At 46.5% G+C, this 72,089-nt stretch overlaps 1 non-coding gene across 1 annotated transcript; it reads right to left on the reverse strand.

Moving 5' to 3' along the window:
- Positions 1–20,934: 20,934 nt before the first annotated feature.
- On the reverse strand, positions 20,935–21,053 carry LOC121285393. The gene has a single exon (XR_005944670.1). It is a non-coding gene; the product is annotated as a 5S ribosomal RNA (ribosomal RNA).
- Positions 21,054–72,089: the final 51,036 nt, after the last annotated feature.

The raw sequence follows: 72,089 nt of genomic DNA on the forward strand, positions 1-72,089 counted from the left end.
CCTCTCTACAGCCCTGGACATTCGATTCGCCAGGACACTGGTCCCAGCACGGTTCAAGTGAAGCCCTTCCCACCAGAACCGCTCCCTGCTATCCCAGTACTGGTGCCAGTGCCCCATGAACTGAAATCCATTCCTCTCACACCAATCTTTGTGCCATGTATTTAACTCCTTGAGCATTTTCTGCTTGGCATGCAGGCGCTCCGACAATTAAAAGGCCTGGTAAGGTCACTGTAGTGTTAATTGATGGTGATTTTTCGCTGCCTGTCCAGTGTTATGGTTGACGGGTGGGTGAATGGGCCAGGTGGCCTTTGAATTTTTGAGGAAACCTCAACCAAGGGTGGAATGATGTTTCCGTGATTAATTTTAAAAAAGGTGAAAATGTTTTGAAAATATTTTCATCGTCCATATGCTGAAGTGTCTCATTCTGATACGTGGACATTTTTTCCAGGTTTTAAGTTTTGTTTTTATTGATTTTAAATTCGTCAGCTCCCTGAGGCAACTCTCTGCCTTCAGGAACCTTTCCTTCCCCGCTCCCCTGCACACCCGCTGACTTCAGCGCTCGCCCTCCTCCCACCCCCGCCTCGGAAGCGCTGAGCCTTTCAGTGCACCTTTTACACTGGCTGGCCATTAATTGGCCAGCCAGTGTGAAATCGCAGTCGGGGGTCCATCGTGTTTGGCAGTTCATTCCTCAGCTGTTCCCGGGCCTGTCGATCGTGGCCACCCACTAACCGGAAAATCCTGCCCCTTGACTCTATTTACCCTATACCAGTTTGCCCGTGGCTCAGGTAGTAATCCCGAGATTATTACCTTGGAGGTTCTGCTTTTTAATTTAGCTCCTAACTATTCAAATTCTTTCAGCAGAACCTCCTTTCGAGTCCTATCAATGCCATTGATACCAACGTGGATGATGACAAATGGATCCCTCCCCACCTACTCCAAGTTCCTCTCCAACCCTGGAACCACGAAGGCAATAGCCTTTGGGATTCATGCTCATAGCTGCAGAGAATGGTATCTGCCCCCCTAAATACTGTCTCCTACCACTACTATCTTCCTATTTCCTTTCCCCACTTGAATGGCTCCCTGTACCATAACACCATTGTTAGTTTGCTCATCCTCCCTGTAGTCCCTGCTTTCATCCACACAGCTTGCAAGAACCTTGAAACTGTTGGACTATTGCAGGGGCTGAGGCTCCTTGAATGCTACCCCCTGAGTCCCCATACCTGCCTTACCTGCAGTCACACCCTCCTGTCTCTAATCACAGACCAAATTTGTACTACTTAATCTGAGAGGAGTGACTGTCTCCTGGAGCAAAGTGTCCAGGTAACTTTTCCCCTCCCTGATGTGGCACAATGTCTGCAACTCGGCCTCCAGCTCCTCAACTTGGATCCAAAGTTCCTCGAGCCGCAACCATTTACTACAGATGTGTTTGCTCTGGATCACCTTGGTGTCCAGCAGCTCCCACATGTTACAGCAGCAACACATCACCTGTTCTGCCTTCACTATCATATTTTATTTAATTTATTAATGAATTACTCTAGTATCCTTGCTCTTTACACTTAAAGAACCCCCTGCTCTTTTCACTTTATTGTAATTAATTTTTTATATACCAGTATCCATCTTACACTTAACAAGCTATTTTTTTAGAAGAGAGAAAAAAAGATTAGAGGCCTAAACACAAACTAAAGACCTTACTTTTACCTTAAAGACTAGAAATACTCACCAATCCTACTCATGAATCAGCTGCTGTCCCTGCACTCGCATCACATTGTGGTTCGTGACGTTACTCTGCTACTGGTCTCACTGCAGGTTGACCTTTTGATCCACGTCTTTTATCCTGAGACCCGCCCAACGCCTCTCTGCGGTCTGACCCTGTGCCTCCCCACCCCCCCACCCCACACCCCCCTCCCCACCCACTGAGGCCAACCCTGACTGTCCCCAGCCAAGGCCAAACCCAATTCCTCCCCCAACCTGAGGCCCAACCTATTCCCTCCCCACAACACTCGACCCGAGAAGCAGATCCTAGGTGGCCATGGAGGCAGGTGAGTGCTGAGGCGGGCTAGTTGGAAGGCTGTCTTTGCTTCTCTTGGGCTTTACCCCAGTTGTTTCAGATTCTGTTAGGCCCTTTAGCCTCACACCCCCTCACCCACCTCACCCACCCATCACCCATGTACCTCATGCACCCCCCCCACCCCCACTATAATATTATTTGTTCCTTTACTCTGTGACTGATGTAGGAGTCACATGAATACAAGCAATATACAATGAACACTTTGGTTCCTTATTGTAACATGAACTGGAAAACCACGAGTACAGAAGCACATTTACAAATCTTACTTTGTCAGCCTATGCCCACAAACTCTGGGTCATGTGAGACATAACATCATACAACATACCCCTTCTTTCCAAAGATAAAAACAAATCCCATTAATCAGAAAGCATATGTACAATATGCAATGATGTTGTAATTAAGACTAATTATGCAGGAATAAAGCAAAATGTAACTTATAAGTACACAAAACTAAGAATCTTGAAAACATTGAGGAGGTCTACTTATTTGAACATATCTTGTGATTGTAAACCTCTGCTCAGAACTGTAGCCATTTGCATGACTCTCCTAATGCACTGACAGCTCAGAACTTTTGTCAACCTGCTCTTCATCTGTGTACATGGTATCTGTGTCCTCACAGTCAAACTTTGTCTTTGACCTTATCCATGGTGCAACAGGGGTGCCAGATGTGTTTACATTGTATAACTCTCTGAGTTAACTTCAGTTTCGTCTGAGAATTGTACCATTGGCTGTCTTAACTTCCGTTGATCTGGGCTGGTCGCATATCCTAGCAACCTCTGCAGGATACCAGGTTCCCAATGAACGATGAGAACTCTGACCCTCTGTCCTATTCGCAATCAATCCAGCTCTGGCCCTGCTTTCCTGTCATTCAAAAACTTCATCTTCTTTTGTTTGGAAAGAATTACATCTCTCACTGTCAAAAACTTAGAAGATGCTGACTGGGTTTTTACCTGCCTCACAAGCATCAACTCTGCAGGTGATGGTACACCCATGCCCTAAGGAGCATTGTAACCTTAATACCTTGTCCTATCTGTTTACACTTTAAAATTAATGATTTGATGGTATGAGCCATGTGTTCAACCATACTGTTAGAATTTGATAATGCGATGATGATGTCATTTGACTGACTCCCTACCTGGCACGAATGCCTTGCAATAGTTTTCCAGCATATTGCTGCCTGTTATTGGAGATAATTTCTTTTGGTACATCAAATAAGCTGAAAAGAGCATTGATCATATCTGCAACCACTGCACTTGATACATCACGTAGCTGCCTGATGATCAGAAATTTCATGAAGTAATCCATAACAAGGAAGAAATCATCATGTTGAACTTGGGATAAGTTTGTGCCAATCTTTACACATGGATGTGGAGGGGTTTCACCGCTCCAAGTGTTCCTTCCGTTGATTCGGTTGATAACTTTGACATACCTCACAGGATTTCAGCATCTTCTCAACATCACTGTTGATTCCTGACTCTCTGGCAAGATGTCTGGTACATTCAATCTCTAAATGCCCTTGATGTAATTGGGTTAAAATATCAGAACTTAGAGTGTTGAGCATCAAGACTTGTTCCCTTTTAACAATCACCCCTCGGGTATACCAAGCTTGTCTCGATAAAGCCAAAAGCATCGTACAGGCTCAGTTACATCCTGTATAGTGTCAGGCCATCCTTCCACATCACCTTCCACAACAATGATAGGGTAGGGTCATGTGACGTGTCATCTCTTAATTGTTCTCATTTGTGGGATCCAAAATTCATGGGGAGAATTTTCAGCTTGGTGAGCGGGGGCGGGGCCCACTCACCGAGGCGTAAAATGATGTTGGGCATGTGTCCTGATGTTGCCGCACGTCTTTAGATTTTCAGTTTGCCGAACTGTCAAAGGCCTGTTAAAGCCATTAATTAACTAATTAACCCTATTGAGAAAGATGCCCGTCCAACCATAAGGTTGGCAGGTAGGCAAAGAGCCCAGATGGCCTTCACATTTGTCATGGAACCTCATCCATGGCCAGGATGAGGTTTCATGGAAGGTTTATAAATTAAATAAATGTTTCCATTAAAGATCATTGACATGTCCCAGCTCAATGTGACACTATCACACGAGGGGACATGTCTTTTTTTGAATTAAAATTTTTAAAACTTAAAACTTATCTCTCTGAGGCACCTCTGTGGCTCCGGGAGATTTCTGCACTTCTTCATGCGCATGCGCAAAACATACCCCAACACAACCACCAACCCCCACTCCCGTCTATACAGGGAGCTCACAGTGCTTCCAGGTGCGTGTCAATTTAGGCCCGCCCACATAAAATGGTAGCGTGGACCCAATCGGAGGCCGTATCTACATCTGATTGCGTCCAAGGAACCAGCTATCCCAAATCAGCCTCAATTTTTAAAACCTACTCTTTTTTTATTGGAGTCTAACTCCTCTTATTTCTGATATGTGTGTGTGTGTGTGTGTGTGTGTCTGAATGACTACACGAGGGCCGAATGTTTGATGTAGTCTTTTTATTTTTTTTGGGTTTAGTAGTTAATACATTTACTCTTTCTTTGACTCAAGAGAACCTTGTTCGCTTGGTTCCTTATTGCTCACAGCTTAAATAGTGAAATACATGCTGATTCAGGAAAGGCATATCGTTGTGAAAATGAAACTTAAACCTTTTTTGCGACTAACCTCGGAAGTTGAATAAAGGGGACCCAGTTCACCCCTTCCTCTCTGGTCATAACAGCATTGAGTAATCATTAGTTTTCTCCCTTTACTCTGCATCAGTTATTACATTATAAGGATCAGAATTCACTGCACCATAGTAATACCAAATTGTGAATTATGGAAGGAACAGGGCTTTAACTAGAAGCAGATTTCAGGTGTGTGGGCTCCATGGTGAGACCAGCCCAAGATCAACAATTTGAGGTCCACGCCATTTGAATTCCTGGATCTTATTTCCATCTCACTGGCCAACTGCTTACCCAAAACAAGCAAAAAGAGTCAGCGGAGGGACAGACAACAGTTGAGATGGCGGCGGTGGTGAGAATTAAAAAGGAATTGGATGGAATACAAGTCCGATGGGGGCATACTATACAATGCTGTGGCCAGACTGAAACTTGAGTATTGTATCTCACCTGGTAGATGAGAAACAAGGGATGGATTCAGGTGCTGGAATCAGAGTAGAGAAGACCAACAAGCTTAGACTCTGCTTCTGCTTCAGTTGTGTCAGCATCACAGACTAATATCTGTATTCCGCTAACATTCATATGGGTAGCACTAACTAAATTGGCTTGGCCTGCTGAGATGGTAGTCCTGATAATGCAAACTTTTAATTGGAAATAATCTAAAGACAGTTCTTGAAGATTTCAAGGGATGGGGCTGTGACTATTTCCTTTGGCAGCTTGTTCCATTGAGGGATTGTCCTTGGGAAGAAATATCGTTGATACACAGCCTTAGAAATAGAAGGCCTTTGTAGTTTGTGTGGACGACTCCCTGTGTTCTGCCATTGCTGGAGAGCATCAGGTACTTCATTTCTGTCGATTCCCGCCTTGTCCATTCCATATTTTATAGAGCACGGTCAGTCTATTTTTCTCCCTCCTTTGCTGTTGTGATTCCCATTCCAAATCTTAGGTCAAGGCTCAGGGGTTTTGGTTATGAGGAATGACTAGAAGGTGGACTTTTCAACCTGGAAGGAATGCACCTGAGAGGTGATCTTACAGAGCCTTGTAAGGTAGTAAATGCTATAGAAAAACTCAAGCCATATTGTTATTTGAAATTAAACTGTGGATGCACTATAAGAGGACAGAGGTTCAAAGTAGTAAAATGTCATTTTAAGATTAATATCAGGAGCTCTTCATGTGGTTGCTGCTTGGAATGGACTTCTAAGCATAATGCTGGAGGCGAAAATCATCGCAAAGAGCAAAGGGATGCAGCAACAGAGTCATTCTGAATGAATGGATTGAGATGAGCCAAATGGTCTTGGTCATTCTTAAGTATCTGGTGCCCTTGTAATAAGAAAGTACAGATCCTGAAAAACTCTAAACTCCATCTAGCCAACGCCACAAAAAGAAATACTTCTTAGTGCCCTCTCACTGAAAAAGCTTGCCAATTGTGTCCTATCTTCTTCTTGCTATTTGCTTTCACAGCCAACCTGGCAGCCACATATACAGAATCTGTAAATTTAAGACATCACTCAGTGTGAATGGGGTTTTTATTTTGAATTTAAATCATGGCCCCTAATTTCCATGATTACATTTGTTGTTCAGAAATTATGCTGTAATTTACACTAAATTCTGTGCCTGTTCTTGGTGAAGCTAAAATTTCTGTCAGTTGCCTGTGCCAAAATGTAAAACTGGCATCAAGAATAAGTAAAAATGTAATGCTATAAGATCATAAGGAATAGAAGCAGGAGTAGGCCATTCGACTCCTTGGGATTCAATAAGATCATGGCTGGTCTGATTGCGGCCTTAACTCCACTTTCCTGCCTGTCTCTCATAACCTTTGACTCCCTTGTAGATCAAAAATCTATCTAACTCAGCCTTGAATATATTGAATGACTAGCCTCCACTGCTCTCTGGGGAAGAGAATTCCAAAGGCTAATGCTCCCCTGAGAAAAGGAATTCTCCCCATCTCCATCTTAAATGGGACACCCCGTTTTTTTCAAACTGTGCCTCCTGTTTCTAGACTTCTCCAAAAGGGCAAGCACCCTCTCAGCATCCACTCTGTGAAGCCCCCTCAGAACCTTATGTTTCAATAAGGTCACCTCTCATTCTTCTAAACACCAGTGGGTATAGGATCAACCTGCTCAACCTTTCTTCAAAAGGCAGCCCTTTCTTCCCAGGACCCAGCCTAGTAAACCTTCTCTGAACTGTTTGCAATGAAAGCATATCCCTCCTTAAGTCAGGAGACCAAAACTGAAAACAGTACTCGATTAGGATTTTGCCCTCGTCGGGCGGGCTTGGTGTGGGCAAGCGGGAGCAGTCAGGAAGCCGACCACTGCCTGTGATCGGGCCACGCAGCTTGTGTGTGGCGGGGGGGAGGAGGGCAAGTGCGGAACTTTGTGCATGCACGCAAGTGCGTGCAATGAAAGCTCCCTGAGGCAGCTCTGTGCCTCAGGGAGCTGAAGATTTAAAAAATGAAAAATAAAGAATTCTAAAATGTTAAAAATCAGGTCCTCTCATGTGACTCTGTCACATAAGTGGGACATGTTATTAATGAAATGGGTAAAATGTTTATTTAATTTTTAATTGCTGTAAGAAACCTCATCCCTCCCGTGGAGGGGGTTTCCTAAAAAATCCAAATACCGCTTGGCCTTTCCACCTGCCTGTCTACCGTAAAGTTGGAAGGGCCGTGAAAAATTTCATTTAATTGGTATTTTATTGGCCTTAATAGGCCTGTTAATTGTCGGCGAGCGTGCTGCCGACTTGTGCGCGCACCCACCGATTGAAGTATCGCAGGAGTGCGTGATGATGTCGGGACACTCCCCCGATGTCATCACATGGCATTTTATGCTTATTTGGGTTGGGCACATACCCGTCTGACGAGTGAAAATTTCTAGCCTATGTGTGGCCTCATCAACGTGACACTACAGTTCTAGCAAGACTTCCCTACTTATATATTCCATGCTCCTTGCAATAAAGGCCAACATTTCATTTCCTTTCCTAATTATTTGGTGTACCTGGATGCTAACATTTTGTGGTTCACATACAAGGACACCCAGATCCCTCTGTACTGCAGCATTCTGCAGTCTCTCTCCATTTAAATAATATTCTGCTTCTCTATTCAATTCTATTCAAAGTGGACAACCTTACATGTTCCCACATTATACTCCATCTGCCAAATTTTTGCCCACAGACCTAAACTATCTATATCCCTTTGCAGGCTCTTTGGCCAGAGTTTCCCACTCCCAATGGCATCGGGCTTGTTTGACAGTGTGTGAGGACAATATGGCGAAAAGGCCAAAAATCAGTTTTACACTGTTCTGAAACCAGTTTGTGATCGTCTGCTCCGCTGTCAATGACGGGCCGTGTTTCCCGCTGTCGAACGTCAGGAACTTAACTTTAATGTCTTTGCATCTCATCATTGTGCCCACACGCTGGAATCATCCCCCCCATGTCAAATTTACCTCCCACATCAGCATGACTTCAGGACGGTGTGATTTATGACTGCCTTTAAGAGCCGTGCACCTGGCAAGCTTAACTTCGAAGGGAACTCAGAGGTGAGTGCACACAACCTTGCACAGCACTCACGAGGATTGCCTGTAGGACATCAAGGAAGGGCCCCCATACACTCGGGGGTTGCGAGACACAGGCAAGTCACTTATTCCCAGTTGGCTTTCAGTACAGTGCCAGGGCAAGGGTTCAAGGGTGGATGGGGCTGAGGGGTGTGGGGAAAGGCAGCACAGACTGATGGATGTACATGAACGAACACATGCTGGGGAGGGGGGGTGGGGGGTAGGTGGGATGGAGGTGGAGGAGAGAGTGAGGGAAGCGGCTGCTACACACTTGGAAAAGCTTGTCAAAAGTGAGCATTCTTCCGCAGCTGAGACCGTTCAGCAACAGCTCATTTGAGATGCTTGGAGTTGGGCCCCTGAAGCATTTCTGCCTACTCAAGCAACACAAAAGCATAAAATTGCCACTAAATGCTCCAGAACATTTCATCCTTTGGGTACGGACTCCAAATTAATGTGCATTTTAGGGGGCAGCAGAGCAATTGGCCGTCTGGGCAAGTTGTAGAATCCCCTTGCAAAAGGTGGCCATGGTGCAGTCACTGGTGGAGGCGCTTACAGCCCCTTTCAATGTTTATATTAATGCTTGGACCAGTGTCTCTCATGGTTCAAGGTAACAGTGTAGCCTTGCAGGGTGGGTTAGGAGAATGCCTGCATCAGAACTGAGGGCACAGCATGTAGTCGAGTGGCCAAAGCTGCTGCCAATCAGTCAGGTGGAATGGGGCAGAGGTGAGTGGGGCTTCGGACAGCCATGAGGCACACCACACACTGGTCATCCAAGCGGTGGCCAGCACTCTCCTGCATGCATGAAGGCGCCTTCAGACTTAAAGAAGTTAGAACACATATACTAACCATATTTATTGAATGCTTTCCTCAAATGGACGAGGTATTTAATACAAAAGCAGGGATGTAATGATGGAACTGTATAAAACGCTGGTTAGGCCACAACTGGAATTTTGTGTACAGTTGTGGTCACCACATTACAGGAAGGACATATACTCTGGAGAGAGTACAGAGGAGCTTTACAAGGATGCTGCCAGAGCTTGAAAATGGCAGCTATGAGGAGAGCTTGGAAAGGCTCGGGTTGTTTTCCTTAGAACAGGGGAGGCTGAGGGGTGATCTAATTGAGGTGTACAAAATTATGAGGGGCCTAGATAGGGGAGACAGGAAAGACTTTTTTCCCCTAGCTGAGGGGTCAAATACCAGGGGACATAGATTTAAGGTGATTAGTAGAAGGATTAGAGGGGACATGAGGAAAACCTTTCTCTCCCAGAAAGTGGTGGGCATCTGGAATTCACTGCCTAAATTGGTGATTGAGGCTGAAATGCTCAACTCGTTTAAAAGGTATCGGGATCTACATCGGAATTGCTGTAACCTGCAAGGCTACGGACCAGGTGCTGGAAAGTGGGATTAAAATGAGCAGATAGTTTCTTTCTAATCTTTTTCTGGCTGGCACAGACATGATGGGTTGAATGGCCTCTTTCTGTGCCCTAACTTTTCTATGATTCCACGGTTCTAACCCACGCATCTTTCTCTTTGACCCTGCAGGAGGAGAACATCAAGATCACGGAGCCTGGTGATCTAGCGGTATGCCTCATGGCTTACAGGGAGCAGAGAAGAAGGGAAAGAGAGTGACAGAGGAGCACCTCCTTCAAGGTGAAGGTGCAGCAGGGCCTCCTGCACATGCAGCTGAAGATCGACAGCGAGCTGTTGCTCGTAGATGCTTTGCTGGACCCAGGATCTATAGATGGCGCTTGACATTCCTGCAGGTGGTTGAGAACCAGTTTCACTGAAGACTGCGCATGTCTAAGGAGCTGTTCGGGCACATATGCCACTTGCTGCTAGATTTGGTGCCACCAGGGCATGGAGGGCATTCACAGCCAGTGGCCGTGAAAGTGACTGCGGCACTCAATTTTTATGCCAGTGGCTCCTTCCAGGACTCCACAAGTGACCTTTGTGAGATCTCACAAGCCTCCACGCACAAGTGCATCCAAGAGGTCACGGACACTATTTTCACGAAGGCACATACCTTTGTGCATTTCAACCAGAATCAGGCATGTCAGGAAGCAAGAGTATGGGGATTCGCACAGATCTCTGGAATTCCACAGGTGCAGGTGCCATCGACTGCGCTCACATAGCGCTTAGATCTCCATGGTAACAAGCAGTCAGCACGCTAACTGCAAGGGCTTCCACTCGCTGAATGTTCAGCTGGTGTACGACCACCAAAATGCATCCTGCACACCTGCACACTATTCCCAGCGGGCACCCATGACTCCTATATCCTCAGCAGGTCTCAGATTCCTGACACCTTCCAGGGTCCACAGAGGCTGCAGGGTTGGGTCCTTGGGGACAAGGGTTATGCAAAGAGAGTGGTGACTCCATCATCTCCAGCTCCATAGATCTTCACATAGCCTATGTGAACACCTGACTCCTGTGTGGCTGAGGGCAGCTTGCTTGCACTCTGCGATCAGGGTCATATCATAGAGATGGAGAGGTGAAACTTCAAATGCACCTGTTGCTTTGTCAGCCATCAGCACCTACCCGTTCAGGAGCACAGCATCACCGGTCACAGATGCTGAAGTGATGGGGGACCATAAAAGATGCTGAGAGCACACAGAGAGAATGATGGAACTCTGTGGCGCCTGTCCACGACATTCTGGCAGCAATGACAAGCACCATCGAGGCGCAGGCATCAGTAATGTGTCCAGAGAGTGTGAGGTTGGACCATCACTTTGGTCTGAAGGTTACACACTGCACAGGGAAGAGGCCCTGGACTGAGACGCCTACCTTTATCTTGAGCAGGATCAAAGATTTCACATTGAGTGTCATGAACACTGCTCATCAGAACATGGAGCCATAGACAGGGAGACATTCTTGGGAGGTTTTTTACAATAGTGAACATTATGTACAAGTGATTAACACCTATGCCCAGGCTGTGCAGCTAATTCTTCTTCACCTTCCTAACCCTGCCACTACATCCTGGTGCTCCCTAGACATCCACAGCAGAGGTGGAGGCAGCCTGCTGAATGCGACGCCCTGTTTGTGATGACCTTGATGGGTGTCCTCTAGAGGGCTCCGGCCTACTTTGGGTATCGAGCTGTGGACCAGGTGCACCCTCCTCAGCCTGTGGAGCTAGTGATGATGGAGTCACAGGAAGAGGGGATTTGGATCGGCCGGACATTCCTGGAGTCACCTGGGTGGGTGGCCCCGGGCTGTCAAGCCGCTGGTCCTCCTCCCTTTGGGTGCCAGAGGGCCCTGGCTGACTCCTTGAGGAGAAGGTGCAGTTGGAGTGAGATCGAGCTGCCCTGCACTCCTCTCATGTGATACTGTTGGAGGCCAGCTATGGCATCAGTGATGGGGCTCAGCCCACGCAGAGCACAGGACCAGTGTCCTGGACCAAGGTCTCAATGGCAGCTACCATCCTGCCAGTGTTGACCTTGGTGCATTGGCATGCTTGCGTTATCGTCTCACACTGAAGGAGGATGGAATCATTCATCATCCCTTGCAATCTGAGGAGTGCACCAGACATCCCTTCCTGATATTCATGTGATTGTCTTTGCAGCTCCACCAACTGACTGAGGACTGAGTCCAGGAGGTCATTATCTGACTCGGACTCAGCAGATTCCTTGCCTCCAGCAGTCCTCTAAATGCCGGCGACCAAGGATGTCCCTGTCTCTGCCTGACATGGAACAGGTTGTGTGCTGTGCTCACCAGATTGTGATCCTGAGGCTACTCAACATCTAGATCCCACCGAGATATGTGTCGCTGTGCCGGTGGAGGGTGTGGGTGAGTGCTGTGACCTTTAATGGTGCTACCCTCAGGGTCCTCATCCGAGATGGTCTCGGTGCTGGAGTCAGGGTTAAGGTTGCCTGAGGGCAACATGGCAGATGTGTCTAGGATAGAAAGTGGAGATTATTAGTGCATGGCAGCCACATTACACACAGAGCAGTGGGCTCAGAATAACGTTGACAGATGGATGATTTGGTGCAGGATCCTCATGTGGATGCTTCCTACCCTTATTGTCACCGCAGGAACAGTCCATGACCCCTCCAGCCAGCTCCAATGTACGACTCTCGAACAGAGTGAGGACCTTGATGTCCAGCACTCCACCCCCGAGTCTGGGAGCTCTCCCATTGATTATGTGTGATCTTGCCCTGCATAAAGAGAATATGAGCAAGGCGCAAGCCAGGCCAAGTGTGCATATGCGCTGAGTGAAGGAGGAGGTTATGGGGAGATGGCCTCCAGAGGAAATGAGGGCAGATGGAAATGTGAGGGTGTATGTGAGAGAGTGAGTGGTGATGTCCCTTGAGCTGGCAATGAGTGAGATGCCAGTGAATGTGTGATGGGCTTGTGAGTGTGTGCGTTCAGAGTGATGAGATTGTTGCCTTACCCTGGCGGCACGGGTGAGATCATTCAGCCTTTTCTCTGCACTGGATTGCCGACCCCTTGTTTGTGCATCGGCACTGACCACTTCAGCCACCGCCTCCCAAGCCAGAATGGTGAGACTGATGGGCCTCATGTGACCAGAGTGGAGGCAGAAGATATCTCACAGGCCTCCACAGTGTCCAGAAGGTGTCCCAGAGATGCATCACTGAATCGGGGGAGCTGCACTCTTCTTGGCTTTTGGGGCCATGTCTACATTGGAGCAGTCCTGGGCTGCAAGCACTGAAAAGTGTGCATGCGGCTGCAGTTTAAATATGGCACCTGGAGTGAGGAAACGGTGAGGTAACAGCATGGTTGGCAAATTGGAGGCTGCTCACCAGCGAAACATGTTTCCTGTGATTGCATAATTTATGAGGCAGGATGGGGACGATACAGTGCAAAAATCCACCATTGTGACCAGCAGGTAGAACATCGTTTTTCACACCCACTACCATACTTAGTGCAATTCTGGGAAGATTTCACTCTTTGTATCCTCTTCCCAACTTGCTTTCCTATCTATCTTTGTATCGTTATCAGTGAATCTTGCTACAATACAGTATGATCTTATAGCATTATCAAAGTCAGTAATATTGTTGAGTCCCCTGCACTGATTCCCACAGCACTTCTATAGTTACAGTTTGCCATGTTGATGATGGCCCATTTATCCTGTCTCTTTGTTTCTTCTTAGTTAGCCACTCCTGTAGCTATAATATATCATCCCCAATGCCAGAGTTCTTACCTTGTGTAGTAACCTTTTACGTGTCTCCCTCCTTTTTTCAACAGAGGTGTTACATTTGCGATTTTCTAATCCACTAGGCCCTTTCAGAATCTGGAGAATTTTGGAAAATTACAACCAATCCTTCCCTATCTCTGCAGCCACTTCCCTTATGACCCTAGGTTGCAGACCTTAGGTTCTGGGGACTTCTGAGCCTTTAGTCCCATTAGTTTTTCCAGTACTTTTTCTCTAGTGATCGTGATTGTTTTCAGATCTTACCTCCCCTTTCCCTCTTGATTTTTTTTTTACTATTCTTGGGATGTTTTTTATATTTCCTACAGTGAAGACAGATACAAAATACTTGTTCAAAGTCTCTGCCATTTCATTGTTTCCCATTATTAATACCCCTGTCTCAACCTCTAAGGGTCAAACATTTACTTTAGCTACTCTTTTCCTTTTTACATACTAGTAGAAGCTTTTACTGTCTGTTTTATATTTCTTGCTAGATTTCTCTCCTACTCTAATTTCTCCATTTTTATTTAGTCATCCTTTGCTGGTTTCTAAAATTTGTCTGATCTGACCTACCACTAATCTTTGCAGCATTGTACAGGATTTCTTTAAATTTGATATCATCCTTAACTTCCTTAGTTAGCCATGGATGGTGCATCCCTCTCAAAGGGTCTTTCTTTTTTAATGGAATATAACTTTGTTGAGAATTATGAAATATCCCCTTAAGTGTTTTCCACGGCTTTCTTACCATCTTATCCTTAAATCTAATTTCCCAAATTTAGCCAACTCTGTCTTCATACCCTTGCTTTTATTTAAGTTTAAGACACTAATCTTAGACTGATATGTCACTCAAGCTGAATGTGAAATATTCTTTTTTATGATCACTCTTGCCTGGAGGATACTTTACTATGAGGTCCTTAATTAATCCTGTTTCATTACATATTACCAGGTATAACATAGCCTGCTCCCTGGTTGGCTCCAGAAATTATTGTTCTAAGAAACTGCCCTGAATACACTCTATGAACTCACCCTCCAGGCAACCTTTTCCAATTTGATTCTTCCAATCTATATGAATCAATCTATAAGAGTCAAATCACTCACAGTTATTGCAGTACCCTTTCTCACCAATGCTCTTTATTCCTTGATTTATATTCTTTCCTAAAGTGTAGTTACTATTAGGGGGCATATAAATTACTGTCAACAGAAACTTCTTCCCTTTGCTATTTCTTATCTCCACCCATCCTGATTCTACAGAGCCAAGATCATTTCTCATGACTGTACCAATCTCATCCTTTATTAACAGAGCTATCCAATCTCATTTTCCTTTCTTCCTGTCTTTCCGAAATGTCAAATACTTTTGAATATTCAGGTCCCAGCCTTGGTTATCTTATAGCCATATATCTGTAAAGGCTATCATACCTTATTCATTTATTTCTATTTGTGCTATCAATTCAATCACCTTCTTTTGAATGCTGCATGCAATCAGGTAAAGAGCCTTTAATTCTGTCTATTTACCTTTTTCCCCTGCTCTGACCTTATTTGCAGGTGCATTCTTATGTCTGTATGTTCTGTTCCTTCCTGGCACCAATATTGCTACCTTGCACTATTGCTTTGTCCTTTCTCTTTAACTTTCCACTTCTCCCTTCATGTAAACCCTTCCCCTCCCCCTCCCCCACCACAAGTTTACAGCCCTCTCTACAGTCCTAGTTATCAATAGGGTTAAAAGCAAACAATTTGGTACTTCCAGCCATGGCTCCTCATTCTCGGAGCCTCTTAAACGTGCTACTTATCTTCCATTAACATGCAGAAGTGTATACCCATTGGAAAGGATATTCCAGATAAAAGGGGGAGCAGGGGTTCAAAAAATTTCAGATATACTGAGACAACACTTTGTTTAAGCTACAGTGCAAGTTTCAGTGAGAACTTTGGTTTAAAAGAGCAAAGAAAATCACCATCAAATCCCACAAATCTCAGTTACGCTGACTTTGGGCCACAAAGCTAGACCAGAGCATTATTCAGCTAAATCTACGAAAATCCCATGAGCTGTTTTTTCCCCTTGGGGCGGTCTCACATAAATGATTGACAAAGCATTTTTGCAGACACACCTCAGAATTAGCGCAGTCAAGGGAATTTGTGCTTAGTCATGTTTCCCTGCTGAGCTGCCTTAAATCAATCATAAGTGAACTTCCTCAGAGAAAACAGTACAATGCCACTCTTACACCATGGTTACGCTAATAGAAGTTCTGGGCCGATCACTTCTTTCCTGCAATTCTGAGCTTTTAAGTAAGTCAGAGGCATGCACTGAGGCAATGGTAATTCAAAACCAATCAATAATCATTTTGGCCTTGACTGATTTGTATTGGCATTTCAGATGAAAAGGTTTTCTAAGAACATAGGACTTGGAAGCTTGTGAGGAGCATGTGTGAAAACACATGAAACCATCTTTGTATTTCCTTAATGTTGAATTATTGGAATAGTTTCTTTCTATTCGTTATCCCTCAATGCTTAACATTTTCACTGCTGTGCTCATGTCATGTACAATCCATTAGACGTTGCCAGACCAGATCACAAATAACTTCCCGCTCATCATGTAATTGAAGGCAAGATACTGAAACTCTAACGCCCTGAAGTAATGCCATGAATCCTAGCGTACAAACAATGAGCCGACTGAAAGGATTTTGTTCCATCATTGGACCAGATGTTACAAGAATGCATTTACTTCTTTGGGAACCTTGAATGACACAAAAAAAATTGGAAATTATGGAATAAGCGATCTACGCCATCACTTATGATGCTCCATGTTTTCCTGGGACTTTTGCACTGTTTGAGTTGTTGCCCCTCACTAAAATCAGTTGGGAAGGTTATTTTCGTAAGCCCACACTCCCATTCATAAAAATGGTAAACTGAGATTTTGCGACGTTATCAACATCTTTCACACTCTTGCCACTTACACTTAGCAATACTGGCATAAAGATATTTTTCTTTAAAAATTGCACACGCGATTATAGTAAAGCATTTCATTAGCTTATATAGGGGGCCATCTGCAGCTAGAAAATAGGCTCAGCTAACCAGTGGAATATCTGTACTTAAATTCCTATCACTTTAACAATGTGGTATCAGCATTAGCAACCCAATCAATTCCAGTGCAAGGAAACTCACCTGTTGGGTAGTGCAGTTGACAAATTCCTAACACCTATAGAATAATGGGAAAAGAAATTGGACATTATTGTGCCTCTTTTACTGGTGCAACTTGGATGCAATGAGGGCCAATTTTGGCAACCAAAATCCGACATCCAGATGGTACTGGAAAGATATCCCACCCAATATTGGGTTATGCTATTGTTCAGGCGCCCAAGACAGCCACATAAAGAAGGCATTAGGTCCCTTGCACCTGATAATTGATGCCTCTTTCAGGGGCCCACGGGGTAATCGGGCTGCCAGAGTGGAGCAGGCATTGGCCATTTAAAATGGGTACAACTCGAATGAATTTCTGTTCTTAGTGATGTTGGTTGAAAGTGGAATGTTGAATAAAACATCAGAACACACTGGTCATCTTTGAATAATCCTGTGAGATTTCTCTGTGTACCTCAGCAGGAAGATATGGTCTAAGTTTAGGTCCCATCTGAAAGATGGTACCTCTGACAATACAGCACTTCACTGAATTTTCATCTAGATGAGCAGCTCAGGCCCTGAGCTTGAGTCTACATTTCATGTGATCTATTGACTTAATGAATTTGCTGTATTTTAGCGATGGTTACTGAACCTGCACCAGGATTAGAATAAACATCAAGAACCACTTTCCAGGTTCAAGACTATCCATAAGCAGCAGATAGATGGGAACACCACCCTGGAAATTCCCCTCCAAGTCACACAACATCCTGACTAGGAAATATATCGTGATTCCTTCACTGTTGCTGGGTCAAAATCCTGGAACTCCCTCCCTAACAGCAATGTGGGTGTACCTACACCACATGGACTGCAGCAGTTCAAAGAGGAAGCACACTACCACCTTCTCAAGTACAATTAGGGATGGACAATAAATGCTGGCCCAGCCAGCGAAGCATACATCCCGTGAATGAATAAAAATAACCGCGTGCACCCTACTAAAACCCCAACCTCAACAAGCTGACAATGAGCCCACTAACAGCGACAGCTGGCCTCATTCCCAAATCAGGCAAATTACTAGGATGCACCTTCCCTGCCCTCAGGAAAATTACTAGTGGCCGGAGTGGCAAACGCCAAACACTGGGAATCTATGCAAAACACTGTTTTTAGCACCCACCTGCCTCAGTTTCCTAACCCCATTTGGACCTAAAAATCCTACGCTTAATCTCCAATCAAAACACAATCTCCATTTTTCCATTTTGTCATACAGTAAAATCTTGATAAGTCGAATCCCAGGGGAACTACTTTGCAATTCGGGTTAAACAGGGCTTCATGATAGCAAAGGAGGCCCACGTGATGTAACCTGATATAGCTAAAAATGTGGTCTAATTGAAATGTGACATTTTGGGCTACTCCTGCAATGCATTTTAATTTTCTCACAGGTTGTTCTATGGCTTTTGCTATTCTGCTGGCAGGATGCTTGATAACTTCAGTGCAAGCAAAATTTCATGCAAACCGAGTTTGACTTATTGAGATTTCACTTATCATGGCCAGAATTTTCTGCTCCCACCAGTGGTAGGAATAATGGCAAGTGAGGGCACATAATTTGGTGTGATGGAAAAAGCCAGTTTCTCATCAGCGGAAATCATTTTGGAATTTTGTTCTCCTGAATTTGATGGCAGGTTAAAGACTGGTCTTGTTTACCACTGATCTATGTTGGAAACCACATTTGCATTCATTTGCATCTCATGAATGTGCTAGAATTGCACTCCCCCTGTAAACTAAGTGCCCTGCCAGCAGATAATTAGAATGGCCTGTTTCCTGACTATACGTAAGTGGCTAGCACCTGGTAAGCTTCAGTTCATCAATGACTGAGTTCATAAGATCCTGCTTTCACCTTTAAGAGTGTTGCTGTGAGATTTTGGGTGCCTGTACCACAAGTTGCACCAAGGTTGGGCACAGGAGGCAACACATGAAGGGGGAGATGTGGAACATGGGAGAGGAGGAGGCAGACTGAGGCAGGACTAGGGGGTGGCCAAAGAACAGACTGGAGCAGTGAAAAACAGTTCTGGGGCAAGAGTTATAGGACTATCCAATGGGAAGAGTCCGAGACCGTCTTGGGGCTGAGGTCATGCTGTTGGAGGCATACAGAAGACACTCTCCTTGGGCTGTGCAGGCCATGTTAGAGGGCTCTGCATGTCATGCGTTTCTTGGTCCTGCTTTTGGGTGGGGGATTACCTCTCTGGATGGTCATGTACAGTATGGCATGGAGGGCATGGTCAGTCACCTAAGGAATTTTGTCCTGGGGGTTTGTGGCATGGTACTTTGAGGTAGATGGCAGGTCACATTCAGAGGAGGCAGTTGTATCCTGTAAGCCATTGCCTCAAAAGTCACGGGGGTGGGTTCTTTGATAGACTCATGGGGGGAGCAGTGGTTCTGGAAAGTCAGGGTGCATGAAGCCTTGAGAAGGGGAGGGGTCAGGTTGACAAAGGGCATGGAGACATTAACATTAAAGGAGTCAGGGGAAACAACAGGAATATCCACAAGGAAAATTATGGGGTGAGGGGTAGCAGGGGGAGGCTGAGTAGTGACAGCAGGAATGGGAATTAGGAGGCGGCGAATATGAAGAAGGATGGAAGGAATTTGGTGGGTGATTGGGGGAGGTTGGATGCTGGTTTCCCAGATGAATGTCAGCAGCACTATTTTCAAGGTCACCTTACAATGATGCAGTTCAAGAAACAAGCTAGAAAACATCGATCAGGGAGGGTCTTTGGGTATGTGGGAGGAGTTCAGCACAGCATTTCTTGGCCAATTGAAGGGGCACCCTGTAACTGTCCTGCCCAGGACATGGAGAACATGGCTCAACTGAGTGCTGGACTCGAGGGTCTTATGCACAATGAATGAGCTTGTCTCATTTTCTAATGGTGTGCATTCAGACGAGGATCCATTAAGTTTAGGTGCTGTGGCGCATTTGGTCTTAATGGGCATTTGATCTTTCCAGAGGCATGTTAGAATGGATGTTGGGTCAAACAATCAAGGGCCATGTCTGCTGTGCCGAGGCAGCAAGGATCCTACAAGCTTCCATGTTCCCAGTACACTGGTCATGGTATTCAAGGCACCACGCTTGAAGTAGTGACATAAGTGCAAGGATTGGGTATCGATAGCAAATGTTAAGGTCACTTAAGGACAACCAACAGAAGGCTGACTGTAGCTCCTAAATCAGCCTAACACTGATTTAGTGCACAAACAGCCTTTTTGAACTATGCAGGTCCTGTTAATATCCTCTTTCCATCACTCCAAACTAAGGGTCACTCCGTGTCCAGTAGTGATATATAAAGGGATCTCAATGGGACTTTCAGGTGAGGTTCTTTTGACTTTCTGTCGCTGCTGAATGGAAGTACTATGATGAAAGTTGTTGGAGGAGTTTGGAGATCGAATTGGATCTTTTGACCCTAATGAAGACCCTATTTGTGAATGCGCAGGCACATCTGAAGGGAAAGCTCAGCCAGCTGTTGTCCTCCAGGATGATATCATTGGTTTGTGATGTGCAGACTGAGGGAAAGTCAAGGACTGGAGACTGCATACCTGCCTTGTATATGGAGGAAGACAAATCAATGCAAACTAACATTGATCGCTCAATTGTACTAGTTCAAAGATACAGGGAGGGGTTGAAAATGCGGGCTGCAGGAAACGCTAACTTCTTGATAGCTTTGATTAGAATGAGGAGAAGAAGGGTCTGTCACCAATTGGCACAGCTCAGGGAAGACCATTGTCCTGAGGGACAAAAGCCAGTGGGGTGCCAGGAAAACCCAAATGTCAATGAGGTGGGGCAAAACCCATGAAGACATTTGGCACGACTAAGGGTCTACAGAAGATGCAGCTTATTCATGGAGATGAGTGAAAGACAGTGTTGCAGACACCTTCACCTGTCTAGGTATGTGGTAGCTCACATTTGCCACATTCTCCGTGAGGAACCCACACCGGATGAACTTGGAGGGCACTCAGTGCCGGTTGCTCTGAAGGTTACCACTGCACTGAGCTTTTTTGCCTGTGGAGCTTTCCAGGGCTCCACTGAGAACCTTTGTGGAATCGCACAATCAGCGACACACAAATATAGGCCAGGGCCCTCTAGGTCTCAGCCCTCCAGAGGACACCCACGAAGGTCATTGCAGACAGGGCATAGAAGTCAGCAGGCTGCCTCCACCTCCACTACGGATATCGGGGGAGCACCAAGACATAGCGGCAGGGTTAGGAAGATGTAACTCTTTTGAGTACAAACACGTTTCCATCTGTTCCTATTCAGATGAAGTTACATTGTTTCACAGTTTGCCACTGTGAGATTTGAATTCTTGATCTTGGGGTTACAAACCCAGTACCATAACCACTTGGCTATTTAGGCCAAGCTAAAGCCTACTGCACATGGTATTCCCAGGCGGTCTCCCATCCAAGTACTAACCAGGCCTGAGTCTGCTTAGCTTCCGAGATCAGACGAGATCGGGTGTTTTCAGACTAGTATGGCCGCAGCCAGTTAAGAAGATGTAACTCTCTTGAGTACAAAACCATTTCCATCTGTTTCAGATGAAGTTACATTGTTTCATAGTTTGCCATTGTGAGATTTGAACTCTTGATAATCTTTTAAATGAAAACAATTAAACCAAATCAACAAAATTGGGATAAATCAGGCACAGCCCCTAATTCAGGTCAGCTGCAAAACCAAGGACAAAAATTTAAAGGAACCTTACAAACTTTAAATCAAAATGTGATTAAAGGGGTCAACAAAACACCCCAGTCCCTGCGGTACCCACCGAGCACGGAAGGCCTCGAGAGTGCCAGCAGACACCGCGTGCTCCCTCTCCAGGGACATCCGGCAGCGAACGTAGCCGCGGAAGAGGGACAAACAATCGGGCGGGACTCCCCCGTCAATCGCCCGCTGCCTGGACCTGTTAATGGCCAACTTGGCCAGGCCCAGGAGCAGGTTCACGAGGAGGTCCTCCTCCTTCCCGACCCCCTTCCGCACCGGGTGCCCATAGATCGGGAATGTGGGGCTGAAGTGCAAACAAAACATCAATAAAAGGTTTTTCAAATAACTAAAAAGGGAGTGCAGTCTACAACACCCTACGTATACATGGTCCACGGACTCCACAAGACCGCATAAAGGGCACGTGTCCTGAGAGTCCGTGAACCTATGCATCCTCTTATTATAAGGGACTGCTGCATGCAACACCCTCCAACCCAGGTCCCCGATAGAAAGGGGGAGGACACCTCCGTAGAGGGCCTCCCATTGGGGGCCTCCGCCACCGGACGGCAACAAGGCACGCCAGGGCGTGTCCGGTCGACGGATAAGGGCGAGAAAATGGAAGGTGTGCAGCAGCAATCCGTACAAAAAGCCCCTCTTTGCCTTGCAAAAAGGCACAGAGGGCATTTCCCCGAGGCAGCTCATATTGCGGGGCACCAGCACCCGAGGGAGGGTTCGGGGCTTGGGGCCAATGTGGAATTCTGTCCGAACAGGGGAACGCTCAGACGGAAGACCACTGCGCACCTGGGCCACCTCAAGACCCAAAATAACGTCGGGTCCGAGCACGACCGTTCTCAGGTCTTGGATGGCATCAGCTGCGACCTGGACACTCACAGATGCGCGTCACGCCAACTCCTGCGGGAGCATCCAGCCCAGTCCTCCGCCACCCAGCACGTTCCCGATCCTGGTCACCCCTGCGGCCACAGCCCTCCTCTCCGCCAACCATTGAAAAGGACGGAGGGGCGGATTCCTGAGCAGCGGTTCTCTGACGATAGCCGCTACTCCTGACGGGGGAGAGCTGCGTCGTGAGGTGACCACTTTCCAGACTTTGATCAGGTCCTGGTAAAAGATGGGCAACGCCTGCAAGGAGCCACCGAGGCCCAGCTGTTCTATAAACAGGAGCTGCACGTCATAATTCAGGCCGTGCACCTGACGGAAGAAATATGTCGTCAGAGCACACCATCTGGGAGGAGGCTCGACATAGAGGTATCGCTGCAGGGTCTGAAGGCGGAAAGTCGCCACCTGTGTGCGTAGGCACTCTAGCGCCTGACCACCCTCCCTAAGTGGGAGACTCAGAACCTCGGCAGCGACCCAGTGCAATCTTTTGTCCCAGAAGAAGTCAACTAACAATTTCTGGATTCTTGTGACAAAGTCCGGGGGAGGGGTCAAAGTGACCAGCCGATACCACAACATGGCGGCGATCAGCTGGTTTATGACCAGAACTCGACCTCGGTAAAAAATGTAACTCTTTTGAGTACAAACCCATTTCCATCTGTTTCAGATGAAGTTACATTGTTTCATAGTTTGCCATTGTGAGATTTGAACTCTTGATACTCTTTTTGAGAAGATGTAACTCTTTCAAGTTAACACGTTTCCATCTGTATTCAGATGAGGTTACATTATTTCATAGTTTGCCATTGTGAGATTTGAACACTTGACCTTGGGGTTACAAACCCAGGACCATAACCACTTGGCTATTTAGGCCAAGCTAAATAACGTCGGGTCCGAGCACAACCGTTCTCAGGTCTTGGATGGCATCGGCTGCGACCTGGACACTCACAGACGCGCGTCGCGCCAACTCCTGCGGGAATAAAGGGGTTGCAGGAGCAGATAGACCTGGGTGTGTAACTCTTTCGAGTACAAACACATTTCCATCTGTTTCAGATGAAGTTACATTGTTTCATAGTTTGCCATTGTGAGATTTGAACTCTTGATCTTGGGGTTACAAACCCAGTACCATAACCACTTGGCTATTTAGGCCAAGCGCTAGGAAGATGTAGTCGCACAGCCTGGGCATGGGTGTTAATCACTTGTACATAATGTTCACTATTGTAAGTAAATTCCCAGGAATGTCTCCTTGTCCAGGGATCCTTGTTATGAGGAGCAGTGTTCATGTCAGTCAGATGTGAAAGTTTGGTCCCTGCACAAGACAAAGGCAAGTGTTTCAGTCCAGGGCCTCTTCCCCATGCAGAAGTGTGCGCTTGGCTGCAGTTTAAACATGGCGCCTAGAATGAGGAAGCAGCAAGGTAATGGTGCGGTGGGCCAATCAGATGCCAGTGATCCAACATGTTTCCTGTGACTGTATAGCTTATGAGGCAGGAAGGAAGGCTGGTGGGTATAATATCATTTTTCACACCAGCTACCACGCTTAGAGCAAATCTAGGATGATTCTGCCTATGATTAATGAGCTGAAAATTGCACAGATTAATCTGCCCTGCTCTCCAGTTGGAATCACGTTCACTTTCCCGCTGCCACTGCACTTAGTCACCAGGATGGAAAATCCCACCCCATATTACATTGGAAAGAAATACCTTCCGTGCATGTCATTTTGTCTCAAAAGAATATAGTTCAATTTTAATTTGGATTATAACTGTAAAAGAATGTTTTTCCAACATAGTTTTAATGCCCTAAAAGATCAATAAACAAACATTGAAATATTTCTATTCATAGGGATCATTATCCAACAGCTACCAGCCACCTGAGCTGTAAGTTCCGCAAGTTGTGAACTGGTCAAATAATGGAAGTGCATTTGTGACATGGAAGGAAACCAGTGGCATCTGTTGGAAATGGTAAAACAGTCACTTTATCAAAGGTCCCTCGATTGACAGTAAATCTATACGTGATGCTTGTTTAATACTGGGAACATGAAAAGTAATTGTAACTGCTGCAAATGTACAGGTACTGGAATAAATCATTTTTGTAGAGCTCAAGAATCAAATAAACATTTGGCAGAGCAGTAGATATGCCCAAAGTGATCAGACAGCTTGGAATGATCTGCGCATTATCAGATTGTGACATTTAACATTTTGCTATTCACAATTTAGAAATTCAGAGCTGTTCCTTGTGATTATAAAAAGCAGCTTTCTCCAAGAACTGGAGGGATTTCACATTCAGCTGCACTCACTGTAGGTTTACTTCGATATCGATTTCCTAGCAGAATGTAATGAAACCTATTTAAGGCTTAAGAAGAGCCAGGTTTAAGTTACAATCCTAATATGAAGCACACTTGTCAAATCAGGAAGCCTCTAACTAATGAATAATTTCTTTCCAGTTCGTGTCACATCAAGAGACACTACACATTTCTTCCCTGGTCTGATTCATGACTTTAATATCCTTAAATAAACAAACAGATTTTCCTGGGTTATGAGGCTTGCAAAGACTTCATATAAATGACAGTGCTGGTGACATTTGATATAATTAGTCTCATGCCCTGCTGCAAAATGTCACCTACTTAGAATTAAGAACAAAGCAAGACATCTTTTGTAGTGATCTGCTGATATGGAATTGACACTAATGCAATGAAAACATCATGAATCATCGTTATTATTCCTTGCAGCATCTGTAATTCAGCATGATAGTTCTGGAAGTTCATTAGACAAGGCGGTCTAGATGACAGCTTGCCAGTAGCCAAAGCTAGATTTAAAGGGTTAAGAATTGCCGTTTGCATAACTTAACGTAATCCTGGTAGAAAACTTATAGCTGAATCTTCAGATACAATTATGGAAAATGTCACCTCTTATGAATAACAGGTTCTGGAAGCCTTTGTGAAAAAAGGGCTGCTGAGAATCTTCTGCCACCAACACTGACATAGTCAGATCCCTGTTCCTCGCTGATATCAGGAAATGGTAATACAGAAAGGTCAGAAACTGCTTTTTAAAAGGCATGCTGCTAAAATGACATTTTGGATTTCAAAGAAGTCTTGGTTGCGGAGAATTCTGTAAAATGAACTTCAAGATATAACTTTGCTGAGCTTATGTTTCAGCCCATAATAGATGTTCAAACTGGATAGCAAAATTTGGCATTTAGAGATTTGACTTAAGACCGCTACATACAGGTTAGCTTACATACCCCTGTTCTTTTTATGATACTTAAAGCACTGAAAGATAAATTAGATTGCAGACTGGATCATTAGTTATTCCAAGTTCACTTAAACTTTGGGCATAATCTTCCAGAAACCCCCCCCCCACCCCACCAGCAGTGGGTGTATCCCTGCAGCAGGGGTAGGGGTGGGGTCCCCCGCAGCCACTGAAATCTCCATTCACATCAGCGGGACTGGAAGCACCCGCCGACGTGAAGGGCTGGAAAATTTCAGCCTTTGTCTGAAAAGTGGGATTGCGGTAACAACTTGGGATAGAGTTGCCACTTTGGGGGAATTATGACAAAAATTGTACTCAAAATTGCATGAGTTTTTCAAATTAATTTAATGGTTCCAGTTTCTATTCAAACCCGTTTGCTTAATCACAAACATAAAATCTATGAGCGACTGCAATTGGACAGCATTTCAGAACATTACTTTTCCTGTAATAAGAACATTCCTTGATATATTTAAGAGTGGTAACCTGGGCTAGTTTTAGTAATAGAGTTGAAAGCAGTTTTATTACAATAGATAAGCATGTTTAATAAGAATGGTTAGGCCGCCACCTTTGTGTAAGTGTAACCAGATTTTCAACAACTGAAAGTGACTTTAAAAAAATCACAGAACTATTCACTAATTCCATTGGCATAGAACAGTCTTAGTCAACTTACATATTTTTATTTAAAAGCTTTTTTGAAGCTGCTCACTAGTGCCTTAGCTCCTAAAAAAAGCTCAATGTTTAGAGGCTCCTTGAAGGCCTTTAAATGGGTCTGGTTAGTGGAGACCAGCCATCGCGATTAATTTGATCTAGAAGTGTGGTTGTTTTGTGGGCAGGGCCAAATTCTAGCACAATGCATTTTGCATCAACACAAAGGACTTGAACTTCCTTGGAGTGGCAATCAGTGTCAGATTTCTTACCTTAATTCTTTTCTAACCTGTGCCCCCCGCCCCGAAGTCAGGGGTGATCAGCGCGGTCAGTAGGGGGATCGGAGGTCGGGTAGGGGGGGATGGTCAGAGTATTAGTGGAGTCAGGGGAGAGGTCGGGGGGCTGGAGGTTGGAGGAGGGTGTTGAGGGGGTTGCGGGGGAAGGGTGGTGGTGTGGTGGGAGCCAGGCCTCAGGCTGGGTCGGGTTGGGCCACTTGTTTATGGGGGGGGGGGTGGTATGTGTGTGGGGCCTTGGGCCTTGGAGGACAAGGGCCGAGCCTCGGGTCAAGTTGGACCAGGGGGTTGGGGGGGTCAGGCCCGAGAGGAGAGTGGAGGAGTGGAGATTGGCCTCAGGCCTCGCGGGGCAGTGGGGTCAGTGGGGGAGTCCTTTGGGTCAGATCGGGTTGGGCCTGGGTGGGGCTGGGGTGAGAGTCAGGCCCGGTTGGGGGAAAGAGTCCTTGTGGGGGGTGGGGGAGTCCCAAGGGTGGAGTAGCCAGGGGTGGTGGAGTGGCATGGGAGGCGCATTCAGGGGGGTGATCCCAGTCCCCTGGGGTGTCAGGGTGTGTATTGAATATTGCTCTTTGTTTTCCTTTTCTGAAACACTGAACACTTATGCCTTCCAGAAGCGAAGTTGATGATTGTTATAAAATATTTATTGATCTAGAACGTTCTGTCAAAATAATGATGTGGCTAATGGTGGTCACACTTTATTTATGCACAAACCATATAGAAACTTCAGACAAGGGACAGAGGCATAATCAAGTACAGTCATTCAAAAGCTGTTGGCTGAGTGGTGCAACCCTTCCTTTCACATCCTGAAAATGATATTTCACTATCTGCTCCACCATTGAACTGCATTGAGTGGCATGAGATTGTGGTATTTGCATGGTAGATACAAACCTAACCCACCACAGAATGTTCAATCTTATCATTCGAGTGTTAGCGCCCTTTTAGCAAAATGATAAATGTTAGTTACTACCAGTCAAACTCTCTGGCATGGAAAATTAACAATTACGACTATGGTGTCTCATTCCTTCAGTTTCCAATTATTGTTAGAGATTTCAAACATGACTTTATAAATATTTCTTTCCTGTCTCTTTCTTGTTGGAAATTTAAAGAAAATAAAATGCCGTGTAACCTCGACAGTCAGGAAGACTTGCAACAAAGTCATTTCTGGATTTTGGAGTGTTCTGGATTATTGAATGACATTAGAATGCTTAACCACAAGTGTGTGAACTGGATATAAACATTCACCTCAGATATAAGAGTGATAAAACATTACAAAGCAATAAAAAAATGTTTTATTTATCCAAATATTGTATCTTTCATGTTTCCAAAGTGCCATACTAAAATGATGCTGATGACTTTGAGGTAAGAAGTGATTCCATACACTGGACCATGTCGCCAATAGTTAGAAGGGGCTTAGAAGAAAGTGACTGATCATTAACAGCAAGAGGAGCTAATTCTGTGTCCTGTGTTTCATCCAGTGTGCTGGTGGATGAGATTGGGTTTGGTGATGCTGATGGTATGTGTGTACAGGATCATCCAACTTATTAAAAATTTGTTGCAACTTCATTTGCTTCACGTGTTCTGGCTGCTCCTTTATTAGTCTCTCTTGGATACTGTACACCTTGCTGGATTATAAACCTTTGTTGCTCTAGAAGTGAGAGTTGAGATTTATACCTTCGTCTGTGGTGATCTTCTTCACAGAAACATTATCTTCTTCATAGCCGCTAACCCGTTCCACAGACTTAAGCCTAAATTTTTAGCTCGGCAGGCATGTGGGATCAACGGGCCCGAGGGGTGGCCAGGAAATGGGCTGCCGACTGCGATTGGCCCCCGACTGCGATTTCATGCTGGCTGGCCAATTAATGGGCAGCTAGTGTGAAATGCGCGCCGATAAGCTCAGCACTGCTGGGGTGGGGGTAGGAAGATGGCGGGCAATGATGTCAACGCGGGCATGGGCAAGTGCTGGGAGAAAGCTCCTTGAAGGCAGACGGCTGCCTCAGGGAGATGCTGACCCAAAAACCATCAAATAAAGTTTCAAAATGCCAGAAAAAAATGTCCAAGCATCAGAATCAGGCACGCACGGGGATCTTCATGTGTCATATTCACCTCAATGTCCTGAGGGTTTTGAACGCTGGCTGTTGGGGTTCGCTTTCAGTTGTCCATCTAAAGCAGGAAGGAGTAAAGCTGGAGGAAGAAGTGAGGCTGGAGGAAGGAGTCGGGGGGTGGAACGACTAAAGGTGGCAGAAGCATTAAGGGTGGCTGAGGGACTCAGAAAGGGGGCGGGGTCTAAGCAGGGAGGAGTCTGGGGGTGCGGGGTGGGGAGGCTGAAGGAGAGAGAGGGGGAAGGGGTTCCGGGGGCAAGGGGTCCAGAGAGGGGAAGGGGTTCTGGGACGGAAGGGGTTCCGGGAGATCCTGTTGCTGTCACATTCCAGCATCTCCTGCTCCTTGGATGTCCACGATGTGAGCATGGCCCTGGCGGTAAGTCCCGACTTCTGCATGTCGCAGTTGTTAAGACATTTTCTGCACCGGTGTGTTTTCCTGTCGACATGAGCAGACGACCCAGCAGTGGGGGATGACTGTTGGGCTGGCCTTGTAAGAATATGCTGATGTATTACAATGAAGTTCCCAACGCCTGATGGCGGGGAACGCAGCCCACCATCAACGGGCTGAGCGGAAGATCGCAATCTGCTTTCACAATGTTGTGAAACTGATTTTTGTCCTTGCCATATTGTCTGCTCGCACCACCGAACATGCCCGATGCCAGTGGGCATGAAAATTTCACCCAATAACTCCTTGATCCAGTGGCTGAATTAAAGATGTGCAACTGGTGGGTAAATATGCAGGCAAGACAATGTCAACATCTAATTGTTCCACAGTGGGGTGAGCAGTTTTGCTGCCTGTAGCCAACCTAACCTTGACACGAAAGAATGCATGAGCCCCAGAGACAAAGTACTAATGGAACCAGTTATTCACGATCTCCTGGTGACCCAAGCACATTTGGCGGCCTCGTAAAGCACTGGCATGATTTTCACCCCTTTAAAAGTGTGAGGCTTAGCACTTCTATCAATAACTACGAATTTACACTGAAGTGCTCCAGCAGCATTTGCACAATTGAGCATGGTGATCCTTTCATGGGACTCTTTGAAACCATGCACCACCATCTCATTTGTATTAGCAAACACTTCCAGAAAACACACGTCCCGTCCGTATTATATACTTATTCCAGGTTAAGTCGCTCAACCTTCATAATACTCGGCAGACTCTCTATCAGCAGAAGTTTTTACACTAGTAACCTTTAAATGGCAAATCCCATGCCTATGTTTAAATTTTTGCAACCAACCTTGAGAGTACTCACACAGAACTAATTCCCAAATCAGCATGAAGTTGTTAAGCATTTTCCATAAACATTGTCCCTGAAATAAGAACCTACTACGACTTTGTCAGAACCATTCATACAGCACATTATCATGGTCAACAAACTTAGCTCTATGCTGTGTTCTACACTCACTAATGCCTTTAACTGTGTCACTTTCTGCATATAATGTAAGCAGTTTGTCATGCTGCTTCTTCATGCAGTAAACTGTTGAAACGCCCACAGCATACTCCTCATACAAATTTTTCATCGAAGCACCCTTACCTAGTTTCTTTATGATTTCCGCCTTTTCTAATATTGTAAGCTTACCTTCATAAGCTGCGCTTTTTTTAGATGTCATGGTTCAAAAATAACAAACTAAATCCTGGGTCTGCTCAAAAAACTGCTACAAATGGACTAAGGGTAGATAATGGCCGGTGATGTGGGGGACACGGTTTCTGTAGCATTGAAAAATGCAGTGCGAGGTTACAGTGTAACATGGGACCCAGAATTCACATGGCCAGCAGGCTTAAAGCTGGGGAAAGAAGGGTAATGGTTATTTATTAAACATTCACAATGAAAAGCTGAGAGCAATTTCCTTTCCCAGAAAGATTGCCAATGTAATACCCTAGTGAAAGGCTTTGATTTTTAATTTTAATTCCGATTAGCTGACTTCTCTTCCTCCATCAACCATTATCTCTCTCTTTCATAAGATCATAAGAAATAGGAACAGGAGTAGGCTATTCAGCCCATCGAGCCTGCTCCAATATTCAATAAGATTATGGCTGATCTGGTTGTGGCCTTAACTCCACTTTACTGCCTGCTCCCCATAACTCTTGACTCCACTGTCAGTCAAAAATCTGTCTAACTCAGCCTTGAATATATTCAATGACCCAGCCTCCACTACTGTCTGGGGAAGAGAATTTCAAAGACTAACAACTGTCTGAGAGAAGAAATTTCTCCTTATCTCCACCATAAATGGTAGACACTTTATTTTTAAACTGTGCCACCTAGTTCTCGATTCCCCCCACGAGAGGAAACATCCTCTCAGCATCTACCCTGTTAAGCCCCTCAGAATGTGTTATGTTTTAATAAGATCATCTGTCTTTCTTCTATACTTCTGAGTATATAGCTCCCCTGAGCATCCAGTGATGAACATGTCTAATCGCCCTATTATTCTGAATCAGGCTTAGGGTGGAATTTTATAGCCCCGTTGCAGCAGGAGTGGGGCCATAAAATGTGGCAAGGCATTCAGAAGTCCATTGACTTCAGCGGGACTATAAAATCCCACCGGCATAAAATTCTGCTCTTAGATTTTGATATTGACTGTTTTGAGAGATTGTAGGCACTGCGATATCAAACAGAAAATATCAAAGCTCATGCTAATTTGGGACTAGTGTAAAGGAAAATTCGCACTTAAATAGTGGACACTTTAATGACAACAGTTCGTTTTAATTATCAACAGTTTTCAAGACACAGTGAAAAAATGTGCAACATGTAAAAGATTCCAGTTTCCCTGGAATGAAAACAGGGCAAAAATTATAATGGAACTGCTCCACCTGCTTACAGCCCGGATGTTGAAGGCAACAATCTACCCCATTGATTTTGGGCAAGAGCTACAAACTGTGACAGGTGAACATTATCATTGAATAAGCTAAACATTTAATTAATCACAATCAAGGGAGAACTTGCCAAAAGTTACCCACCAGGCACTCCAGCCTCCCGAGGTATTTTGGAAGATTACAGTTTCACCTCCTGGCTGAGCCTCCTGTAGCCTTCCCATTCAAACAGCTAAAGACTGCTACTCTTCAGTAGCTATTACTCCTTACCCTCTGAGAAGTTCTAATATAGATGTAGTACACAAAAAAGACATATCCTATATAGACATGCTCAAATACAAACTGATTATGGTTATTCTAATGATCCTGCTGAATCACATTCACTATTTCTCAATTTGTTATACAGTCACGAATGGTGAGACTGTGAGTTATTTAGGTCTAACTCAAAAAATCTTTGAACAACTGGTGTTGCCAGGCTGGAGAGGTTACAGTGTACTAAATATTCTTTTTTTTTACTCTTTTATTACTTTCTCTCTTAATCCAATCAATCTTTCCCTCTTTTTATTTCTCTTTTTGTACCTGACTTGAAATTGCGTCCACCCACTTTAATTCACACTTCATTCTCAGACCTGGCATTGTTAATTTCATAATCCATCAGTTTGATTGGTTAAGCAGATACAGTTGCTTGCCCTGTTCACTCAGGTCCCTCTGTCTCTGTTGCTGCGATGTTATCAGTTCACACGTTCAACAACTTGGCACACAAAAACTGTAAACACATAAGCATTCAAGGGGAAGTCCAGCTAACGAGTAGCAACCTATTATATAGCAAAATCTGTCCCAATGTGCTAATGATATCATCATCCTGTTACATCTTGCAAAGAAAAGAAAATCGTGTACATTCATTGAGTTAACCTTGGGCGATAATGTAAAATATGTGATATTGGACTGACTGCCTGCTATACCTTTCTCCTGCTTTTGGAAAGAAAAATCAGGAGAGGTGTATCTGCTAATGCCCATTTTAAAATTATGCCCAATATGAGTAATTAAACAGGCAATGATATTATCTGGCTAATATAGTTGAAAGATGGGTTATTTCAGAAAGAGTCCCAAATAAAGAAGTCCTGCTACTTCCAAGAAAAACAGGAACAATTCTTCTGTGCCATTTATTGTGCAAGCTCATTGAGCTAAGGGCAGAGGCACTTCACAATCTATACAAACTGAACGATCCTTCATAGTTTTAGTTCTTAAGACAGGTGGTAAGTCAGAGCACCGAGACTTGGTTACTGGTCTGAATCTGCCATTTGACAACTCCTCAGAGAAATCTCATAGTTAAGACCTATCCTGAATGCTAATTAAAAAATGACAATGCATGTGTCGGAAATGATAGGATTCATCTGCATATTTCAGTTACCATAGCTCTCCTCATGAAATTACTTTTTAGGATGAAATTATAAAGTCTAATTGCAAAAAGTAAGATAGTTTTCTTTCTGCTAAGCTAACCTAGGGATAAGTATGCATACTTCACTAATTAAACAGTGTGTCAACCATAAAAATTTGCATAAATAGAACAGTGCCGAAGTATTGTGGCCTATCTGAGTATAATTAGTTTAGATTGCTCTGGGTCACTGACATATGCACAATGTGTGTTTTAATGTTATACCTTTAGCAGTCAATCGCTTAAAGAGAGCACCCATGACTAGTCTCTAAAACTTATCATGTTAATGAAATTATTCAGCCTAACGTACTTATTATTCATGAAATGTAAATTGGGTATAATGAATCTCTTGGGAGCCAGTTTTCATTGAAATAATATTTATATTTTTGAGATGACTAAATTCTTCAGTGGCAGAGAATTGAATAGATATTTCCTGAGGAACAGTGAAGATGTTTCTAAGGCTGCACATATAAACTACAATAAGAAAAATCTTTTCCTTTTCATGAGGAGCATCAGCACTACATGCTTGGACTGGCAAATTTATTCAGATATGCTTTGACTTTCTTTCTACCATTTCAGATGACTGTCATTGTAACAAGTCTGAAATTATATAGCTTAAATGTTCTTAAATGCTTTAATAAACATTGACTTATTTTCGATTCTTATTTCGATGAAATCTGTAATGATTCATTACTATCATGCATGTGATTGAGATAGAACTCAGATTTATTTGAATGGGATGTATCAATGATTAGTCCAAAAGGTATAGAGAGCAATGGATTTGCTGCATCAGAGAGTCAGGAGCCTGTTTTCTGTAACTTATGCACTAATGTTTAGAATGAATGCAGAGCACCATTCCGATTTCATTTCTAAGTCAATGTTATTGGCAACATTGGCTTGAGGATAGTCAACTTACAAGTATGTTTTTCAAGTATTAGTGGCATCTTAGGCACCACATTAATATCTAATAACCATGTCCTCTGCAGGTGCAGAGAGCCCATGTCATTATTGAATAGGAAGAAATTAAACTGCGTTGCCACATTAACATAATGCTCGACAGCTCGTACAAGGCAACTGCGACATTAATACTGTTTATATACCCCAAATAGACTGACCATGCAAATTGCATTTGGAGGTTTGTTCTGCTTGGATAAATAATATGAATTGAAAAATCTTGTTCCATTTAAATCATGATCTTGGAATTATTTATTTATCAGTGCACGTTATGCCAGCAAATATGTTGGTCTTTGGAGGCATTTGAGGTGATGAGGCATTTTACAATAGAAATTGTGCAAGACACTTTCTAACTATTTTAGGAGATCTAGCTGTCCCTTTAAATGACCTCATTGTTGTACAAGCCTTCATATTTCCTGGGCTGTGGAGAGGTTTGCTGTCTGGCTCCACTTCATGCGTGATTCTCAGGAGACTTAATACTCCAAGTAACTTTGAGCTTTTGTTTACCTCCATTTTTATTCTTTTATCTCAATTTGGGATATTGAGAAAGCTATGATTTGTATTCTTGATACTTGGAGAGAGAGCAGGTTTTTCCCAGCACCCACAGAGAAGTGAAAGGGTGGCAGTCCCTGTTATAACTATCGACGCATAGGCCCGAGTTTCCTCTGGAGGGTTGCCTGATTGGTCATTGTAACTCTGGCAGAAACTCTGCAAGCACCAATTAAATGAGGTTTTCTGGTGATTCAGCTGAGACTGTGATGGCTAATCTGGTTAGTCTTGTAGTGTTTTTCTTTCTTACAGTCTCCACTTGTTAACAGCACAGGATAGTACACTTTCAATCAGAAACTTAGCACGTGGGTGACTGAAGATGCAAAACACGTGTCACGGTTCAGCTTATTGGAACCTCATGGTAATGACTCATGAGCAAGAAACTGTGGCCCCCAGTGAAGCATCTGTGAAGAATATTGCCTTATAGAAAACAATAAATGATGCTTTATTGTATATTAACGTGTGTCCGATAATGCACCAATGTATTGTTTGAGATGATTCTGTTCAACCAAGGCATTATATCAGTTCAAGCACCTCATAAAAAATCTAAAGCATGTATGAAATATTTCAAGCTATTGGGTTATACTACTGACATATTGGGCAGAATTTAATGCTCCCCCAGAGGCAGGTTGGGAGGTGGGGAAAGGGTGGAAAAGTATAATTGGGTCTTAATGCGTGAGATGGAGACTCCATCGCCTTCTTGACCCCCACCCCCCCCGCCAAAAGTCTGCCACAGAAAGGGTCTAGGATGACCTGCCAACCCGGATGTCTATTGAGATTGTTAAGTAGCCAACTAAGGCTGTTATTCAACCATGGGGCCACGCCATGTGGGCAACCCACCAGGAATAACCTGGCAGGCATGCCAAAGGCCATGTTGGAAGAGAGGGTCTCTCCTACTTGGGTATCTCATACCTAATGAAGAGCAGGTGACGTACAAGCATGAAGACCCCCGCTTGCCCTTTAAATTGACCCTCCCACCACCACCAGGGCATTTCTTACTTTTCCCAGCAATCCTGCTCCACTACCTTTCCTCCAGGGCTCCATCTGTGACCTTCAGCCTGGGCATAATACAGTACCAGCAATGGCCATTGCTCCCGGTGGTGCTGCCGTTACTGGAGATCTCTCAGAGGCGGCACGTCGACTCTGACAAGACTGAAGGTCCTATCCACAACCAAGTGAGTGCCTGACTGTCATTAAATCAGGATGGGGGAGGGGGTGGGTGAGAAGGGCCCGGAATAGCCATGGTAGTGTTGCCATCGGTCCTCCAGCAAGTGGACAGGCTCAGCACTATGATCATTAAAATCTGCCCATTGATACAAATAATAAAAGTTGATGGACAAAAACCTAACGGGAATCAAATCTTCATAAGCCTCTTGAAATTATATTTATATGTTATTATAAAAAAAAATAAAGTTTACTATTCAACCTCAGAGTACATTAGACTGTGGTGTGCTATTGCATCCACAGTGAGTATGGATAATGCAGGTAAAACTTCTGGAGTTACCAATTCTTATTTTTTTCATTAATAATTTATTGATTTAATGATATTCTTTTAAAGTTTATTATTTGCCTCAATAAAAGGTAGGGAGGTGAATTTGCAGAATGCCAACAAGGATAAGGAGCAACACTGGGAAGCAAATGAAAACACAAGTCTTTAATAATTGTATGTACAAGCTCTATGCATCCACTAATAATAAAGTGTGATTTTCATTCAAGTAAATCATTTGCTATGTGAAGATTTTCTTCATACAAGCTATATTTTCAATAAATTTGAACCACCCACTTACAAGAGATTTTGCTGCTTTATATTATTGCAGCAGAAATGAATTATATTATTACTTTGGCATGAAAGCAATGTTCATGAATGGTGCCCTTTACAGTATCATTTGTAATATGTCAATAGAGTTGCTCAAAAGGTATAAACTACTTGAAGTTGCTGTAGTTTGACTAGATGCCAGCTAGGAAGCGGAGGTGAAATTTTGAATAGCACCTGACTCATATCTTGGTCATAATTCATATCTCTCACAATTAACAATAATTGTTTGACTCCAGTTTCTTTAAACAGCTTGGTTTGACAGACAATGATGAATATGACTCTCTAAAATACATGCAGAAGTTTTAATAAAAAAATGATTCAGAATCTGATACTTTCAAAAATTCAGGAATGGCAAGCCTTCATTTGACAATAGAAACCACTATAATCCGTTTCTAGGTTTAATCAGAATCTTATTCCAGAAATGAACTCATTTAGTTAATATATTCCTTTCTCAGAGTCATCTGTCCTGGCAGCTTCTTGAACACCTCATAAATGCTGCTTAATATTAAAGGTGCATGGCAGATTGTGACTAGGCCTTATAAGATAATCACACGGAGGATTGTGGTGCATTTTCTGATGTGGGTATTATTGGCAAGGCTGGCATTTATTGTCCATCCCTAGGTGATGACAATAGCAGACCTACTTTTTGAATGAATAGACATGGTTTGATACAACTAAGTGGCTTGCTGGACCATTCAGAGGGCAGTTAAGAGTCAACCACATTTGTCTGGGTCTGCAGTTACATACTGAAAGGCTAGTGTGGGCAGAATTTTCTCACTGTCGGGCGGGCGGGCCCGACCCAATCTCCAGCGGGCGGGGAGCCAATCCCCGCTGGAGAAGCAGGCCCTGCTGCTATTTTATGTGGGTGGGCCATGGGAAGCACTATGCGCTTCCTGCGCGGACAGGGGGGGGGCGGATTCCTCAAAAGCGAGAGTGCGTTCTTTCGCACATATGCATGAAAGAGCGCACATCTCCCTGAGGCTAAAAACAAAAAAACTGCGGATGCTGGAAATCCAAAACAAAAACAGAATTACCTGGAAAAACTCAGCAGGTCTGGCAGCATCGGCGGAGAAGAAAAGAGTTGACGTTTCGAGTCCTCATGACCCTTCTTGGAAGGGTCATGAGGACTCGAAACGTCAACTCTTTTCTTCTCCGCCGATGCTGCCAGACCTGCTGAGTTTTTCCAGGTAATTCTGTTTTTGTCCCTGAGGCTAAGCGCTGCCTCAGGGAGATCACTGACACTTTTAAAAACGTGAAAAATAAAATCCTTAACATGTCCCCCTTATGTCCCATGAGATGGGACATGTTCATAAATTACAATAAAACTTTTTAAAATCTCTACATGACACCTCATCCTGCCAGTGGATGATGTTTCATGTTTTATTTATTAGCCGCCAGGGCTCCTGGCCTGCTCACCAACCTTAAGGTTGGACGGGCAGGTCCTTTAATTGTTTCAATGATCCGGTCAATGGCCTCAACTGGCCACTGACAGGTCGGCGGGCATGCAGCTGATTTTGCTGCACCCCTGCCTTCCTGAAAATGTAAATGGGGCACGGTGATGTCAGGGGTTCCCCCCTACATCACTGCGCATCATTTTATGCATCGGCGAGCGGGCCCTGCCCCCTGCTCGCCAACAGCAAAATTCAGCCCTGTGTTTCCGTTACTAAATCAGTCAGTTTTTAAGACAATCAACAGCTTCAGTGTCAATTTACTGTCACCAGGAAATTTTATTTTAATTTAATTTTATTAATTTCATTTTTTATTTTAATATTATTTTAATTCAAGTTCTGAAACTGCTTTGATGAGATTTGAAGTTATGCTCCTTTTTTATTATTAATGGATTATTATTCTAGGTCTCTGTATTACAAGCCCAGTGACATAGCTATTGTAATGTAATGGCCAACTGCACAATAAAGCTGCTATATAACAAACCAATCCCAGATACCTTAGGAATTTACCTAATGAATAGCTGGACCCATCCTGACCAGGAAACCTCCAGGTTCAATTCCTGGTACTGATTTCTCTGATCTCAGTCGGAATGGTAGTAGTAGTGCTACTCAAGTATTGTCACCATCTAGTAATGCTAGTCAAACTCAAAGCCCACAGCATAGAGAGGGGAAAATTGTCCTGAATTCCATCTCCTCATCACCATCAAGCAACCTCTGCTTGAAATGCACTTGTGTGGACATTGGTATGGACAGGAGTGGGCTCATCTTTGATGTTTTCCCTCTTTGAATAGGTGCTGACATTCAGCATCAAATGTTGAAAAACAATGCTGACATGTGCAGAGTTTCAGAGGTGAGAATAGAGATTTTACTATAATAATGCTCATTTTTCAACTCACATTACTGATCCCCTTAGCTGTGAATTTGTTCGTCAAGACATAGGCATACACATCCCTGGTAATGGTTACTTTTTTTTTCTGGTTAAAAATGCTTCCTTCAAATAGTTTTGTTTTCAGCCCTTTTTTTAAAACCCTCTGGCCTGGACTTTTAGGACTGCAGACTTTCCCTTCAGCCAGGTATTCGGCAGTGATTGCAGCCATTTTACATGCCAGAAAGCGTTAATTGACTGGAGATGGGACTTCTACCCCTCACTTGGGAGGAAGTCTTGCCTCAGAGAGCAGCCAGCCAATCAGATTGGCCGGCAGATCTCTAGTCCCAGCAGTGCCAGAAGCTGCAGTGGACTGGACTGGGACTGCAAGCAGCCCCCAAAGTCAAACTTCTGGGAGTCCAGGACCAGAGAAGTGTGGGGGTTTTAGGGCAGTGAGGGGAGGCCCTTGGGATTGTGCAGAGGGGCTTGGTGGGGATATTGATGAAGAGGCAGGAGCATCTGATGTTGAAAGGAGGCTGTTGATTGAGTCACCGCTTCTCTTCCTGCCCGATCCCTGAGCAGGGTCAATTATTGAAGCCGGGCGGGAAATGGCCCTCAAGTGCTCATTAATTTCCCACTTGACAGCCTGAATTATGGCAAGGGCAAACGGCCTGGCCTAGGCTTTACCCGTCCCACCGTAAAATTGCGGAGATGTTGGGGTGGGCGAGAGCCCATTGGGAAAGTCATCTGAGGAATTTCAGGGCCCCTCCCCCCACATCATCAAACCCGCAGACACGGGAACATAAAATTCTGCCCTATGATGAACACTTTAATAATAAAAGAGAAAGCTTATTATGGAATGGTGAAAAAAGCATCGAGACATCAAAGGTTAAATCAGTGGAATTACAATTTGGTATGAACCAAATCACTAATTCACTCACAGTACTTTGGACCGCTTATGAATTATATATGCGCTGAAGCGCGAGAACAATTGCCTAATTAGATTGTGTCCCAAGCATCTGCATGTACAGGCAATAAGGGGGGCTTGGCTTAAATAGCCAAGTGGTTATGGTACTGGGTTTGTAATCCTAAGATCAGGGGTTCAAATCTCACAATGGTAAACTATGAAACAATATAACTTCATCTGAAGCAGATGGAAATGGGTTTGTACTCAAAAGAGTTACATCTTTACGCTTGGCTTAAATAGCCGAGTGGTTATGGTACTGGGCTTGTAACCCCGAAATCAAGAGTTCAAATCTCACAATGGCAAACTATGAAACAATGTAACTTCATCTGAATAGGAACAGATGGAAACGTGTTTGTACTCGAAAGAGTTACATCTTAAAAGGCTTGGCCTAAATAGCCAAGTGGTTATGGTACTGGGTTTGTAACCCCAAGATCAAGAGTTCAACTCTCACAATGGCAAACTATGAAACAATGTAACTTCATCTGAATAGGAACAGATGGAAATATGTTTGTACCTGAAAGAGTTACATTGTCTCTCCTGCTAGCTTGGCATATAGGTCTTCAATTTCCGTCAGCCCGACACAGACCCGGCCCTGCGGTCGGTGTACGATGAGAAGAAGGGCGCGCTGCGGGACCTGCAACTGGTCGGGTCTCGGGGCGCGTTCGTGAGGTCGCGGATCTGTTTCCTTAAGGAGATGGACCGTGGCTCTCCCTTCTTCTACTCAGTGGAAAAAAGGCACGGGGTCCGTAAGCAGCTCTTTACGTTGCTGGCCGACGACGGATCCCTTGTCTCGGATCCGGAGGGCATCAGGGCCATTGCCCGAGATTACTACACTGCCCTGTTCTCTCCGGATCCGTCCAGTGAGGAAGCTTGCAGAGTTTTGTGGGAGGACCTGCCGCAGTTCGGCCCGGAGTGCGCCGGAAAGCTCGACTCCCCTATAAGTCTGGGGGAGCTGACCGGCGCACTCGACGGTCTTTCTAGGGGCAAAACCCCGGGACTAGACGGGCTGACCGTGGAGTTCTTCAGGGCGTTCTGGGACGTCTTGGGGAGCGAATTCGCGGGGGTCCTGGGGGAGAGCATTGCTACCGGGGAGATGCCCCTTTCGTGGCGCAGGGCCGTGATTGCCCTGCTGCCGAAGAAGGGGGATCTCCGCCTTCTTAAAAACTGGCGCCCGGTCTCCCTCCTCAGCACGGACTACAAAATCTTCGCCCGAGCCATGTCTTCTCGGCTCGGCACCGTGCTGGACCACATGATCCACCCTGACCAGTCCTACACCGTCCCGGACCGAACCATTTATGATAACATCCATCTGGTCCGGGACATCATCCACCATTCCCAGAGGGCTGATCTGTCGAGCGCATTCCTGTCTCTCGATCAGGAGAAGGCGTTCGACAGGGTGGATCACGAATACTTACTCGGAACTCTGCGAGCTTTCGGGTTCGGGACGCATTTTGTCGCCCGGATCCGACTTCTGTACACCGCCGCGGAGTGTCTAGTGAAGGTTAACTGACGGTCCCTGACGGTGCCCCTTCGCTTTGGGAGAGGGGTACGTCAGGGCTGCCCCCTGTCTGGCCAGTTGTATTCTATTTGCGTGGAGCCTTTCCTGCGCCTCTTGCGGAGGAGGTTGTCGGGATTGGTTCTGCGCGGGCCAGGCATCGGGGTGGTCCTTTCGGCTTACGCCGATGACGTGCTCCTTATGTTTAGTGACCCGGCTGACCTGCGGAGGATGCGCGAGTGCCAGGAGGTCTACTCTGCCGCTTCTTCTGCCAGGATCAACTGGGGTAAGTGTTCTGGACTCCTGGTCGGTCAGTGGCAGATGGATCCCCTACCCGAGGAGCTCAGGCCTTTCACCTGGAGCAGGACCAGCCTCCTCTACCTGGGTGTCCATCTCTGCCCCGCTGAGGAATCCTGGCCGGCAAACTGGCAGGAACTGGAGACGAAAGTCACCGCTCGCCTGCGGCGCTGGACAGGACTGCTCCGAGTGCTATCTTACCGGGGTCGAGTTCTGGTCATAAACCAGCTGATCGCCGCCATGTTGTGGTATCGGCTGGTCACTTTGACCCCTCCCCCGGACTTTGTCACAAGAATCCAGAGATTGTTAGTCGACTTCTTCTGGGACAAAAGATTGCACTGGGTCGCTGCCGAGGTTCTGAGTCTCCCGCTTAGGGAGGGTGGTCAGGCGCTAGTGTGCCTACGCACACAGGTGGCGACTTTCCGCCTTCAGACCCTGCAGCGATTCCTCTACGTCGAGCCTCCTCCTAGATGGTGTGCCCTGATGACGTATTTCTTCCGTCAGGTGCACGGCCTGAATTATGACGTGCAGCTCCTGTTTATAGAACAGCTGGGCCTCGGTGGCTCCTTGCAGGCGTTGCCCGTCTTTTACCAGGACTTGATCAAAGTCTGGAAAGTGGTCGCCTCGCGACGCAGCTCTCCCCCGTCAGGAGTAGCGGCTATCGTCAGAGAGCCGCTGCTCAGGAATCCGCCCCTCCGTCCTTTTCAGTGGTTGGCGGAGAGGAGGGCTGTGGCCGCAGGGGTGACCAGAATCGGGGACGTGCTGGGTGGCGGAGGACTGGGCTGGATGCTCCCGCAGGAGTTGGCGCGACGCGCGTCTGTGAGTGTCCAGGTCGCAGCCGATGCCATCCAAGACCTGAGAACGGTCGTGCTCGGACCCGACGTTATTTTGGGTCTTGAGGCGGCCCAGGTGCGCGGTGGTCTTCCGTCTGAGCGTTCCCCTGTTCGGACGGAATTCCACATTGGCCCCAAGCCCCGAACCCTCCCTCGGGTGCTGGTGCCCCGCAATATGAGCCGCCTCGGGGACATGCCCTCTGTGCCTTTTGGCACGGCAAAGAGGAGCTTTTTGTACGGACTGCTGCTGCACACCTTCCATTTTCTCGCCCTTGTCCGTCGACCGGACACGCCCTGGCGTGCCTTGTTGCCGTCCGGCGGCGGAAGCCCCCGATGGGAGGCCCTCTACGGAGGTGTCCTCCCCCTTTCTATCGGAGACCTGGGTTGGAGGGTGTTGCATGCAGCAGTCCCTTATAATAAGAGGATGCATTGGTTCGCGGACTCTCAGGACACGTGCCCTTTTTGCGGTCTTGTGGAGTCCGTGGACCATGTATACATAGGGTGTTGTAGGCTGCACTCCCTTTTTAGTTATTTGAAAAACCTTTTATTGATGTTTTGTTTGCACTTCAGCCCCACGCTCCTGATCTATGGGCACCCGGTGCGGAAGGGGGTCGGGAAGGAGGAGGACCTCCTCGTGAACCTGCTCCTGGGCCTGGCCAAGTTGGCCATTAACAGGTCCAGGCAGCGGGCGATCGACGGGGGAGTCCCGCCCGATTGTTTGTCCCTCTTCCGCGGCTACGTTCGCTGCCGGATATCCCTGGAGAAGGAGCACGCGGTGTCTGCTGGCACTCTCGAGGCCTTCCGTGCTCGGTGGGCACCGCGGGGACTGGGGTGTTTTGTTGACCCCTTTAATCACATTTTGATTTAAAGTTTGTAAGTTTCCTTTAAAACTTTGTTCTTGGTTTTACAGCTGACCTGAATTAGGGGCTGTGCCTGATTTATCCCAATTTTGTTGATTTGGTTTTCATTTAAAAGATTATCAAGAGTTCAAATCTCACAATGGCAAACTATGAAACAATGTAACTTCATCTGAAACAGATGGAAACAGGTTTACTCAAAAAGAGTATCAAGAGTTCAACTCTCACAATGGCAAACTATGAAACAATGTAACTTCATCTGAATAGGAACAGATGGAAATATGTTTGTACCTGAAAGAGTTACATTGTCTCTCCTGCTAGCTTGGCATATAGGTCTTCAATTTCCGTCAGCCCGACACAGACCCGGCCCTGCGGTCGGTGTACGATGAGAAGAAGGGCGCGCTGCGGGACCTGCAACTGGTCGGGTCTCGGGGCGCGTTCGTGAGGTCGCGGATCTGTTTCCTTAAGGAGATGGACCGTGGCTCTCCCTTCTTCTACTCAGTGGAAAAAAGGCACGGGGTCCGTAAGCAGCTCTTTACGTTGCTGGCCGACGACGGATCCCTTGTCTCGGATCCGGAGGGCATCAGGGCCATTGCCCGAGATTACTACACTGCCCTGTTCTCTCCGGATCCGTCCAGTGAGGAAGCTTGCAGAGTTTTGTGGGAGGACCTGCCGCAGTTCGGCCCGGAGTGCGCCGGAAAGCTCGACTCCCCTATAAGTCTGGGGGAGCTGACCGGCGCACTCGACGGTCTTTCTAGGGGCAAAACCCCGGGACTAGACGGGCTGACCGTGGAGTTCTTCAGGGCGTTCTGGGACGTCTTGGGGAGCGAATTCGCGGGGGTCCTGGGGGAGAGCATTGCTACCGGGGAGATGCCCCTTTCGTGGCGCAGGGCCGTGATTGCCCTGCTGCCGAAGAAGGGGGATCTCCGCCTTCTTAAAAACTGGCGCCCGGTCTCCCTCCTCAGCACGGACTACAAAATCTTCGCCCGAGCCATGTCTTCTCGGCTCGGCACCGTGCTGGACCACATGATCCACCCTGACCAGTCCTACACCGTCCCGGACCGAACCATTTATGATAACATCCATCTGGTCCGGGACATCATCCACCATTCCCAGAGGGCTGATCTGTCGAGCGCATTCCTGTCTCTCGATCAGGAGAAGGCGTTCGACAGGGTGGATCACGAATACTTACTCGGAACTCTGCGAGCTTTCGGGTTCGGGACGCATTTTGTCGCCCGGATCCGACTTCTGTACACCGCCGCGGAGTGTCTAGTGAAGGTTAACTGACGGTCCCTGACGGTGCCCCTTCGCTTTGGGAGAGGGGTACGTCAGGGCTGCCCCCTGTCTGGCCAGTTGTATTCTATTTGCGTGGAGCCTTTCCTGCGCCTCTTGCGGAGGAGGTTGTCGGGATTGGTTCTGCGCGGGCCGGGCATCGGGGTGGTCCTTTCGGCTTACGCCGATGACGTGCTCCTTATGTTTAGTGACCCGGCTGACCTACGGAGGATGCGCGAGTGCCAGGAGGTCTACTCTGCCGCTTCTTCTGCCAGGATCAACTGGGGTAAATGTTCTGGACTCCTGGTCGGTCAGTGGCAGATGGATCCCCTACCCGAGGAGCTCAGGCCTTTCACCTGGAGCAGGACCAGCCTCCTCTACCTGGGGGTCCATCTCTGCCCCGCTGAGGAATCCTCGCCGGCAAACTGGCAGGAACTGGAGACGAAAGTCACCGCTCGCCTGCGGCGCTGGACAGGACTGCTCCGAGTGCTATCTTACCGAGGTCGAGTTCTGGTCATAAACCAGCTGATCGCCGCCATGTTGTGGTATCGGCTGGTCACTTTGACCCCTCCCCCGGACTTTGTCACAAGAATCCAGAGATTGTTAGTCGACTTCTTCTGGGACAAAAGATTGCACTGGGTCGCTGCCGAGGTTCTGAGTCTCCCGCTTAGGGAGGGTGGTCAGGCGCTAGTGTGCCTACGCACACAGGTGGCGACTTTCCGCCTTCAGACCCTGCAGCGATACCTCTACGTCGAGCCTCCTCCTAGATGGTGTGCCCTGATGACGTATTTCTTCCATCAGGTGCACGGCCTGAATTATGACGTGCAGCTCCTGTTTATAGAACAGCTGGGCCTCGGTGGCTCCTTGCAGGTGTTGCCCGTCTTTTACCAGGACCTGATCAAAGTCTGGAAAGTGGTTGCCTCATGACGCAGCTCTCCCCCGTCAGGAGTAGCGGCTATCGTCAGAGAGCCGCTGCTCAGGAATCCGCCCCTCCGTCCTTTTCAGTGGTTGGCGGAGAGGAGGGCTGTGGCTGCAGGGGTGACCAGGATCGGGGACGTGCTGGGTGGCGGAGGACTGGGCTGGATGCTCCCGCAGGAGTTGGCGCGACGCGCGTCTGTGAGTGTCCAGGTCGCAACCGATGCCATCCAAGACCTGAGAACGGTCGTGCTCGGACCCGACGTTATTTTGGGTCTTGAGGTGGCCCAGGTGCGCGGTGGTCTTCCGTTTGAGCGTTCCTCTGTTCGGACGGAATTCCACATTGGCCCCAAGCCCCGAACCCTCCCTCGGGTGCTGGTGCCCCGCAATATGAGCCGCCTCGGGGACATGCCCTCTGTGCCTTTTGGCACGGCAAAGAGGGGCTTTTTGTATGGACTGCTGCTGCACACCTTCCATTTTCTCGCCCTTGTCCGTCGACCGGACACGCCCTGGCGTGCCTTGTTGCCGTCCGGCGGCGGAGGCCCTCGATGGGAGGCCCTCTACGGAGGTGTCCTCCCCCTTTCTATCGGGGACCTGGGTTGGAGGGTGTTGCATGCAGCAGTCCCTTATAATAAGAGGATGCATAGGTTCACGGACTCTCAGGACACATGCCCTTTTTGCGGTCTTGTGGAGTCCGTGGACCATGTATACATAGGGTGTTGTAGGCTGCACTCCCTTTTTAGTTATTTGAAAAACCTTTTATTGATGTTTTGTTTGCACTTCAGCCCCACGCTCCTGATCTATGGGCACCCGGTGCGGAAGGGGGTCGGGAAGGAGGAGGACCTCCTCGTGAACCTGCTCCTGGGCCTGGCCAAGTTGGCCATTAACAGGTCCAGGCAGCGGGCGATCGACGGGGGAGTCCCGCCCGATTGTTTGTCCCTCTTCCGCGGCTACGTTCGCTGCCGGATGTCCCTGGAGAAGGAGCACGCGGTGTCTGCTGGCACTCTTGAGGCCTTCCGTGCTCGGTGGGCACCGCGGGGACTGGGGTGTTTTGTTGACCCCTTTAATCACATTTTGATTTAAAGTTTGTAAGTTTCCTTTAAACTTTGTTCTTGGTTTTACAGCTGACCTGAATTAGGGGCTGTGCCTGATTTATCCCAATTTTGTTGATTTGGTTTTCATTTAAAAGATTATCAAGAGTTCAAATCTCACAATGGCAAACTATGAAACAATATAACCTCATCTGTATAAACAGATGGAAACATGTTTGTACTCAAAAGAGTTACAGTCAATAAGTAAGAAATTCCTATGGGCTATATGTAGCACCTATAATCTTCATCAACCTCTAAGGCATGGCACCAATGTTTAACCCAAACCATGTCTTCTCAGCTTGGCACCGTGCTGGACCACATGATCCACCCTGACCAGTCCTACACCGTCCCAGACCGAACCATTTATGATAACATCCATCTGGTCCGGGACATCATCTACCTTTCCCAGAGGGCTGGTCTGTCGAGCGCCTTCCTGTCTCTCGATCAGGAGAAGGTGTTCGACAGGGTGGATCATGAATACTTACTCGGAACTCTGCGAGCTTTCGGGTTCGGGATGCATTTTGTCGCCCGGATCCGACTTCTGTACACCAACGCGGAGTGTCTAGTGAAGGTTAACGGGTCCCTGACGGCGCCCCTTCGCTTTGGGAGAGGGGTACGTCAGGGCTGCCCCCTGTCTGGCCAGTTGTATTCTATTTGCGTGGAGCCTTTCCTGCGCCTCTTGCGGAGGAGGTTGTTGGGATTGGTTCTGCGCGGGCCGGGCATCGGGGTGGTCCTTTCGGCTTACGCCGATGACGTGCTCCTTATGTTTAGTGACCTGGCTGACCTGTGGAGGATGCGCGAGTGCCAGGAGGTCTACTCTGCCGCTTCTTCTGCCAGGATCAACTGGGGTAAATGTTCTGGACTCCTGGTCGGTCAGTGGCAGATGGATCCCCTACCCGAGGAGCTCAGGCCTTTCACCTGGAGCAGGACCAGCCTTCTCTACCTGGGGGTCCATCTCTGCCCCGCTGAGGAATACTGGCCGGCAAACTGGCAGGAACTGGAGACGAAAGTCACCGCTCGCCTGCGGCGCTGGACAGGACTGCTCCGAGTGCTATCTTACCGAGGTCGAGTTCTGGTCATAAACCAGCTGATCGCCGCCATGTTGTGGTATCGGCAGGTCACTTTGACCCCTCCCCCGGACTTTGTCACAAGAATCCAGAGATTGTTAGTCGACTTCTTCTGGGACAAAAGATTGCACTGGGTCGCTGCCGAGGTTCTGAGTCTCCCGCTTAGGGAGGGTGGTCAGGCGCTAGTGTGCCTACGCACACAGGTGGCGACTTTCCGCCTTCAGACCCTGCAGCGATACCTTTACGTCGAGCCTCCTCCTAGATGGTGTGCCCTGATGACGTATTTCTTCCGTCAGGTGCATGGCCTGAATTATGACGTGCAGCTCCTGTTTATAGAACAGCTGGGCCTCGGTGGCTCCTTGCAGGCGTTGCCCATCTTTTACCAGGACCTGATCAAAGTCTGGAAAGTGGTCGCCTCGCGACGCAGCTCTCCCCCATCAGGAGTAGCGGCTATCGTCAGAGAGCCGCTGCTCAGGAATCCGCCCCTCCGTCCTTTTCAGTGGTTGGCGGAGAGGAGGGCTGTGGCCGCAGGGGTGACCAAGATCGGGGACGTGCTGGGTGGCGGAGGACTGGGCTGGATGCTCCCGCAGGAGTTGGTGCGACGCGCGTCTGTGAGTGTCCAGGTCGCAGCCAATGCCATCCAAGACCTGAGAACGGTCGTCCTCGGACCCGACGTTATTTTGGATCTTGAGGTGGCCCAGGTGCGCGGTGGTCTTCCGTCTGAACGTTCCCCTGTTCGGACAGAATTCCACATTGGCCCCAAGCCCCAAACCCTCCCTCGGGTGCTGGTGCCCCACAATATGAGCCGCCTCGGGGACATGCCCTCCGTGCCTTTTGGCACGGCAAAGAGGGGCTTTTTGTACGGACTGCTGCTGCACACCTTCCATTTTCTCGCCCTTGTCCGTCGCCCGGACACGCCCTGGCGTGCCTTGTTGCCGTTCGGCGGTGGAGGCCCCCGTTGGGAGGCCCTCTACGGAGGTGTCCTCCCCCTTTCTATCGGGGACCTGGGTTGGAGGGTGTTGCATGCAGCAGTCCCCTATAATAAGAGGATGCATAGGTTCACGGACTCTCAGGACACGTGCCCTTTTTGCGGTTTTGTGGAGTCCGTGGACCATGTATACATAGGGTGTTGTAGGCTGCACTCCCTTTTTAGTTACTTGAAAAACCTTTTATTGATGTTTTGTTTGCACTTCAGCCCCACGCTCCTGATCTATGGGCACCCGGTGCGGAAGGGGGTCAGGAAGGAGGAGGACCTCCTTGTGAACCTGCTCCTGGGCCTGGCCAAGTTGGCCATTAACAGGTCCAGGCAGCGGGCGATCGACGGGGGAGTCCCGCCCGATTGTTTGTCCCTCTTCCACGGCTACGTTCGCTGCCGGATGTCCCTGGAGAGGGAGCACACGGTGTCTGCTGACACTCTCGAGGCCTTCCGTGCTCGGTGGGCACTGCGAGGACTGGGGTGTTTTGTTGACCCCTTTAATCACATTTTGATTTAAAGTTTGTAAGGTTCCTTTAAAACTTTGTTCTTGGTTTTACAGCTGACCTGAATTAGGGGCTGTGCCTGATTTATCCCAATTTTGTTGATTTGGTTTTCATTTAAAAGATTATCAAGAGTTCAAATCTCACAATGGCAAACTATGAAACAATGTAACTTCATCTGAAACAGATGGAAATGTGTTTGTACTTGAAAGAGTTACCATCCATAAGGGCTTGGCTTAAATAGCCAAGTGGTTATGGTACTAGATTTGTAACCCCCAGTTCAAGAGTTCAAATCTCCCAATAGCAAACTATGAAACAATATACCCTTATCTGTATGAACAGATGGAAACATGTTTGTACTCAAAAGCATTACAGTCAATAAGTAAGAAATTCCTATGGGCTATGTGTAGCACCTATAATCTTCATCAGCCTCTAAGGCATGGCACCAATGTTTACCCTGCAATATGAGCTGCCTCAGGGACATGCCCTCCTTGCCTTTTGGCACGGCAAAGAGGGGCTTTTTGTATGGACTGCTGCTGCACACCTTCCATTTTCTCGCCCTTGTCCGTCGACCGGACATGCCCTGGCGTGCCTTGTTGCCGTCCGGCAGCGGAGGCCCCCGTTGGGAGGCCCTCTACGGAGGTGTCCTCCCCCTTTCTATCGGGGACCTGGGTTGGAGGGTGTTGCATGCAGCAGTCCCCTATAATAAGAGGATGCATAGGTTCACAGACTCTCAGGACACGTGCCCTTTTTGCGGTCTTGTGGAGTCCGTGGACCATGTATACATAGGGTGTTGTAGGCTGCATTCCCTTTTTAGTTATTTGAAAAACCTTTTATTGATGTTTTGTTTGCACTTCAGCCCCACGCTCCTGATCTATGGGCACCGGTGCGGAAGGGGGTCGGGAAGGAGGAGGACCTCCTCGTGAACCTGCTCCTGGGCCTGGCCAAGTTGGCCATTAACAGGTCCAGGCAGTGGGCGATCGATGGGGGAGTCCCGCCCGATTGTTTGTCCCTCTTCCGCGGCTACGTTCGCTGCTGGATGTCCCTGGAGAGGGAGCACGCGGTGTCTGCTGGCACTCTCGAGGCCTTCCGTGCTCGGTGGGCACCGCGGGGGCTGGGGTGTTTTGTTGACCCCTTTAATCACATTTTGATTTAAGGTTTGTAAGGTTCCTTTAAACTTTGTCCTTGGTTTTACAGCTGACCTGAATTAGGGGCTGTGCCTGACTTATCCCAATTTTGTTGATTTGGTTTTCATTTAAAAGATTATCAAAAGTTCAAATCTCACAATGGCAAACTATGAAACAATGTAACTTCATCTGAATAGGAACAGATAGAAGCATGTGCTTGGCTTAAATAGCCAAGTGGTTATAATACTGGGTTTGCAACCCCAAGATTAAGAGTTCAAATCTCCCAATGGCAAACTATGAAACAATATAACCTCATCTGTATAAACAGATGGAAACATGTTTGTGCTCAAAAGAGTTACAGTCAATAAGTAAGAAGTTCCTATGGGCTATATGTAGCACCTATAATCTTCATCAGCCTCTAAGGCATGGTACCAATGTTTATGACGCTACAGTTTTTCTTTCACTTGCATCCTTCTTTGATCAAATGTAAAATTCAGTGAAGGATAACGGCTGAGTAAAATGATAGAATATTGAAATGAAGGGAACCAGTGAAATATATTTTTAGCTAATAATTGGAAAACAGGGGTCGAAGGGCATATCTTGACACAGGCCTTTTCAACAGCTGCTTTCAGCATCACTGTCGCAGGGGTCGTTGTCAATGGCCAGTGATACAAATTAGGTAATTTATTGGCTTGCTTCTCCCATTCACAATGATTTATAAAATTAAGGGCAGGAAAAGAGAAGCAACAAATGCTGAAAAATCTCAAATAAGCACCATAAAAAAATAGCAGCAAGTTGATCAGCTTCTAAAAGGAGGAAGATAAGTGAATACTTTAGGTAGGATCATTCGTCAGAATGGCCCAATTAGATTCTCTCTCAGAAATCTGTATTTGTAGCCAATGAGTCCGCTGACTAGGACTGATAAGCGTCATCTGTCTAAGGGAGGCCATTGATATTTACGGTACTAGTTCCTTATGTTTTGCTTTCCGATAAAGTCTCCATATCCCAAACATTCATCTATCTTTCTTGGTCAGCTATCGGTTGGCCTATTGCAAACTTCCAGCTTTGTCTAGTTTTACCAAATAGCCAATTTTAACATCTTCCCATCTGGAAGAAATGGTCTGGGCAGATGGTAAGCTGGTGGGGGCCATTTGCAGCACGTTTCTGACATGTTACCACCCTCTCTCATCATTTTTACTTTATGGCTTGAAGCATGTGAAGACCATCTGCCCCACAAAATCAGGTTCCTGATTTAAATGGCAGGGGCAAATGCACACACCAATGTAACCACGGCCTCGACTATGGCCTGCAGGGGCTAAGGCCCACATTGGTGAAAGCCTAGGTACATGTTAGATTAAAGCTTTCTCATGGGCCGCAGCACTTGGGCTTGTATTTCTTCCCCTGATTACGGACTTGCCAAACCCGCTCTCCTCTCAATCTCATAGAGCCTCAACAGCAGTCTGACATCCCTACACCGACCAATTCTGCCTCCCACCTGCTGGCATTGACTCCATTCGTGTAATCTTCAGGTGAAAGTCAGAGTCGGGGCACACACCCCGGCGGTCCTCCCTGTATTAGCGCTGCTCTCCAGAGTCCACTGAGCGGAGACCCTCGGTTTAAATTGGCATAGTGTACAGCACCTCTTGGAGCTGACAAAGGTTCTTTTTTTTAAAATGAGATTGTATAATCATATAAGAATGCTTTGGATCTCTGGTAACAAAAGCACACTGGTTGTTTTGTTGGTAGTGACAGTAATGACACTTCATAAGCACTTAAGGAATCTGGCTCTCTTGTGTTATTGCTTTCAAAGCAGAAAAGAGTTCTGCCAGAGGTCCCATTTGTTCATGAAAGAACAGTAATTGCACTGGCATGATATGCTGTATCGGACAGCTGTTGCACTCAAGTCTTCTGTTTATGTCAAGTCGCCTGATGTCTTGCTGTGGTTCATTTTTGCTTTATTTGGAAGTTGTACACAGCAGTGGCCTGATGCCTTATGGTTCAACTCATGAAGGAAGCTGCTTGCAACTATTGAAGGCACTGAAGGAGACTCAGCAAATGACAGCACAATACTGATTGAACTCGAGGTGCTAGTTTCTTGCACTTATAGTTCTAAAAAGCTCACAGGAGGTTTAAAGAAAGAAGAGGTGCAAAATAAATAGTTTTACTGGTTTTCACCAATAGATTACCAAAATTATTTAGCGGTGGTAACTTTGGTAAAGGAGGATTTCCTCTCACGTTTGAGGAAAAACATGATGGAAGGGTCTTTTAGCCCCCAATGGGGGTGGGAACAAATGTGGGCAGGATCAAAATTTCACGCCCCAGGTTGTGAGCCAGTTATCCATCTGTATCCCACACTGAGGCCATTTTCCTCTGCTTCTACTTCAGCTGCCCCACCTCTGCTGGACACCCTCCACCCCCACCCCCACCCCCCCCCCCCCCCTCTGCTGGACACCCTCCACCCCCACCCCCACCCCCACCCCCACCCCCACCTCTGCTGGACACCCCCGCACCGCACCCCCCCCAACTTCCCCCACCCCCCTCTGCTGGACACCCACCACCCACACCCCTATCTCTACTGGACAGTCACCACCCCCACCCCCACCTCTGCAGGACACTCCCCTCCCTCACATCTGCTGGACACCCCCCACTGCCACCTCTGCTGGACACCTCCCTCCCCCACCCACCTCTACTGTGGCTGCTGGATATCCCCCATCTCCACCTCTGCTGGATACCCCCCACCCCCATCTCTGCTGGACACGTACCGCCCCTACCCTCACCTCTGCTGCTGCTGCTGGACACCCCCTCCCTCTGCTGTTGCTGCTGGAATCCTCTGTGTCCCAACACCAGGATGGCGGATATCCAATTGACTGCCTGGGAGCTAACTGGACCATGTCCGCAGCAAGATATTTCGTGGCCCTCAGGGTTAGCAACGCGCCCCTGCAATTGCTCTTCTAGGCTGCAAGGGAAAGGCGGGAGATCGCCTTTTCAAGGGGTGGCAATAAATCCTCCTGCCTGAACAAGTAGCCTGTCAGCAATCTTCAGGCGACTGTTTCCACCACACAGGGGTGGCACGTCATGCAAGCGCCTATAAGTGAGTTAAGAGCACTTCGATGCACTTGGGACTCGGGGGGTTAAAAACTTGGTCTTATTATTGATTGTTGCAAAACTTTCAATTAAGGAAGTTCACTTTCTTTGTGGAAAATCTCCCATGCTTTCCTTCATGCCTTGGCAGATGCCACATTCACCTTTACTCTCTCAATGAGCTGCTAATGGGGGGCCTGGCTTCAGTTGCTTACCTTTTCCGCTCTGTGAATACAGTGCCAGGTGCTGGAGTATGACAGGAAGGAGTTAACAGGCGGTATACATGGAGGTGTATCCTTCTTATTTCACTTAATAGGAAGGAGATCATGGTGCCAGGATGTGGGTATGATTATGAAATCCATTTTGCCTCTGTTTCCATGTGTGCTAAATTAGTAGTCTGTGGAGATTGTAATATTTAAGGTACAGGATGTTCCAATGCTTGTTACATTGGATCCTGCCTAGTAACAAGGGTGGAACCCTCTTGGAGTGTTGCGATAGGTCACCAGATCAGTTCAAGGGGCAGTGAACAGCAGAGTTCAGAGGCAGTCAGTTTTGGAGAGTTAGCCAGCAGTGTCACAGAGACTGGGACAAGCAGAGTTCCCAGTTAAGTTAAAAGAAAGAGCTGCAATTAACAGACTGATTCTATACTGTGTGTCGCTGGGGCAAAAGTAATGCTTTGAAGCAGTCATGTTCTGCTGGGTGTGGCCAAAGAGCTAAAAGTGTGCTTGTAGGCTAGTGTTCAAATATACTTGGGAATCTAGGGACACATAATCTCAGTAGGCAAGAGCAAAACCCTGCAAAGTGGGTCATTGTTGCAGCTGTCCAAGTGGGAGGAACCTTTGGAGAGAATTCCAGGGTGAGATCTTAAAACGTGGAGATTTGAAACCCTTCTGAGAAAGATGAAGTTTCAATGAGCTTAGTTGGCTCACCATGTGACTAAAGTCTGGGTGGCTTATTGAGAAATCCATGGAATCTACTCTGGTTGCATCTGTCACTGTGTGGTGGGGTGTGTCCGACCACAGTTTGCCTGTTAATTCACATGTACCTCATACTTATCCTGAATGTTAGAGGATAAGATAAATATTGGGCCTGAATTCCTCAGAGTGGCAAGCAGTGTTGGATTGCCACTCAGTGCCCAATTTCTTATCTTAATTTTTTTCTGATCTTGTCTTGGCCAGCCTTCTAACTCAGGCCAGGCAAGATCTAAGCAGTGCAGTGCATCCTCAGGGCCCAGCGATGAAGTCAAGCACAGTCCAAGTGAAGGTGGCCACAACCCTTTTTTACAGCATTGGCTGCCATAAACCAGGTAAGTTTAAAGGTGCATTGAAATTTAAAGGCCCTTGAAAGGGCATGGAAAAGGTAAGTGTCTAAATTAAGTCAATAGGGTTTGGGGTGTGGGGGAATGGAGATCGGAGGTCAGGGAGTCAGAGGCTGGCGAAGGTCAGGGGGTGCAGGGTGTAGGTTGGGCAGTTCGGAGGCCGGAGGAGGTGGTTGGAGATCGGAGCGGCCAGAAGTCTTGGGTTCGGAGATTGGAGGGGTTAGATGTCGGGAGGGGGGATTAGGCCGTGTGTTGGGTCAGGCCTCAGTGGGGGGCTGGTTGGGCCTTGGGTCAGGTCAGGCCACATCTGCGAGGGGTGGTCGGGTGGGTGTCGGGCCTTGGCATGATTGGGGGTTGTGAGGGAAGGCTTGCTGGGGTGCGGGGTTCAGATCTGGGTGGGGAGGGTGTAGCTACCCAGAAGTTAAAAGTGCTTTTAACCCTTCTAACTTTTTCTGTGTGATTGTTGGTGTAACCCAGTCGAAACGATCTGAAGTTTGCAATTTGCATCGCATTTTCGGGTGATTCCCAGTGCAGGGCAATTGCCCAGAGGAAGTTTTCACTTCTGGACAATTGCCATACAAACCTTACCTGGGAACTTCCAAAGGGGATTCCCCATCGCATCTTTGGGGTACCTCCCCAATATGGCACTGGGAAGCTCGGAAGTTATGGCCCATTGTAAATTGTTTCATCTTTCTGAACTTGTATAGTAAAGTTTATTTTTGTTTGTTCAAAACCAGTGGAATCCTGTGGCTTTATTCAGTTAGTAAGACACAAGATTCCACGGGTTTTGAATCTCAATCTTTATCTACTTTAAACAAAATGTTATTGGTCCCTAACCAGATCTCACCCATGTCCCGGGGTCTGGCCAAGGATTGCAACAATATGTCTTAGATTGCCCTGTGCCTCTCTCCTGTGTCTGTCAATGCACCTTACCTCTGATTCAAGGACCTGCTCTTTGTCTGCTGCCTGCTAAGTAGCCTCCCCTCATCCTCCTTGTCTGATGAAGATTGGCAATTAGTTATATCCTATTCATCCCTGGTGGCAAGTGCTGTGTTCTCCTGTTGGTCAGGTTATGCAGGGTACAGCAGATCACGAAAAATCAGGACACACACTCCAGCAAGTACTACAGGCCTCCTCCAGAGTAATCCAGGCAGCTGAACCATTCCAGCCAGGAAGGATTCCAGGCAAAGAAATCCACAGTCGCTGTCACAGTCATTGTCAGTGCTGTCCATGCTCTGTTTTGAGGGTATAACTCTGCCTGAAAGTGGTGATAGATTTCCATGGGCACCTCCTTCATGAAATGGATGTGTCACAAATACCGCTCCTGGCTTAGATTGAGGTAAGATAAATGCTCTCAGGCACCCCAGATGGAGAAGGTCTCCTGTTGAGAAAGGTTCTCCCCCTCCATCTCCTCCCTCTGTAAGCAGCCTGTCTGCCTCTGTGCTGCAGCTGCTCAATCTCCCTCTCATGCTGCAAGTCAAGGGGAATGGTGACTGCAGCACAAACCACTGGGAGAAAGTTGTCTGACCAGAACCCTTCAAATCAGAACCAAGACCTTCTCCACTTGCAGTGCCACCCATTGTTAACATCACCAACATAAAAAAATCTGAAAATTACAAAGCATGTCTACAAATTCAGACAGAGCCTGTAAGAAATAATCAGCAGCTAATCTCAGAGAGGTGATAACCCCTGTAAATAGTGGTGGGGGCGACGTCCTTCCTGTTGTTGAATGCAAGCTAAGCTCTGCGTGTTTAAGAAAAGGTATTAGCTGAAGCAGTGAGATAAAAAATAACAACCTGGTGTCAAATCAGCATTGCATACTGACAGACATTACAATCTGTCTGCTCTGCATTCTTCCAGCGCACTCTCCTATCACCCCCGCTACTGACCTCCTCAAAATGGTGTCCAGTGAAAACCATGCTGGAAATGTGCACATGCAGCATGGTTAATATCTTGGAATCAAAATAGCACCTGTAGCGCCAAACTAGGGGCACCACAGAGCTGAATTTTGATGTCTCTGGATTTTTATTAGGTATTGTTGTGAAGACAATATTTTTTATTTTGCAGCAAATACCTATTTTAATTTTAGTTTGGAATGAAGCAAGGACAGCAGTGTGCTGAAACAGCTATCATACATCACAGACCCTTGAAGACTGAGGTCATCAATTAAAGGCTGCCTCAGCTCATACAGCAAGGCATTGTTTACTAAATGCAAGATCACAGTTGTTCCCTTGTGCCTAATTTCCAACATTTTTTTACTGTCCCACCATCCTAGTAACAGGCAAGCAGTCGTAGCCACAACAATAAACATTCCTTAGTTGCAATTTAACAAAATCTGACTAGGGACAGTCTGACTCTGCCTATAAAAATTGTGGATAATTAATTGTGGATTCTTATTTAGTTTGACCTGTCCCTACAGGCCTTGTTACTTTTCTTGAGATTTAACAATATTCTGGTGAAATTTTCTCCAAATCTACCCAGGTATTTGGTACCCAAAATTCTTTCCATTGAATTTCCACTGTTGTTACTCAAACAGATAAAACCTGGTTTTCTATATTACTGTGTGAAGCTGGCTTTAAATGATGCTAGAGCCTAATTCCTTGCAGCAGATTCTAAACTAGGTAAAGTGTATTACATTATAGATTAGAAACATTGGAACATAGAGACACTTAGCCCCTCCAGCCTGATGAGATCAAGGGCGAACAGTGACATTGTTGTCATTATCTGCCTTTGCCCCATATCCCTTAATAACTTCTGTGAACCAAAACCTATCAATCTCAGCTTTAAAATTAACAATTGATCCAGCATCAATTGCCTTTGCAGAAAAGAGTTCTAACTTTGATTGCTTTTTGCATGTAGAAGTATTTCCTAATTTCACTGCTGAAAGGAAAACCAAAAATGCTGGAAATACTCTGCAGGCCTGGCAGCAACTGTGGAGCGAGAAACAGAGGGCAAGATTCGACACTTGCACATTGGGACCGCTGCCACCCCGCTCATTCGGAAAGTCCAGCTTGATAGCGTCGGGTGGCGGACCTGACGTCACCTCACCGGTTTCCCATAATGCAGTGGGTTGGCGGACACTTAAACCGGCCGCCATTATTTTTTTAAAAAATTCAGCGGACAACTGAGTTTGTTAACGAGCCAACTGACACAAATATTACGCTGCCCACACCATATTGCGGTTGGCATGGGCAGGCAGGCAAGAGTGAGGAGTCGGCTTTTTTGCCAGCCCTGGTGAAAATGCAGGAAGTGGGTTGCATCCCTTGGGGGATGCCCCGTGTGCATCAGGGGAGCCAACCCCCACCGCCCCCCCCCCACCCCACCCCCCCGCTTCCCAATCTGGCCTCCAAAATCACACCCCACTAACCTCATCCCCACCACCCCACCATCCCCTTGCATTTATATGGCGCTTCATCCCTCCCTACCCAAAAAGGCCTGAGTTACCTGTCTGTACGATCCATACTGCCTTCTTTGTAGGACTGCTTAAAGTCCAAGCAGTGCCCATTACTGAGTTCTGCTGCTGCTGGGCTGCTGGAACTGCTAGATCTGCCTGCCAATCAGATTGGCTGGCAACTCTGAGGGGCGGGACTTCTTCCCACTGAGGGACGGAAGTCCCACCCTCAGCTTGTTTAGGCCGCCAGCAGGGTCTTATCACTGGCGGGCAGACTTTTTTAAGTCAGTTGTTTTGCGACCAGCTTTTGTAATGGGGTGGGGTGAGCAATAGAAACACCCCCCCCCAATCCATCCCCACCCCACCACTGTCCTCCATAAATTTCACCCCAGAGTTAACATTTCAGATGAATAGCCTTTCATTGGAATCAAATTGAACAAACATCAACTTAACCTTCCAAAATCTAGAGGGAACAATTCTAGTTGTGTAATCTCTTCTTGTTCTGGATGTGTCGGGTTCAGGTGTCTGGATGTGCACCTCAAGTGTGGTAACCTCCAAACCTACGGACCAAATGCTGGAAAGTGGGATTAGGTTGGGTGGCTTATTTTTCAGTAGGTGCCGATTGGCCAAGTGGCCTCTTTCTGTGCTGTAAATTTTCTATGGGCAGAATTTTCTGCCTGTCGGTGCATTGGGAGAGTGCGGGAGCAGGTGTGGACCTGATCGCCACCTGTGATCGGGCCTGCACTGCCATTTTATGTGGGTGGGCCAATTAAAGCCGCCCAGCGTGAATTGCTGCTCCCGAGGGCAGCGGGAGTGGCGGGCAGTGGCAGGGCTGCAATGGCGACCTGGCAGCCTGTTTAAAAAGCTGCTGCAGCCTTTCCAAGGCTGTGTATCATGGCCAGTGGAAGGTTCCCAGAGCGCTGCTGGTGAGCAGGCCAGGCAGGAGGGAAGGGCCAAGGGCACTGTGCCCCTCATTTTTCTGATGATTGCCTTGCTGCCCTCCTCGAGGAGGTGGCAGCACGACAGGAGGTCCTCGTACCCCAGGACGGGAGGAGGAGGCCCCCCCCACATGATGAAATGTGCCTGGGAGGAGGTGGTGGAGGTGGTGAGCTCCCACAATGTGGGGCAGCGCACCTGGATCCAGTGTCGCAAGTGCTTTAGCGACCTCTTGCACTCGGGACGGGGGGTACCATGTCGGCATTTGTCACTTAACCCAGCAGGTCGGCTTTCTCTCCTGGTGGCCCCCCCATCCCCCCTCCCCACCAAGCCTGAGTGCAGTTACTGCATTCAATCATCGACGGCATGTGTCCTTCTCTGGGTGGGCCAGCAGATATTGCCCATGCCGAGGTCATTCTGAGAGGGTGGTGATGAGATGAATTCTGTACCCACAGCATGGAGGTACACTGGGACCCACATTACTGTTTTGGTGGCAACCTGGAGGAACTGCACCTAGGCGCAATGCTGGAACTCCGGGACATGTCAAAGTCAGGGTGATGACATGCTGGGAGGGGACTTTAAGATCGATCTGCTGCCCTCTGCTCTCCATGTGCCTGCGCCTTCTTGCTATGGAATGTTAGACCGTGTGGTACCTAATGTGATGTAGGCAGCGTTTGGCCAAGGGGTTGGGGGAGGTGGGGACAGGCCTAGCATCTTTGTGTGAGTGTTCGGCAGCAGCAGGGTGAGGAGACACTGGAGCCCTGCAATGTCCCTCTCTGCTTGGGGTGGGCCATCCGGGAAGAGAATCCAGGTACCTGCAACACTAATCAATGCTCTTCTCTCCTTTTCAGGAGAAGGATGTACATAATGCAGCCGGGCAGGTGGGGACTGGCGGAGGGCTGGCCCAGTTGGCAATTCTCAGCTGCTTTGAGCAGGAGGCCCTAGATCTGGAGAAATGCCATGCGCCCAGGTCCACCAGTGTCAGTGAGGCTGGGATGCCACGGCCAGGTATTTATGCCCAGCACTGAGGTCACTATTGTTCTCCCAACAGCCATAGCAGTGCTGAATGTTCAGTGATTGAAATTTGCAACATGGCTTGACCATTGCTTATGGAAGGACGAGGGCATAATGATCCGGGGGACAGGGATGCACATTGACATTGTCTTCATGTTAATTGATCCGATGTTCTTGCTCTTCCTTTCAGCATCAGTGGAGCAGAGCCGGGAGGAGAAACAGCTGGGGCCCCCTTTCACACCTGAGGGCCCTGAAGTCACAGACTCACCAGCATCACGCCATCTCTGCCAGGCAGGCACCAGCACAGATACTAGCATTTCGATGGGAATTAGAACATCAGCTAGTGTCCCGGGGCACAGCTATGAGGGCACTTTACAGTCACTGGAGGAGCTGGCAGAGACAGAGAGTGCTCATGGCACCAGCAGTCAGGAGACTGCAGAGAACCAGGCACATGCTCAGTCGGTACCTGATGATGTGCCTCTGGAGTCGTCTGCGATGCAGCAAACACACCGAAATGCGGCTGGGTGTGAGGGAGCATCTATTGGAGATATGTGAGGCTATGCTTGGCTTGGTGTCCGTTGTGGAGGTGTCTACGTGGACGATCGCCGATGCAATGACCCTCATGGAGAGAGTGGCGAATCTCATGAGAGGTTCCTCCAGGAAACCAATCAGGGCTTCCTGGAGATGCACGCAGACCAGCAAGACCTCATACCGGCATTGACCTCAGCTGGTCAATGCTGCAGGAGATGGACTAGGCACCAAGTTTCCCAGCTCAGTGACCATCCATCTGCGGTGAGCAGGGAGGCCCGAAGCGACCTCACATCAGCACAGCAGCTGCCTGTCTCTCTGAGGACACCTCTCAGGGTGCTCCGGATGAGGGGGCAGCTTCTCCGCCCCTCTTCCAGTGACCATTGCATCCGATAAAGCTGTGATGACTGGGCAGATGCCAGCGGTGGAACTGGCAGCTCCCTCCCAGATGACGCCAGCACAGGCTCCATGGGCCAGAGGACAACCGCCAAGGTCAAAGAGACCAACAGGACAGCAGAGTCAGCAGGCTGTCTCAGATGCCACTCCCAGTGATGGGGCAGCACCAAGACGTAGCACCCAGAAACATAAACATAAGGCACCTTAGGCACACCACTGGTGTTTTTGCGTTGGCCCGAGATGAGGTCTTTATGAGTTGGTGTGATATTTTACACCTTTGTCAATTTATTTTCTTAAGTTCCTTTGGTTGTAATATTAAATTCAGACATGTCACCATAGCTGAGGGTGCCCCTTTTCTTCTGCAGTTGGATGGTTAAGAATAATATTATGAGTGACTTGTTGGACATTCAGCTTTATTAACAAAGCCCTTAGTTAATGTTCCTAAACAGGCAGATTTTGCACTTAGGTGTCGAGGATGGAGCCTACAGCCCAGGCTTGTGCTGGAGGTCCATATGTGTTGTGCTAGTTGGGGGTTCATTGGATTAAAGCCCCCTGGGTGTCCCTGCCTCCCTGTAGTATGCCCGGGTCAGCGTCTACCCCCTCAGCATTTCCCTGTGCGTGCTTATCCTCGGGCTTACTGCTGGACTCATCGTGTGCAGCCGCAGCCACTGTGTCGATTGTTTCATCGTCCACTGCATCCCCCCTTTCCAGTGCAAGATTGTGTAGAGCGCAGCATGCAACCACTATCACCGAGACACGATCTGGGGGGTACTGGAGTGCACCCCCTGAGCAGTCCAGGCATCGGAAGCGCATCTTCAGAAGACCAATGGCTCTCTCCACCACAGCCCTTGTGGAGGTGTGGGTCCTATTGTGCCACTGCTCAGCTTCTGTTATTGGATCCAATGGTCACACACTATCTACACTTTCATGGAGTGGAAGCCCTTCCTGTTGATGAAGGCACTGGGCTCACCTGCTGGCACCTTGATGGCCACATTTATGCAGTCTATTGCACTCTGGACATGGGGGAAGCCAGTAATCACTGCAATGCCTCTGGCTCACTCTGTCTGGCTTGCCTGGTCCCAACGGTAGTAGATAAAGGTCAATGCATGTCTAAACAGAGCATCTGTAACCTGCTTGACACAAGTGTGGACAGCTGATTGGGAGACACCGCAAAGATCACCCACCAAGCCCTGGAAGGAGCCAGAGGCATAGAAGTTGAGGGCAGCTGTGACCTTTAGAGCCACTGGCATGGGGTGTCCACCCACACAGTTAGCGGAGATCTCAGGCCCAACCATTTGACAGATAGAGTTGACTGTCTCCCTTGAGAAATGGAGCCTCCTTCGGCACTGCACTTCAGACATATTGAGGTAGCTGCTTCGCCGCCTGTATACCCTGGCAGCAGGATAGTGGTATCTTCTACAGCACCTTCCACCTTGGACTACCTCTTGGCCCTGCGCCCCTTGTGCCTGCGCCTCTCCTCCCAAAGGTGGCTCCCCTGGAGGCTGAATGTGCGCTCCTGGCCTCCTCCCCCTTCTAGCCCTCCCTTCCTCCTCACAGGAGGTGCCTCCAGTGGAGAGTTCAGCTCTATTCCCAGGCTAAGGGAAGGCGTCCTGAAACCTGCAAGCTCAAAAAAGATTCCTTACTGCTGGGTGCTGACCAGAAAGTTGTGAGTGCAGACAAAGCAGCTGGTTTGCATTTTGAAGTATTGAAGATCACACAGGCAGGTATCAGTAACTTTGAAAAATCAATATTTGACAGAGCACAATCGCGACCCCACTGAGCCCACTTATCCCACCCGTGGATGAGGTTTATACAAATGTGTCCTACCCGCCTGTCCGTTTCACCCATGCGCCAACCCAAACATCATACGGGCGCCAAAATATCGCCGTTGAATGGTGCCTCAAGGGCCTCAAGTGGTCCATTAATTAATGCCAGGCATGCATCGGATATCATTATGTGCCCGCCCAATGAAATATCGTAATGGTGCGTGGTGACATCAAGATGCTCGCCTGATGTCACCACACGTTATTTTACGCGTCGGCGTGCGGGTCCCACCCCCGCATGCCAAGTGTAAAATTCTGCCCTATGATTCTGATGACAGGTTATTGACCTGAAATGTTAACTCTCTTTCTCTCCCCGCAGATGCTGCCTGACCTGTTGAGTATTTTCTGTTTTCTCTTTCAGATTTCCAGCACCTACGATATTTTGTTTTTTAGGCCTGGCTCTAATTTTTAGATTATGCCTTCAGACCTAAACTCCCTAACAAGTGGAAATGGTTTCTCTCTATCTACACAAACTGTAATCCTTAAGTATCTTTGAATTTTTGATCAAATCACCAATTACATTTCTGAATCCCAGGGAGTACAGCCCTTGTTCGGTAGTTTCTTCTTGTAATTTAATCCCTTGTCTAGGTACCATACTGATAAATCTATGCTATACTCCCTTCAAGACTAACATATCCTTCCTAAGGTATGTTGCCCAGAACTGCTCACAGTACGCCAGGTGTGGTCCAACCGGGGCTTTGTATAACTTTAACATAAGTTCAACCCTCTTGTATTCCATTCCTATTGCACAGCATTCCACTAACCTTTTTGACTATTTTCTGTACCTGTTCTTTATATTTTATTCATCTGTGTATATGGATTCCGAAGTTCCTTTGGAACTCAACTGTTTCTAGCTTTTTACCTTTTGAAAATAACCTGGTTCTATTCCTTTTAAGTCCAAAATGGATGACCTCACATTTGCCTACATTGAAATCCATTTGCATAAGTTTTTTTCCCATTTGCTTTGTCTACTAATATCTCTTTGTAATCTAATGCTTCTATCTACACTGCTTACAATGCCATCTATCATTGTATCATCAGCAAACTGGGATTTATGGCTTTCTATCGCGTCAACTAAGTCATTAAAAAATACAATAAATAGTTGAGGCTCCAGCACAGATCCTTGCAGGACACCAGTATCCTGCCAATTAGAATATCTGTCCCATATCCCTACTCCCTACTCCCTACCTCCTTCCACTCAGCCAATTTCCTAAACAGATCAATAATTTGTCTTCAATTCCTTCAGCTTCAAACTTAGCTAACAGTCTTCTATGAGGAACTTTATCAAATGCCTTCTGGAAGTCCATAACTAACTTCGATAGACATTCCCCCCTCTACTACTTTAGTCATCTCTTCAAAAAATACAATCAGATTTGTCAGGTATGGCTTATCCTTCATAAACCTATGCTGGCTCTCTCTCATTAGATGAAAATTTTCAAGGTATTCAGCTGCTCTATCCTTAATTGTATACTAATAATTTCCCGACAACAGATACCAGACTACCTGGTCTATAGTTTCCTGGTTCCCCCCTCTCACGTTTCTTAAACAGTAGAGTGACGTAATTTTCCAATCTAAAGAAACAGCTCCCAAATGGAAAGAACTTTGGAAAATTATAATTTGGATATCTGCAATGTTTTCTCTTACTTCTTTTAAACTGCATGATTGAAACCACTTGGTTCTGAGGGGTGTGTCTTTAGTGTCACTATTTTCTTCATTAATTTTTCACTTAGTCTTTCATGGGATATGGGCATCACTGGCTAGGCCAGCATTTGTTGTCCGCACTTAATTGTCCTTGAGAAGGTGGTGGTGAGCTGCCTTCTTGAACCACTGCAGACCATGGAGTGTAGGAACACCCACAGTGCCGTTAGGAAGGAATTTCCAGGATTTTGACCCAACGACAGGGAAGGAACAACGATATAGTCCCAAGTCAGGATAATGAGAAACTTGGAGGGGAACTTACAGGTGGCGGTGTTCCTATGCATTTGCTGCCCTATAAAGTGACTCTTTAGACACACTTGGGCCAGGATTTTATGGCCCGGCCATAAAGTGTCTCCTCCCCCGGTGGATGTGCCAAGCCATTTAAATCTCCCCTCACCCCTGGGTAATGGACAGGAAAATATTCCATCAAAAGAGCCCTCTGATTCAGAGGAGAATTCTCCTCATGATAAATATCCAAAAGGTTCCTTGACCCACTCAAATGAGCAGTCCCTGCAGTCAATAGAGTTTGAAATCCAAAGCTGAGCCTCTGCAGTTTTAAAACCTGCCAGAACAGGCTTGCCCTTAAAAAGAATGGATTCCTGACCTTTTGTAAATCTCACCCTGAAAGTGTATTATTGCCTTCTGACCAGATTATTGCAGCAGGATGTGTAGTTAATTAGCTGAATTGCAATTGCTATTGTTATTTAAATAGCACAGGCAGTTTCCAGTCCTTTCAACCTGCCTGCATGTGGCATTATCAGAAACTGATGTGATGACATTGTTAATGGTGCCCAACATCATCACGCCCCAAAATACGCTCTGCAAAGTGGAAAACGCTCCTGACCTTGGAGCGTGAAATTCAGCCCTATGTGTTAGTGTCGCCATCATACACTCCAGCTCAATGGTTCTGAGCCAGAGAGATTTGAGTTGGAAGCATCTGCTGCAGATGTGCTGACTTTGGATGGTCTTTCTTTCCATAAGCTCCCACATACTGCCGTTCAGGCACACAACCCACTCTGCCAAATCTTAGTCTGTATTATTTATTTTCATTTTTTACTTTGTTGTGCAGTTTTTTAACATACACTAACTTGTATTAAGTGCTAAATCACTGGGAGTATTTTTTAATACTTAACACCTCAGGTTAATATAAAACCATTACAGGTGGTAAAGGTAAATAGCAGCACCAAATATCCACACTGACCAAATTCTCCTCTTTGCACACTGTTTACAATGCACCCCATTTGTGACAACTCTTTACTGTAAAGGCCTCTCAAAAACAGCAAAAAACTTAACTCATCCTAATGGCATATTTTTTATAGTTTCAAAAAGCTGGAGCATTCATTTATACCTCTCATAAAGCCATGTAAACCACTGCTAACTTCTGTATAGAAGAAGCAGCTTGTTTGGAAATCAAACAGCAACCCCCCTCTTGGGGAATGTACTGTAACACCAGGGAACATTCCTAAATTTCCACCCAGAGAAGACATTCCCCGCTGACAGCCTAATGGAGACCTGCCATGTGGAATCTCAAACATTGAAATGAATTATCTGCGATGTCTATCTCTGGCCGAATGCATTAGACTTAAGGGTAATCACATCTTTCCCATTCTTGGCTGATCACATGCAATCACATTATTATGGGTTAAGACCCCAGGCAGGATATTCTTTTGTCCAGAATGCATGAAATTGGAAGATTCTCACAGCTGTGTGTCACACTTAGGAAGAACTGAAGTTACCAGGCCCAATGAAGTCATCAGCTTTATTGATTAGACAAAACGAGCAAAATTAACAACAGATACATTCATTGCTGTTTTCAGATCACTTATTTTTGGGGGTACAAACTAATGATTTTATTTATTGCTAACAGTCTCCCAGTTACATCATTTATTAACGTGAACTAATTGCCCTTCAACGCACTATGCAGAACCATCTCTGTTAATCCTCTGAAAATAGAATGCACTAATGGTTTGTCATAGTGCTAGAATGCATTCCTATCTCCATGATTCATTGACACCATGAACACTATAAATATATTTTAAATTGGCAATTCAGAAAGGAAGGGAAGCAGGGTGCATGCCTCTTTTACTCAACATCGATAACATTTATGTGGATTCTTATTAATATTTCAGTGTCAAAAAATCAGGAAAGTAAGAAATGGAGACGAACTCCTTGTCAATTTATTAATTTGCATGACTGTTGGTTTTGTCTCTGAATATCACTTTAATCCCATTAATGGGATTTTCAGTAAGATCAAGAGTGAGTTGTAAACTGCTTCACAAAGACATTAAGGCTCCTATGTTCATGATACTTCAAATTTAAGTATCATGGTATAAGAAAGCAGTATTCTTTCAATGATAAAATTTCTTCCATTATCATATCTATATTAATGCCCAATTTACAAGGATGTGTAAGTCTTGTGAGCTATTGAGTTTCACACACACACTAGGGAGTTCTGTAAATAGTACATGTCAAGTATCAAGATACAAGCTTAATAACGTGGATGCTGGAAATCTGAAATAAAAACAAGAAATGCTGGAAAAACTCAACAGGTCTGACAGCATCTGTGGAGAGAAAAACAGAGTTAACGGTTTGAGTCTGTGTGGCTTCTTCAGAGCTAAAGAGAAGTAGAAATGTGTTGGAATTTATATGGTTTAACGGGGGAAAGTGGAGCAGGTAAAGCAGGATAGCAGGTCAGCGATAAATGGGGGCTAAGGAGAGATTGATAAAGAGGTCATGGACACAAGACAAAGGGAGTGTTAATGGTAATGGTAAGGGCTAAAGAAGGTGCTGATAGTGGCATAAAGGTAAGAAAGCAGAATGCATTAATAGCAGAACAAAGGTCAGCATTCTGTGAATGCACAAACATAGAAAGAAATGGCCCTTTTGGGGGTAGGGTGGGGGAAGGGGCAGTGGTTGGGGAATAGGATAGAAAAAGGAACAAATGGAATTAAAACGGAATAAAACAATGAATAAAAATTAAAATAAGTATTTTTTTAAATAAATAAATTCATAAAATTGAAACAAAAATAAACATTTAAAAATGGATGAGGGTATTGATGGTAAAAATGGTGAGGATGGAGGGGAGAGTTTATGGTCTGATGTTGTTGAACTGAACGTTAAGTCAGGAAGGCTGTAAAGTGCCTAATTGGAAGATGAGGTGCTGTTCCTCCAGTTTGTGTTGGACTTTACTGGAACATTGGAGAAGGCCTCTGATGGACATGTGGGCATGAGAGCAGGATGGTGTGTTGAAATGGCAAGTGACAGGGAGGTCTGGGTCATGCATGCAGACAGGCAGGGAGTGTTCTGCCCTTCGCCTCTGCCGTATCTGTTCTGATGATGCCACCTTCTGAAATGGTTCTTCTGACATGTCTTCCTTCTTCCTTAACCAAGGTTTCCCACCCACTGTGATTGATAGGGCCCTCAACTGTGTCTGACCCATCTCCTGCACCTCTGCCCTCACCCCTTCCCCTCCCTCTCAGAACCATGATAGGGCCCCCCTTATCCTCACTTATCAGCCCACCAGCCTTTGCATCCAAAGAATCATCCTCCGCCATTTCTGCCAACTCCAGCAGGATGCCACCACCAAATGTATCTTCCCTTCACGTATTATTATCCACTTTTTAACCCTTTTTATCCCTTTTTCTATCTCTTTTCCCCAACCACTGCCCGCTCCCCCCACCCTCCATTCCCAAAAGGGCCATCTGTCGCTTGTTCTATGTTGTTCTTTCACAGAATGCTGCCCCTTGTTCTGCTGTTCACACATTCTGTTTTCTTACCTTCATGCCACTATCATCATCTTCCTTAGTCCTTACCTCTACCATTAACACTCTCTTCATCTTGTGTCCATGACACCTTTATCAACCTCTCCTTAGCCCTCAGCTATCACTGACCTTCTATCCTGCTTTACCTGATCCACCCACTCCTCCCTTAAACAATATAAAGTCCATCACATTTCTACTTCTCTTTAGCTCTGAAGAAGAGTCAGATGGACTCGAAATGTTAACTCAGTTTCTCTCTCCACAGATGCTGTCAGGCCTGCTGAGTTTTTCCAGAATTTTCTGTTTTAATGTCAAATATCCTTTTTGTAACCAAGGCCAGGATTTTATGGCCCCTCCCACCCAGCGAGACATTACATTCCTGCCGAATTGAATGGATTTAAATGGCTTGGCGCATCCGCTGGGGGAGGAGACACGTTTTGGCCGGGCCATAAAATCCTGGCGCAAGCGTGTATAAATGTCACAAAGTACGATTATAACCATCAATATCCAACAACCATTTTTAGCCATTGGTTAACGCACCAAGCAATCAAAAATGTGATATCAATTTACCAGTAAGCGTTAGAAGACTTTGTACATTATAGTTCATCAGAGATTTATTTCAATTTCTCCCATAATTTAATGGAAGCGATATGCAACAAAAATAACTGCTATGGAAATCTGTCTGAGACTCACTGATATTTAATGACGTGTTAATTACCACTAGCCAAAGTGAATATGATAGTGCTAATGGTTTATTTAGTAAAATCACTCCATTTGATTTAATTCTTCTCCATTTTCCTTATCACATGTGAACATGGTGAGTTCACTTGCAGAAGCAATTCATCACAGCACTGAAACAGTAGGGATCCATTTTAGTCTCTAGTGATGACACTCATAAATATACCCTGCAGCCATTGTGGAATTCCTCATTGCTCAGTTATGGTTCTTAGCAGAATGTTGCTCAATGTGCCTCTGAGATACCATTCATAATTTGTCTAGCTGTGGGTCGTTGACCAAGCTGGGATTCAATGCTGTCCCCATTCCTTTTATTATTCTCCAATACAGAAAACTTCCCACAGGGGCATAACTACAGACTGGGAATGGCTGACATATAACCCTATCCTATCACTCAGCAACTTAACTATTACATGGATTCAAAAAAGAAAGAAGCTCCATAAATCTACAATTCAGGCCACTGTCTTCTCATGCAGAATTCTTAATTTATGGTTCTCATTCTCAAGACATGTTTTGAATTAAAAAAACATAATTTAGTATGAATTAAAAATGAGTCATATCTGGCTGGCTTGTTTTGAAAATTCACCGGGCATTACCTAGAGTAAATATTGCTTAGAATTTTTGGAATGTTTCAATAAGTTTGGATATTTAACTTCATAGGGATGGTTAAATTGTATTGTAACCATGTGATCACCTGTCCCAAGCATACCTGCTAGGTGAAGTCTGACAATTTTCTTGAATTGAGAAATACAATAGTAATTTGATTGCTCACGCAAAATGCATGAAGCTTTTAAACATCAATTATGACTAATGTGCAGAACTTTGTAAAAGATGGATTATAAAGTGCTAAAATCATCATCATCATTACAATGTTACTTAAGTTTGTCCTCTATTGTACTATGACAAGCCACTGTGTTTGCCTGAGACTTCAGAAGCCCCAAGGAGCACAGGCATGCATGCAAGTGATTGCATATTCTAAAAGCCAAGATGAATCATTCCATCACTATTACCAGATAATACACTCATTATTTATTGTTCTACCTTTAGAGAGCAACTTATTTGCAGAAATAATGTAACACCTGTGGTCGCCTTTGTAAACGTATTGCCAAGCACTTGCCTGGTTTGTGTTACATTAAGAGTCAAGAATACAGAAATCATTCCCCTCTAATGTTATTCTCTGTGGGTTATTGTCCTCTGAATATGAGTCCAGGCAATAGATGCAGCAGCTTCATGCTTTGTGATTTTGTTTGAGATTCAAAGCTGGGTAGAAGCTGTCTGTATTCTTCTTTGTATACATCACTTGTGAACTTTTGCAACAATTGAATTTCATGCCATGATGATTAATCTTCCATTAAATTTTAATTTCAATTAATTGGCTTTATATTCTTCTTTGTGCATTTGGGAGATGTGTTAAATGTTTATCTCCTTTCTAATTATATCTTAGAAGAACTACTTAAATATCACGGCATCATTAAATTTTGAGGAGCCGTTCTATTCTTGACTAAATTTACATGCTTTATAATGTAATGAATTGTTAAAGATATATTGTGACAATTTGTAAATCACAGTAAAATTTTAATTTTATCTAAGACCTTTTGCTACCCTCCCCATATTTTTTATTGATCTGGATTGCAATCAAGGAATATAATCTTTCTTCCCTTCTATTTGACAGCAACTTTGAAGAGTTTTAATGAAATTAATTTGAGGAACTGTTATCTCAGCATTTATCTTTTGAAGACCATTAAAGATCCTACTGCACATACTGCGTTAAAGGCGCAAATTTAAATAACTACTCTGGAAAAGTTTTCACAAGTACCAGTGTTTATTTGTATGAAATATCAGAATTTTGATAGTTATTCATTATATACCTAACTTCAATAAAGTATGCAATAATATAACCGTATAATGAATGAACCCAAATATTGTGTTAGTAAGAGGTTGCCACCGGAGCATCTTTGCCCCTCCATATTTTTGTGAGTTTGATGAAGTTAATGATAGTTAAGTGTTTTTTATAAATACCTCAAGTCCAGGTATTTTTCAGTTGGCGGGCAGGCTCTGTGGGAGTGGGTGGGGACGGTCAGAACCCAACCACCGCCCATGACCGGGTGCGCACCGCTATTTTATGCCAATTAAGGCCTGGCCAGCATAATTGGTGGCTCCTGCGGTCAGGAGAAGGGGTGGGCGGGTGCAAGAGGCCAATGTCCGCTGGGCCCAATGGCGACTCGGCAGCCGATTCAAAAACAGCACAGGCAGCCTTCCTAAGGCTGCCATTGAGTTCGCTCATCTGCAATGGAGAACGTCGTCGGCAAGCAGGCCATGCGGCTGGGCAGTCGGCCCAGAGGTTTCCCGACGAGTGCCTGGCTGCCCTCCTCGAGGAGGTGGCAGCACGCCAGGATTTCCTTGTCCCAAGGGATGGGAAGAAGAGGCCCCCCTGCCTTACCAAACGTGCCTGGGAGGAGGTGGCATCACGTGTCAGCTCCCACAATGTGGCGAGGTACACATGGGTGCAGTGCCGCAAACAGCTTAATGACCTTCTGCGATCGGGAAGGGTGAGTACCATGTTGGCATGGATCACTTAGCATAGCGGTTAGGTTGGCCCTCCCCCGCACCTCAGAATTTTTTCTTTACTTATTCGTTCAGTTATTCGTTATGGGCCAGCATCTATTGCCTGTCCCTAGCTGCCCTTGAGAAGGTGGTGGTGAGCTGCCTTCTGGAACTGTTGCAGTCCATGTGGTGTAGGTACACCCACAGTGCTGTTAGGGGGCAAATTCCAGTATTTTGACCCATTGACAGTGCAGGAACAGCGATATATTTCCAATTCAGGATGGTGAGTGACTTGGAGGGGAACTTCCAGGCAGTGGTGTTTCCATTTATCTGCTGCCCTTGTCCTTCTAGGTGACAGCAGTCATGGGTTTGGAAGTTCTTAGAGTGTGAATGGCAAATGTGATGGAGACAGCATCTGGGCAAGGGGGTGAGCCCTGGCTATTTGCAGTGAGTGTCTGGCAGCTCCAGGGTCATGAATCAGATGAGCCCTGCAAGGTTTTCCTCAGGTGGGGTTGGCCAGGCTGCAATGGCAATGCAGGTACAGGGTGAACTAATCAATGTTCCTCTCTCCTTTCAGGAGAAGACAGCTCACAATAATGCAGAGCGGCTGCGGACTGGCAGCCCACCTTCTGATGATCACCAGATACAAGCAGGAGGCACTGGAGCTGGAGAGGCGCCATGCACCCAGGTCAACTGGCTGCTGTGAGTGTGGGGTGCCATTGGGAGGTAAGAGTTCCATGCACTGAGGTCAGAATATCTGTCATAAAAACCAATCCACTGTTGACTGTATATTGATTTCAGCCTCCAACATGGAATCTCCATTGATAATGGAAAGACGAGGGCATCATGATCTGGACATGCACATTAACAGTGTAACTACTTCAACTAATCAAATGTCCTTATTCTTCCTTTCAGGCTCACCAGAGCATGCCTGGACTCAGGAGACAGTGGGGCCACCGCTCACCCCAGAGGACACAGACGATATAAACACACCAGCGTCACACCCTCTCAGCCAGGCAGGCACCAGCGCAGATATCAGCATTCGGTGGGGATAAGATCATTGGCTAGTATCTCGGTGCACAGCGGTGAGGGCACTTCACACTCGCTTGAGGTGCAGGCGGAGGCAGAGAGCGTCCAGGGCGCCGGCAGTAGGAGGACTGCT

Source organism: Carcharodon carcharias, chromosome 12, assembly GCF_017639515.1.
Source record: "Carcharodon carcharias isolate sCarCar2 chromosome 12, sCarCar2.pri, whole genome shotgun sequence".
Taxonomy (NCBI): domain Eukaryota; kingdom Metazoa; phylum Chordata; class Chondrichthyes; order Lamniformes; family Lamnidae; genus Carcharodon; species Carcharodon carcharias.